The 54,289-nt window shown below is 49.9% G+C and overlaps 2 protein-coding genes and 1 long non-coding RNA gene across 3 annotated transcripts; 2 read left to right on the forward strand and 1 right to left on the reverse strand.

Moving 5' to 3' along the window:
* Positions 1–324: 324 nt before the first annotated feature.
* On the forward strand, positions 325–8,878 carry LOC131574314 (mannose-P-dolichol utilization defect 1 protein-like; the record flags this gene model as incomplete). The annotated part of the gene is made up of 6 exons (XM_058828752.1): positions 325–415; positions 2,531–2,663; positions 4,657–4,742; positions 4,830–4,948; positions 6,664–6,774; positions 8,058–8,878. Coding segments are annotated over 6 exons (660 nt in total), but the record flags the coding sequence as incomplete, so codon positions are not given.
* Positions 8,879–9,935: 1,057 nt separating this feature from the next.
* On the reverse strand, positions 9,936–44,562 carry LOC131574312 (disks large homolog 4). The gene is made up of 19 exons (XM_058828751.1): positions 44,500–44,562; positions 42,139–42,192; positions 41,007–41,057; positions 40,282–40,406; positions 36,350–36,519; positions 35,425–35,561; positions 34,209–34,353; positions 33,044–33,182; positions 30,702–30,858; positions 28,128–28,230; positions 26,512–26,626; positions 24,203–24,379; positions 23,318–23,376; positions 21,499–21,546; positions 20,562–20,663; positions 19,594–19,766; positions 17,389–17,498; positions 13,811–13,902; positions 9,936–10,047 (listed from the first exon to the last, which is right to left on the reverse strand). Exons 3-19 carry the CDS (start codon positions 41,034–41,036, stop codon positions 9,941–9,943), a joined length of 1,989 nt encoding a protein of 662 aa, XP_058684734.1. The 5' UTR covers positions 41,037–41,057; positions 42,139–42,192; positions 44,500–44,562; the 3' UTR covers positions 9,936–9,940.
* LOC131574313 (uncharacterized) lies at positions 17,044–18,566 on the forward strand. The gene is made up of 3 exons (XR_009276458.1): positions 17,044–17,130; positions 17,681–17,721; positions 18,507–18,566. It is a non-coding gene; the product is annotated as an uncharacterized LOC131574313 (long non-coding RNA).
* Positions 44,563–54,289: the final 9,727 nt, after the last annotated feature.

Here is a 54,289-nt window from a genome sequence, read left to right on the forward strand (position 1 = left end):
TCGATGGTGCCGGAGGGGTCGCGGGGAGCGATTTTGGGGCTTTTTGGGGCTTTTCTGGGGGTTTTGAGGGGGATTTTGCGGCGTCTTTCAGCGCTGCGGGGGCGGCCGCCATTTTAATTAAGGGCGGGAATTGCGAATGGGCGCCGCCATCTTGGTTGTGGGCGCGGGAAAAAGGAAGCGCCGCCATCTTTGTTTTGGCTGTGAGGGCGACGCTGCCGCCATCTTTGTTTTGGGTGTTGGGGGAATATTTCAAATTTTGAGGAATTTTTTGAGGGGATTTTGAGGAAATTTTGAGGGATTTTGATAAAAAATTGGGAATTTTGACGTCACTTTTGTTCTTTCTTTGCAGTTCCGTGCTTAAAAATCCTCCTGAGCAAAGTTTTGGGCTACGGCATCGTGGCGGGATCCGTCCTGGGTGAGGGCCTGAGGAGATTTTGAGGGAATCTGAGGAGATTTTGAGGGAATCTGAGGAGATTTTGGGAGGAATTTGAAGATTTAAAAGTCTTAAATTATTTTTGGGATGATTTGGGATAATTTTGGGGTTTTTTTGGGGTTTTTCCTCTCTCAGTGAAGGTCCCACAGCTGCTGAAGGTTTGGGGGTCCCTGGGGTGAATTTTGGGTCAATTTTGGGGTAATTTAAAGTGTTTATTTCATATTTTTGGGGTATTTTGAGGGGGTTTTGGGGTATTTTGGGGTGTTTTTTTTGGTTTTTGACCCCATTTCTCCCTCCCAGTGAAGCTCCCGCAGCTGCTGAAGGTTTGGGGGTCCCTGGGGTGAATTTTGGGGTATTTTAAAGCAGTTTTTGGGTATTTTAAAGCAGTTTTGGGGTATTTTGGGGTGTTTTTTTTGGTTTTTAACCCCATTTCTCCCTCCCAGTGAAGCTCCCGCAGCTGCTGAAGGTTTGGGGGTCCCTGGGGTGAATTTTGGGGCAATTTTAAGCAGTTTTGGGGTATTTTGGGGTATTTTGAGGGGGTTTTGGGGTATTTTGAGGGTTTTTTTTTTGGTTTTTGACCCCATTTCTCCCTCCCAGTGAAGGTCCCGCAGCTGCTGAAAGTTTGGGGGTCCCTGGGGGGGTTTTAGGGGTAATTTTGGGGTAATTTTGAAGGATTTTGGGGTATTTTAAAGCGGTTTTGGGGTATTTTGGGGTAATTTAAAGCAGTTTTTGGGGTATTTTGGGGTGTTTTTTTGGTTTTTGACCCCATTTCTCCCTCCCAGTGAAGCTCCCGCAGCTGCTGAAGGTTTGGGGGTCCCGCAGTGGTGAATTTTGGGGCAATTTTAAGCAGTTTTGGGGTAATTTAAAGCAGTTTTTGGGGTATTTTAAGCAGTTTTGGGGTATTTTGGGGTAATTTAAAGCAGTTTTGGGGTATTTTGGGGTGGTTTTTTTGGTTTTTAACCCCATTTCTCCCTCCCAGTGAAGGTCCCGCAGCTGCTGAAGGTTTGGGGGTCCCTGGGGTGAATTTTGGGGTATTTTAAAGCAGTTTTTGGGTATTTTAAAGTGATTTTGGGGTATTTTAAAGTGGTTTTGGGGTATTTTGGGGTATTTTGAGGGGGTTTTGGGGTATTTTGGGGTATTTTGAGGGGGTTTTGGGGTATTTTGGGGTGGTTTTTTTGGTTTTTGACCCCATTTCTCCCTCCCAGTGAAGGTCCCGCAGCTGCTGAAGGTTTGGGGGTCCCGCAGTGGTGAATTTTGGTGTATTTTAAAGCAGTTTTTGGGGTATTTTAAGTAGTTTTGGGGTATTTTGGGGTAATTTAAAGCAGTTTTGGGGTATTTTGGGGTGGTTTTTGGGTTTTTTTTTGGTTTTTGACCCCATTTCACCCTCCCAGTGAAGCTCCCGCAGCTGCTGAAGGTTTGGGGGTTCCTGGGGTGAATTTTGGGGTATTTTTAAGCAGTTTTTGGGGTATTTTAAGTAGTTTTGGGGTATTTTGGGGTAATTTAAAGCAGTTTTGGGGTATTTTGGGGTGTTTTTTTTGGTTTTTGACCCCATTTCTCCCTCCCAGTGAAGGTCCTGCAGCTGCTGAAGGTTTGGGGGTCCCTGGGGTGAATTTTGGGGCAATTTTAAGCAGTTTTGGGGTATTTTGGGGTAATTTAAAGCGGTTTTTGGGTGGTTTGGGGTGGTTTTTTTGGGTTTTTTTTGGTTTTTGACCCCATTTCTCCCTCCCAGTGAAGCTCCCGCAGCTGCTGAAGGTTTGGGGGTCCCTGGGGTGAATTTTGGGTCAAATTTAAGCGGTTTTGGGGTATTTTAAAGCAGTTTTGGGGTATTTTAAAGCGGTTTTGGGGTAATTTAAAGCGGTTTTGGGGTATTTTGGGGTGTTTTTTTTGGTTTTTAACCCCATTTCTCCCTCCCAGTGAAGCTCCCGCAGCTGCTGAAGGTTTGGGGGTCCCTGGGGTGAATTTTGGTGTATTTTAAAGCAGTTTTTGGGGTATTTTAAGTAGTTTTGGGGTATTTTGGGGTATTTTAAAGCAGTTTTGGGTATTTTGGGGTGGTTTTTGGGTTTTTTTTTGGTTTTTGACCCCATTTCTCCCTCCCAGTGAAGGTCCCGCAGCTGCTGAAGGTTTGGGGGTCCCGCAGTGGTGGGGGGCTCAGCCTCCCCTCGGTGCTGCTGGAGCTGCTGGCCCTGGGGGGCTCCGTGGGCTACGGCTGCGCCAGGAGCTTCCCCTTCAGGTTTTTTGGGGCAAATCCGAGGGATTTTGGGGCTTTTGGGAGGTTTGGGAGGGATCTGAGAAAATTTGGGGGGTCTGGGAGGGATTTGGGGGAGTTTTGGGATGTTTGGGGGGATCTGAGAGGGATTTTGGGAATTTTGGGAGGGATTTGGGGGAGTTTGGGAGGGATTTTGGGGAGTTTTGGGGATCTGAGAGGGATTTTGGGGAATTTTGGGAATTTTGGGAGAGATTTTGGGGAGTTTTGAGATGCCTGGGAAGGATTTTGGGGAATTTTGGGAATTTTAGGAGGGATTTTGGGGAGTTTGGGAGGGATTTTGGATGAAATTTGAGGATCTGAGAGGGATTTTGGGGAATTTTGGGAAGTTTGGGAGAGATTTTGGGGAGTTTTGGGGATCTGAGGCATTTTGGGAATTTTGGGAGAGATTTTGGGGAGTTTCAGGGATCTGAGAGGGATTTTGGGGAATTTTGGGAAGTTTGGGAGAGATTTTGGGGAGTTTTGGGGATCTGAGAGGGATTTTGGGAATTTTGGGAGGGATTTCGGGGAGTTTTGGGAATTTTGGGAGGGATTTTGGGAATTTTGGGAGGGATTTGGGGAGTTTTGGGGATCTGGGAAGGATTTGGGGAATTTGGGGAATTTTGGGAGGGATTTTGGGGAATTTGGGGGATCTTGGGAGAGATTTTGGGGACATTTTGGGGATCTGAGAAGGATTTGGGGAATTTTGAGAAGTTTGGGAGAGATTTTGGGACGTTTTGGGGATCTGAGAGGGATTTGGGGGAATTTGGGGAATTTTGGGAGGGATTTCGGATGGATTTTGGGGATCTGAGAGGGATTTTGGGGAATTTTGGGACTTTTGGGAGAGATTTTGGGGAGTTTTGGGATGCCTGGGAAGGATTTTGGGGAATTTTGGGAATTTTGGGAGGGATTTTGCGGAATTTTGGGGATCTGAGAGGAATTTTGGGAAGTTTGGGAGGGATTTTGGGATGTTTTGGGGATCTGAGAGGGATTTTGGGGAATTTTGGGAAGTTTGGGAGAGATTTTGGGGAGTTTTGGGATGCCTGGGAAGGATTTTGGGGAATTTTGGGAATTTTAGGAGGGATTTTGGGGGGTTCTGGGAGAGATTTTGGGGAGTTTCGGGGATCTGAGAGGGATTTTGGGAATTTTGGGAGAGATTTTGGGGAGTTTTGGGGATCTGAGAGGGATTTGGGGGAATTTTGGGAGGGATTTTGGGAATTTTGGGGCATCTGAAGGGGATTTTGGGAAGTTTTGGGGGATTTGGGAATTTTTGAGTGAATTTCTGGGAAGTTTTTGGGGGATTTGGGAAGTTTTGAGTGGATTTTGGGAAGTTTTGAGTGGATTTGGGAATTTTTAGGGGGATTTTGGGAATTTTGAGTGGATTTTGGGAAGTTTTGAGTGGATTTTGGGAAGTTTTGGGGGGATTTGGGAATTTTTAAGGGAATTTTGGGAATTTTTAGGGGGATTTTGGGAAGTTTTGGGGGGATTTTGGGAAGTTTTGAGTGGATTTTGGAAAGTTTTGGGGGGATTTTGGGAAGTTTTGAGTGGATTTAGGGAATTTTTGAGTGGATTTTGGGAAGTTTTGGGGGGATTTTGGGAAGTTTTGGGGGGATTTGGGAATTTTTAAGTGAATTTTGGGAATTTTTAGGGGGATTTTGGGAAGTTTTGAGTGGATTTTGGGAAGTTTTGGGGGGATTTGGGAATTTTTAGGGGGATTTTGGGAAGTTTTAGGGGGATTTTGGGAATTTTTAGGGGGATTTTGGGAAGTTTTGGGGGGATTTGGGAAGTTTTAGGGGGATTTGGGGAATTTTTAGGGGGATTTTGGGAAGTTTTGAGTGGATTTGGGAAGTTTTGAGGCGATTTTCACCCATTTCCCCTTCGTTTTTCCCATTTTTTTCCCCTCCTGGGGGGTTTTGGGACCCCCCAAATCCATTTTTGGGGGTCCCCAACCTCTCCTGACCCCCCCAAAAAATTCCTCCAGCGCCTGGGGGGAGTCGCTCTTCCTCCTCCTTCAGACCCTCACCCTCCTCTTCCTCATCCTGCACTTCGGGGGCCGCACGGGCCGAGGTTTGTCTGGGATTTTGGGGGGATTTTGGGGTTTTTTGGGGTTTTTTGGGGTCTCTTGAACCTTTTTTTTGTCCCCTCCCCACCCAGGGCTGGCGTTTGTGGCCGTTTTTGGGGCGTTTTTGGGGCTTTTGGTGTCTCCGCTGACGCCGCTGAGCTTCGTCACCGCCCTGCAGGCCCTGAACCTGCCCATCATCATCCTCAGCAGGGTGGGGGGGGATTGGGGGGGATTTGGGGGGTCCTGAGGGGATTTGGGGGGGATTTGGGGGGTCCTGAGGGGATTTGGGGAGGATTTGGGGGGTCCTGAGGGGATTTGGGGGGTCCTGGGGGGATTTGGGGAGGGTTTGGGGGGTCCTGGATGGGATTTGGGGGGTCCTGGGGGGGTTTGGGGGGTCCTGGGGAGATTTTGGGGGGTCCTGAGGGAATTTGGGGAGTATTTGAGGGGATTTGGGGGGGATTTGGGGGGTCCTGAGGGGATTTGGGGGGTCCTGAGGGGATTTGGGGGGGATTTGGGGGGTCCTGAGGGGATTTGGGGAGGATTTGGGGGGTCCTGAGGGGATTTGGGGGGTCCTGGGGGGATTTGGGGAGGGTTTGGGGGGTCCTGGATGGGATTTGGGGGGTCCTGGGGGGGTTTGGGGGGTCCTGGGGAGATTTTGGGGGGTCCTGAGGGAATTTGGGGAGTATTTGAGGGGATTTGGGGGGGATTTGGGGGGTCCTGAGGGGATTTGGGGGGTCCTGGGGAGGTTTGGGGGGTCCTGGATGGGATTTGGGGGGGATTTGGGGGGTCCTGGGGGGATTTGGGGAGGATTTGGGGGGTCCTGGGGAGGTTTGGGGGGTCCTGGGGGGATTTGGGGAGGATTTGGGGGGTCCTGAGGGGATTTGGGGGGGATTTGGGGGGTCCTGGATGGGATTTGGGGCAGATTTGGGGGTCCTTGGGGGGATTTGGGGAGGATTTGGGGGGTCCTGGATGGGATTTGGGGCAGATTTGGGGGTCCTGGATGGGATTTGGGGGGTCCTGGGGGGATTTGGGGAAGATTTGGGGGGTTCTGAGGGGATTGGGGGGGATTTGGGGGGGATTTGGGGGGTCCTGGATGGGATTTGGGGCAGATTTGGGGGTCCTTGGGGGGATTTGGGGAGGATTTGGGGGGTCCTGGGGAGATTTTGGGGGGTACTGGATGGGATTTGGGGGGGATTTGGGGGGTCCTGAGGGGATTTGGGGAGGATTTGGGGGGTCCTGGGGGGATTTGGGGGGTCCTGGATGGGATTTGGGGGGTCCTGGGGGGTTTGGGGAGGATTTGGGGGGATCTGAGGGGATTTGGGAAGCATTTGGGGGGTCCTGGATGGGATTTGGGGGGGTTTGGGGGGTCCTGGGGGGATTTGGGGAGGATTTGGGGGGTCCTGAGGGGATTTGGGGGGGATTTGGGGGGTCCTGAGGGGATTTGGGGAGGATTTGGGGGGTCCTGAGGGGATTTGGGGGGGATTTGGGGGGTCCTGAGGGGATTTGGGGAGGATTTGGGGGGTCCTGGGGAGATTTTGGGGGGTCCTGAGAGGATTTGGGGAGGATTTGGGGGGTCCTGGATGGAATTTTGGGCCAATCCAACCAAACCTTTTCCACCTCCCTGATTTATTTGGATCCCCAAAAATTCCCCAAAATTCCCCCAAAATTCCCCCCAAAATCCTCCAAAATTCCCCCAAAAATTCCCCCAAAAATTCCCCCAAAATTCCCCCAAAATTCCCCCCAAAATTCCCCAAAATCCAAAAAAATTCCCCCAAAATTCCCCCAAAATTCCCCCAAAACTCCCCCAAAAATTCCCCAAAAATCCCCAAAATTCCCCAAAATTTCCCCAAAATCCCCCAAAAATCCTGAAAAATTCCCAAAAATTCCCGAATTTTTCCCAAAATTCCCAATTTTTCCCTCCTGCAGCTTCTCCAGATCGTCACCAACGCCCGGCAGGGCCACACGGGGCAGCTCTCGGGGGTCTCCACGGGGCTCCTTTTTGGGGGGGCCCTGGCCCGAATCTTCACCTCCCTCACGGTGAGACCCCTCCCCAAAAATCCCTCAAATCCCAAAAAAATTCCCAAAAAAATCCTGGATGTCAAAACCCACAAAAAAACCCCAAATTTTTACTCAAAATTGCTCAAAATTGACCCAAAATTGGCTCAGGATTCGTTACTTGAGGTGAGACCCCTCCCCAAAAAATTCCTGGATCATAAAAAGTCACCCAGGACCCCCAAAATTCACCCAAATTCCCTCCAGGATTCCCAAAAAATTCCCAGATTCTCTCAAAACCACAAAATTCACCCAAATTCCCTCCAGGATTCCCAAAAAATTCCCAAATTTTCCCTCAAATTCTCTCAAAACACCAAAAAATCCCAAAAAATTCACCCAAGACCCCTCAAAATCCTTCCAAGATTCCTAAAAAATCCCAAATTCTCCATCAAATTCTCTCAAAACCCCCAAAAATTCCCAAAAAAACCCAAAAATTCCCAAAAAACCCCAAAAATTCCCAAAAAACCCCAAAAAATTCCCAAAAAAACCCCAAAAATTAAAAAAAAAAACAAACCCAAAAAATCCCAAAAATTCCCCAAAAAACCCCAAAAATTTCCAAAAAAACCCCCAAAAACTCCCAAAAAACCCCAAAAATTCCCAAAAAAAACCCAAAAAACCCCAAAAAATTCCCAAAAAGCCCAAAAAAATTCCCAAAAAAACCCTAAAAATTCCCAAAAAATCCCCAAAAATTCCCCAAAAAACCCCCAAAAATTCCCAAAAAAAACCCCCCAAAAAATTCCCAAAAAACCCCCAAAATTAAAAAAAAAATCCCAAAAATCCCCAAAATTCCCCAAAAACCCCAAAAAACCCCAAAAATTCCCCAAAAAAACCCCAAAAATTCCCCAAAAAATCCTCAAAAAACCCCAAAAATTCCCCAAAAAATTCCCGAAAAGCCCCAAAAAATTCCCAAAAAAGCCCCAAAAAATCCCCAAAAAAACTCCAAAAAATCCCAAAAGTTACCCCAAAACCCCCAAAAACCCCCAAAACCCCCCAAAATTCCCAAAAAAACCCCAAAAAATCCCAAAAAACCCCCAAAAAATTCCCAAATAACCCCCCAAAATTCCCAAAAAAACCCCCAAAAATTCCCAAAAAGCCCAAAAAAATTCCCAAAAAACCCCTAAAAATCCCCCAAAAATTCCCAAAAAGCCCAAAAAAATTCCCAAAAAACCCCTAAAAATCCCCCAAAACCCCCAAAAATTCCCAAAACCCCCCAAAATTCCCCAAATTTCCCCAAAAATTCCCAAATTTTTCCCAAACCTCCCCTACAGGAAACCGGGGATCTCCTTTTGGCCTCGACCTTCGCAGCCTCGGCCGCCTGTAACGGGGTCCTGCTGACCCAGGTGTTGCTTTTGGGGGGTTCCAAGGATCCCCATCCCAAAAAAGAATGATCCCAAAATTCCCAGCATCCCAAAAAACCCCAAAACCCCCCCAAAAACCCCAAAAAAACCCCAAAAAACCCCACCAAAAAATCCCAAAAATTGAATTTTTTAAGGATTAAAAATCGGGGATTTTGGGTCGGGACCAAAAATTAAAATAATGGAAAAAATAAATTTAAATTTTATGGGATTTTTCCCTAAAAAAATTCCCTAAAAAAATCAGGATTTCCCCTCCCCCCATCTCCCAAAAAAAATAATTTTGGGGAGAAAATCCCAAAATTGGGATTTTTTGGGATTAAAAATTGGATTTTTTGGGGGGGTGGGGGGAGGATTTTGGGAACGATGATCCCGAATTTTTTTGGGGGATTCTCCCAAAAAATCCTTCCTGGGATCCTCCAAAAACCTCAGGGACCCCCAAAATTCCCAAATTCCCCCCAAAAATTCCCAAATTTCCCCCAAAATTCCCAAATTTCCCCCCAGAATTCCCAAATTCCCCCCAAAATTCCCAAATTTCCCCCAAAAATTCCCAAATTTCCCCCAAAATTCCCAAATTTCCCCCCAAAAATTCCCAAATTTCCCCAAAAAACCCCCTCGGACCAAGGTGGGGGAGGGGCTGCCCCCCCCCAAATGGGAAATGGGCGTGGCCAGAGCGCCCCTCCCCCCCCCAAATAAATTTGGGGTCCCCCCATTCCTGAGGGGCCTCCCCCCCCTTTTTTTGGTCGTTAATGAATTAATTACAGCGGCTAATTAACGGTAATTAGGGTGGGGGGTGGGGTGCTGAGGTGGCCCCATTCATAAACCACGCCCTCCATTCATAATTCCCGCCTTTTTCTAAGCCACGCCCCTTTACAACTTCACCCCATTCATAATTCCCGCCTTTTTGGAAGCCACGCCCCTTTACAACTGCTCCATTCATAATTCCCGCCTTTTTCTAAGCCACGCCCCTTTACAACTTCACCCCATTCACAAATCCCACCCGCCATTCAAAACCCTCTTTGGCCACGCCCCCTCGGCCCGTTCTCGCTTCTGATTGGCTGCTGCTCCCGCGCTGTTTCCCACGCTCCTTTCCCGCCCCCAAAACCCCCCAAAATCTCCCCAAATTCCAATTCCTGGACCTCCCCAAACCCCCAAAATCTCCTCGTTTCACCCCAAAAATCCCCAAAAACCCCTCCCCCCACCCTCTTTAATTTTAAAATTTTTTTTTAAATTTTTATTATTTTTTTTTTTAATTATAATTTTATTTTTTTTAAATTATTTTTCCCAAATTTTTCCCCCTCCCTTCCCAAAAATTTCCAAGACCGGGAAAGAGGCCGATTTTTGGGAGAGATTTTCCCCCCCCTCCCCCCCCCCCCCAACAACTTCCCCCAAAACCCCTCCCCCTCCCCCACCCCTCCCCCTCCCCCTCCCCCTCCCCGGGCGTTACAAATATAGAGTTTAAATATGTACAAAAAAAAAAAAAAAACTCCAAATTTTTTTTTTTTGGGGGGGGAGGGGGGGTGGGAAGGTGGGGGAGGGGCTTCCCCCCCTCCCCCACCCCCTCCCACCCCCCCAAAAAAAAAAAAAAAAAAAAAAAATCCCCCAAAAAACACCAAAACCGCCCCTCCCCCACTTTTGATTTCTTTGGGGAATTTTTTTTTTTTTTTCCTTTTTTTTTTTTCCCTTCTCCCCCTCCCCCCCCCCCAAAAAATTCCTGATGGAATTTTTGGGAATTTTTTGGGAGGAGGGGGAGGGGAATTTTTATTTTTTTTGGGACCCCTCCCCTCCCCCCCCTCCCCCTAAAGCCGTTCGCGGGCCGGGACCCAAATGAAAGGTCCTGAAAGGTCCTCGATGACTCGTTTGACTTTGTGGTAAATCTCCTCGAAGCTGTCGCCTTCCACCATGGCTGGGAGGGGAAAAAATGAAAATTTAGGAATTTTGGGAAATTTGGGAATTTTTTGGGATTTTTGGGGATTTTTCGGGAATTTTTCGGGAATTTTTGAGGATTTTTTGGGGGGTAAATGCGAAAAAAAGGTGAATTTTTGGCGAATTTTGGGTGGGTAAAAATGCAGCTGGAAAGGGAAAAAGGGATTTTAGGGAATTTGGGAATTTTTGGGATTTTTTGGAATTTTTTGGGAATTTTTGAGGATTTTTTGGGGGGTAAATGTGAAAAAAATGTGAATTTTTGGCGAATTTTTGGTGAATTTTGGGTGGGTAGAAATGCAGGTAGAAAGAAAAAAAATGGGAATTTTAGGGATTTTGGGAATTTTTTTGAATTCTTGGAATTTTTTGGGAATTTTTGAGGATTTTTTGGGGGGTAAATGTGAAAAAAATGTGAATTTTTGGCGAATTTTTGGCGAATTTTGGGTGGGTAGAAATGCAGCTGGAAAGGAAAAAAATGGGAATTTTAGGGAATTTTGGGAATTTTTTGGGAATTTTTCAGGAATTTTTGAGGGTTTTTTTGGGGGTAAATGCGAAAAAAATGTGAATTTTTGGCGAATTTTGGGGGGTTTTGGGTGGGTAGAAATGCAGCTGGAAAGGGAAAAAGGGATTTTAGGGAATTTGGGAATTTTGGGGAATTTTTGGGAATTTTGGGGAATTTTTGGGGATTTTTTCGGGAATTTTTGAGGGTTTTTTGGGGGGTAAATGCAAAAAAAATGCGGATTTTTGGCGAATTTTGGTGAACTTTGGGGATTTTGGGTGGGTAGAAATGCATGTGGAAAGAAAAAAGGGATTTTAGGGAATTTTGGGATTTTTTGGGAATTTTTTGGGGATTTTTTCGGGAATTTTTCAGGAATTTTTGAGGGTTTTTTTGGGGGTAAATGTGAAAAAAATGTGAATTTTTGGCGAATTTTGGGGGGTTTTGGGTGGGTAGAAATTCAGGTGGAAAGGGAAAAAGGGATTTTAGGGAATTTGGGAATTTTTTGGGAATTTTTCGGGAATTTTTGAGGATTTTTTGGGGGGTAAATGTGAAAAAAATGTGAATTTTTGGCGAATTTTTGGCGAATTTTGGGTGGGTAGAAATGCAGGTGGAAAGGGAAAAAGGAATTTTAGGGAACTTGGGAATTTTTTGGGAATTTTTTGGGAATTTTTGAGAATTTTTTGGGAATTTTTCGGGAATTTTTGAGGGGTTTTGGGTGGGTAAAGGCGTTAAAATGTGAAAAAAATGTGGATTTTTGGCAAATTTGGGGGGATTTTGGGAGGGTTGGGGAGGGTAGAAATGTTTATAAATAAAAAAAAAGGGATTTTAGGGAATTTTGGGAATTTTGGAATTTTTCGGGAATTTTTGAGGGGTTTTGGGGAGGGTAAAGGTGTTTAAATATGAAAAAAATGTGGATTTTTGGCGAATTTTGGTGAATTTGGGGGGTTTTGGGTGGGTAGAAATGCAGGTGGAAAGAAAAAAGGGATTTTAGGGAATTTTGGGAATTTTTGGGATTTTTTGGGATTTTTGGGAATTTTTTGGGAATTTTTTGGGAATTTTTGAGGATTTTTTTGGGGGGTAAATGTGAAAAAAATGTGGATTTTTGGGGGATTTTGGTGAATTTTGGGGGTTTTGGGTGGGTAGAGACTTCTTCAGGTGAAGAAAAGGAATTTTGGGAATTTTTGGGAATTTTTTGGGAATTTTTTGGGAGTTTTTGGAATTTTTGAGGATTTTTTGGGGGGTAAATGTGAAAAAAATGTGGATTTTTGGGGGATTTTGGTGAATTTTGGGGGTTTTGGGTGGGTAGAGACGTCTTCAGGTGAAGAAAGGGAATTTTGGGAATTTTTGGGAATTTTTTGGGAATTTTTTGGGATTTTTGATAATTTTTTGGGAATTTTTTGGGAATTTTTGAGGATTTTTTGGGGGTTAAATGTGAAAAAAATGTGGATTTTTGGGGGATTTTGGTGAATTTTGGGGGTTTTGGGTGGGTAGAGACGTCTTCAGGTGAAAAAAAGGAATTTTGGGAATTTTTGGGAATTTTTTGGGAATTTTTGGAGGGGTTTGGGGAGGGGTAGAGGTGGATTTTGCCCCTTCCAGGTGAATTTTTGGGTGTCCCAGGTGAGTTTTTGGGTGTCCCAGGTGCGATTTTGGGTGTCCCAGGTGAATTTTGGGTGTCCCAGGTGAGTTTTTGGGTGTCCCAGGTGAATTTTTGGGTGTCCCAGGTGATTTCAGACCCCCCCAAGTGAATTTTGGGTGTCCCAGGTGAATTTTGGGTGTCCCAGGTGAATTTTGGGTGTCCCAGGTGAATTTTTGGGTGTCCCAGGTGTGATTTTGGGTGTCCCAGGTGAGTTTTTGGGTGTCCCAGGTGTGATTTTGGGTGTCCCAGGTGTATTTCAGACCCCCCCAGGTGAATTTTGGGTGTCCCAGGTGCGATTTTGGGTGTCCCAGGTGATTTCAGACCCCCCAGGTGTAATTTTGGGTGTCCCAGGTGAATTTTTGGGTGTCCCAGGTGAGATTTTGGGTGTCCCAGGTGAATTTTGGGTGTCCCAGGTGAATTTTTGGGTGTCCCAGGTGAATTTCAGACCCCTCCAGGTGAATTTTTGGGTGTCCCAGGTGAATTTTGGGTGTCCCAGGTGAATTTTTGGGTGGATTTTGTCCCTCCCAGGTGTATTTCAGACCCCTCCAGGTGTATTTTGGGTGCCCCAGGTGTATTTTGAGCTCCCCCAGGTGTATTTTGGACCCCCCAGGTGAATTTTGGGTGTCCCAGGTGAATTTTTGGGTGTCCCAGGTGTAATTTTGGGTGTCCCAGGTGAGATTTTGGGTGTCCCATGTGAATTTTGGGTGTCCCAGGTGTAATTTTTGGGTGTCCCAGGTGTATTTCAGACCCCTCCAGGTGAATTTTGGGTGTCCCAGGTGAATTTTGGGTGTCCCAGGTGAGTTTTGGGTGTCCAAGGTGAATTTTTGGGTGTCCCAGGTGATTTTGGGGGTGGATTTTGGACCCCCCAGGTGAATTTTGGGTGTCCCAGGTGAGTTTTTGGCCCCCCCAGGTGAATTTTAGGCCCCCCAGGTGTAGTTTTGGCCCCCCCAGGTGAGTTTTTGGGTGGATTTTGAGCTCCCCCAGGTGATTTCGGACACCCCAGGTGAGTTTTTGGGTGTCCCAGGTGATTTCAGACCCCCCCAGGTGAGTTTTTGGGTGTCCCAGGTGAATTTTGGCCCCCCCAGGTGTAGTTTCGGACCCCCCAGGTGTGATTTTAGGTGTCCCAGGTGTAGTTTTGAGCTCCCCCAGGTGTATTCTGGCCCCCCCAGGTGAGTTTTTGGACCCCCCAGGTGAATTTTGGGTGTCCCAGGTGAGTTTTTGGACCCCCAGGTGAATTTTAGCCCCCCAGGTGTGATTTTGACCTCCCCAGGTGAGTTTTTGGGTGGATTTTGAGCTCCCCCAGGTGATTTCGGACACCCCAGGTGTGATTTTGGGTGCCCCAGGTGTAATTTTGGGTGTCCCAGGTGAATTTTTGGGTGGATTTTGTCCCTCCCAGGTGTATTTCAGACCCCTCCAGGTGTATTTTGAGCTCCCCCAGGTGTATTTTGGACCCCCCAGGTGAATTTTAGGCCCCCCAGGTGTAGCTTTGGCCCCCCCAGGTGAGTTTTTGGGTGGATTTTGAGCTCCCCCAGGTGATTTCGGACACCCCAGGTGTGATTTTGGGTGCCCCAGGTGAGTTTTGGCCCCCCCAGGTGTGATTTTGGCTCTCACCTGAGAAGCACTCGGTGAACTCCTGCTCCAGTTTGGTGGCTCTGTCGAACGCTTTCCGCGCCTGCTCCTCGCTCACGCGCTTGGAGATCTCCCTGGGGGGCGGGGCCACATCGGGACACGCCCCCCGGCACTGGCCACGCCCACAAATCCATATATGGAATCCTCAGACACGCCCACTGTCAGTGGCCACACCCACAAATCCATATATGGAACACTGGGACACGCCCACCGAGATTGGCCACGCCCACAAACCATTATATGAAACACTGGGACATGCCCCCACTGGCCACGCCCACAAATCCATATAGGGAACATTGGGACACGCCCACTGAGACTGGCCACGCCCACAAACCCATATATGGAATCCCCAGACACGTCCCAGCACTGGCCACGCCCACAAACCCATATATGGAACTATGGGACACGCCCACCAAGATTGGCCACGCCCACAAATCCATATATGGAACACTGGGACACGCCCCACTGCACTGGCCACACCCACAAATCCATATATGGAATATCAGGACATGCCCATTGTGACTGGCCACGCCCACAAATCCTTATATGGAATGCCCAGACATGCCCACTGAGACTGGCCACGCCCACAAACCCTTATAGGGAGTAATTGGACACGCCCCCCACTGGCCACGCCCACAAACCCATATATGGAACACTGGGACACGCCCACCGAGAATGGCCACGCCCACAAACCCATATATGGAACACTGGGACACGCCCACTGAGATTGGCCACGCCCACAAATCCATATATGGACCTCTGGGACACGCCCACTGAGATTGGCCACGCCCACAAATCCATATATGGAGCACTGGGACACGCCCACCGAAACTGGTCACGCCCACAAATCCATATATGGACCTCTGGGACATGCCCACTGAGACTGGCCACGCCCACAAACCCTTATATGGAACTCTGGGACACGCCCCCCAACACTGGCCACGCCCACAAACCCTTATATGGAACTCTGGGACACGCCCCCACTGGCCACGCCCCCAAATCCATATATGGAACTCTGGGACACGCCCACCAAGACTGGCCACGCCCACAAATCCATATATGGAATCCTCAGACACGCCCACAAATCCATATATGGAGCTCTGGGACACGCCCCCTGGCATTGGCCACGCCCACAAACCCATATATGGAATTCTGGGACACGCCCACTGAGACTGGCCACACCCACAAATCCATATATGGAATCCTCAGACACGTCCCGGCACTGGCCACGCCCACAAACCCATATATGGAACACTGGGACACGCCCACTGAGACTGGCCACGCCCACAAATCCATATATGGAACTCTGGGACACGCCCACGAACCCATATATGGAACCCCCAGACACGCCCACTGTCACTGGCCACACCCACAAACCCATAGATGGAACTGTGGGACACGCCAACCGGCACTGGCCACGCCCACAAATCCTTATATGGAACTTTGGGACACGCCCACTGAGACTGGCCACGCCCACAAATCCATATATGGAATCCCCAGACACGCCCACTGAGACTGGCCACGCCCACAAATCCATATATGGAACTCTGGGACACGCCCACTGAGACTGGCCACGCCCACAAATCCATATATGGTATCCCCAGACACGCCCCCTGGCACTGGCCACACCCACAAATCCATATATGGAACACTGGGACACGCCCACACTGGCCACGCCCACAACTCTATATATGGAACTCTGGGACACGCCCACTGAGACTGGCCACGCCCACAAACCCATATATGGAACACTGGGACACGCCCACACTGGCCACGCCCACAAATCCATATATGGAATCCTGGTACACGCCCCACTGGCCACGCCCACAAACCCTTATGTGGAATCCTGGGACACGCCCACTGAGACTGGCCACGCCCACAAATCCTTATATGGACCTCTGGGACACGCCCCCCCAACACTGGCCACGCCCACAAATCCTTATATGGAACACTGGGACACGCCCACTGAGACTGCCCACGCCCACAAATCCATATATGGACACTGGGACACGCCCCCCCCGGCACTGGCCACGCCCACAAACCCTTATATGGAACTCTGGGACACACCCACCAAGACTGGCCACGCCCACAAATCCATATATGGAATCCCCAGACATGCCCACTGTCAGTGGCCACGCCCACAAACCCTTATATGGAACTCTGGGACACGCCCACACTGGCCACGCCCACAAATCCATATATGGGACACTGGGACACGCCCACTGTCACTGGCCACGCCCACAAACCCTTATATGGAACTCTGGGACACGCCCCCCAACACTGGCCACTTCCACAAACCCATATATGGACACTGGGACACGCCCACTGGCACTGGCCACGCCCACAAACCCTTATATGGAACTCTGGGACACGCCCCCTGGCACTGGCCACGCCCACAAATCCATATATGGTATCCTCAGACACGCCCACAAATCCATATATGGAACTCTGGGACACGCCCCCCAACACTGGCCACGCCCACAAATCCTTATATGGAACACTGGGACACGCCCACCGAGATTGGCCACGCCCACAAACCCTTATATGGCATCCTGGCACACGCCCCCACTGGCCACGCCCACAACTCCTTATATGGAATTCATGGCCACGCCCACAAACCCATATATGGCATCTTGGGGCTTCCCCATCACATCTGGCCACGCCCACCACACCATATATGGTCATCTCGCTTGGCCACGCCCACAAGCCAGGTGTGTCCCAGGTGTGTCCAGGTGTCCCCAGGTGTGTTCAGGTGTGCCCAGGTGTGTTCAGGTGTATCCAGGTGTGTTCAGGTGTATCCCAGGTGTGTTCAGGTGTATCCCAGGTGTCCCCAGGTGTGTTCAGGTGTGTCCAGGTGTGTGTCAGGTGTGTCCAGGTGTCCCCAGGTGTGTTCAGATGTGTGTTCAGGTGTGTCCAGGTGTGTTCAGGTGTATCCCAGGTGTCCCCAGGTGTGTCCAGGTGTGTCCCAGGTGTGTTCAGGTGTATCCCAGGTGTCCCCAGGTGTGTCCAGGTGTGTCCCAGGTGTGTTCAGGTGTATCCCAGGTGTCCCCAGGTGTGTCCAGTTGTATCTCAGGTGTGTCCCAGGTGTCCCCAGGTGTGTCCCAGGTGTGTCCCAGGTGTCCCCAGGTGTGTTCAGGTGTGTCAGGTGTATGTCAGGTGTGTTCAGGTGTACCCCAGGTGTGTCCCAGGTGTCCCCAGGTGTGTTCAGGTGTGTGTCAGGTGTGTCCAGGTGTGTCCAGGTGTATCTCAGGTGTGTTCAGGTGTGTCTCAGGTGTGTTCAGGTGTGTTCAGGTGTATCTCAGGTGTGTCCAGGTGTGTTCAGGTGTGTCCAGGTGTGTCCCCAGGTGTCCCCAGGTGACTCACAGCACGTTCTGCAGGGATTTGGGCAGGATGAAGATGGCGATCGGGTGTAGCTGAGCCCCCCCAGGTGTGTTCAGGTGTACCCCAGGTGTGTTCAGGTGTACCCCCAGTGCCCCCAGGTGTGCCCAGGTGTGTTCAGGTGTACCCCAGGTGTCCCCAGGTGTCCCCAGGTGTGTTCAGGTGTATCTCAGGTGACTCACAGCACGTTCTGCAGGGATTTGGGCCGGATGAAGATGGCGATCGGGTGTAGCTGAGCCGCCTGTAGGCGCCGCACGGCGTTGGCCGACACGTCCAGGATGCAGTGCTTGCCCTGCAGGTGGGACAGGTGTGACACAGGTGAGACACAGGTGACACCCAGGTGTGTCCAGGTGTCCCCAGGTGTCCCCAGGTGTGTCCAGGTGTCCCCATGTCCCACCCCCAGACACGTCCAGGATGCAGTGCTTGCCCTGCAGGTGGGACAGGTGACACAGGTGTGACACAGATGTGACCCAGGTGTATCCAGGTGTATCTCAGGTGTGTCCAGGTGTATCCAGGTGTCCCCAGGTGTATCCAGGTGTATCCCAGATGTCCCCAGGTGTATCCACGTGTGACTCAGATGTGACCAGGTGTCCCCAGGTGTCCCCAGGTGTATCCAGGTGTATCCCAGGTGTCCCCAGGTGTATCCACGTGTGTCCCAGGTATCTCCAGCTGTGTCCAGGTGTGTCCCCAGGTGTCCCCAGGTGTATCCAGGTGTGTCCCCAGGTGTGTCCTCACCTGTTCAGCCACCTCCCTGACGGACTGCACGCTGGTCCCGTACAGGTGACTGTTGTACTGCCCCACCCCAGGTGTATCCAGCTGTGCCCAGGTGTGTCCCCAGGTACCCCCAGGTGTGCTCAGGTGTCCCCAGGTGTGTCCAGGTGTCCCCAGGTGTATCCAGGTGTATCCAGGTGTGTCCAGGTGTCCCCAGGTGTATCCCAGGTATCTCCAGCTGTATCCAGCTGTGTCCCCAGGTGTGTCCAGGTGTCCCCAGGTGTATCCAGGTGTGCTCAGGCGTGTCCCCAGGTGTATCTCAGGTGTATCCAGGTGTGCTCAGGTGTGTCCCAGGTACCCCCAGGTGTCTCCAGGTGTATCCAGGTGTGTCCCCAGGTGTATTTACCTGTTCAGCCACCTCCCTGACGGACTGCACGCTGGTCCCGTACAGGTGACTGTTGTACTGCCCCACCCCAGGTGTCCCCAGGTGTGCTCAGGTGTCCCCAGGTGTATCCAGGTGTGACCCAGGTGTGTCCAGGTGTCCCCAGGTGTACCCAGGTGTGTCCCAGGTACCCCCAGGTGTCCCCAGGTGTATCCCAGATGTCCCCAGGTGTATCCAGGTGTATCTCAGGTGTATCCAGGTGTATCCCCAGGTGTATCCCCAGGTGTCCCAGGTGTATCCAGCTGTGTCCAGGTGTATCCAGCTGTGTCCCCAGGTGTCCCCAGGTATATCCAGGTATATCCAGGTGTATCCCAGGTACCCCCAGGTGTCCCCAGGTGTATCCAGGTGTGTGTCCAGGTGTATTTACCTGTTCAGCCACCTCCCTGACCGACTGCACGCTGGTCCCGTACAGGTGACTGTTGTACTGCCCCACCCCAGGTGTATCCAGGTGTATCCAGCTGTGTCCAGGTGTGTCCCAGGTACCCCCAGGTGTGTCCCCAGGTGTCCCCAGGTGTGTCCTCACCTGTTCAGCCACCTCCCTGACGGACTGCACGCTGGTCCCGTACAGGTGACTGTTGTACTGCCCCACCCCAGGTGTATCCAGGTGTATCCCAGGTGTCCCCAGGTGTATCCAGGTGTATCCAGGTGTATCCAGGTGTTCCCAGGTGTGTCCCAGATGTCCCGAGGTGTCCCAGGTGTATCCAGGTGTGTCCCAGGTACCCCCAGGTGTGTCCAGGTGTCCCCAGGTGTATCCCAGGTGTCCCCAGGTGTATCCAGGTGTATCCAGGTGTTCCCAGGTGTGTCCCAGGTACCCCCAGGTGTCCCCAGGTGTATCCAGGTGTATCCAGGTGTATCCCAGGTACCCCCAGGTGTATCCAGGTGTATCCAGGTGTATCCCAGGTACCCCCAGCTGTGTCCCCAGGTGTCCCCAGGTGTGTCCTCACCTGTTCAGCCACCTCCCTGACGGACTGCACGCTGGTCCCGTACAGGTGACTGTTGTACTGCCCCACCCCAGGTGTCCCCAGGTGTATCCCAGGTATCTCCAGCTGTATCCAGCTGTGTCCAGGTGTGTCCCCAGGTGTATTTACCTGTTCAGCCACCTCCCTGACGGACTGCACGCTGGTCCCGTACAGGTGACTGTTGTACTGCCCCACCCCAGGTGTCCCCAGGTGTATCCCAGATGTCCCCAGCTGTGTCCAGGTGTGTCCCCAGGTGTCCCCAGGTGTGTCCTCACCTGTTCAGCCACCTCCCTGACGGACTGCACGCTGGTCCCGTACAGGTGACTGTTGTACTGCCCGGCCTCGATGAACTTGTGGCCCTGGATGTCCTTCTCCATCCGCTCCCGCGACGCCACGAAGTGATAATCGCGCCCGTCCACCTCGTACTCGCGCTTGGGCCGCGTCGTGTCTGCAGGTGACACAGGTGAGACACACCTGAGACAGGTGAGACACACCTGGGACAGGTACAGAACACCTGGAAAAAAACTGGAGCAGCTACAGCCCTGAAATGGCTGAAAAACAGGGCCCAGGTGTGTTTCAGGTGTGTTTCAGGTGTCCCCAGGTGTGTCCCAGGTGTGTCTCAGGTGTGTCCCAGGTACCCCCAGGTGTGTTTCAGGTGTCCCCAGGTGTCCCCAGGTGTGTCTCAGGTGTCCCCAGGTGTGTCCAGGTGTATCTGAGGTGTGTCCCAGGTGTCCCCAGGTGTGTTTCTGGTACCCCCAGGTGTCCCCAGGTGTGTCCCAGGTGTGTCTCAGGTGTGTTCAGGTGTCCCCAGGTGAGGTTTTGGTGTCCCCAGGTGTCCCCAGGTGTGTTTCAGGTGTCCCCAGGTAAGGTTTTGCTGTCCCCATGTCCACCCAGATGTCCCCAGGTGTCCCCAGGTGTGGTTTTGGTGTCCCCAGGTGTCCCCAGGTGAGGTTTTGGTGTCCCCAGGTGTCCCCAGGTGAGGTTTTGGTGTCCCCAGGTGTGTTTCAGGTGTCCCCAGGTGTGGTTTTGGTGTCCCCAGATGTCCCCAGGTGTCCCCAGGTGTCCCCAGGTGAGGTTTTGGTGTCCCCAGGTGAAGTTTTGGTGTCCCCAGGTGTGTTTTTGGTGTCCCCAGGTGTCCCCAGGTGTCCCCAGATGTCCCCAGGTGAGGTTTTGGTGTCCCCAGGTGAGGTTTTGGTGTCCCCAGGTGTCCCCAGGTGTCCCCAGGTGTCCCCAGGTGACTCACGGGGGACACAGGATCCGAATTTCTCCGGGAATTCCGACAGGAGGTCGTCGTTGACGCGATCCTTGGTGGGGCCCAGGATGATGATCGGCCGCGCGTAATGAACTGGGGAGGGGGCAAATTCCCGAAATTCCCAAAATTCCCAAAATTCCCAGAATTCCCAGAATTCCCAAATCCCAGAAATTCACTGAACTCCACAATTCCCCCACAAATCCCCGGCTTTTCCCAAAAAATTCCCGGTTTTCCACCCAAAATTCCCATTTTTTCCCCCCAAAAAATCCCGATTTTCCCCCCAAATTCCCAATTTTCCCCCAAAATCTGCCCAAAATTCCCAATTTTCTCCAGAAATTCTCAATTTTTCCCTAAAAATTCTCAGTTTTCCCCCAAAATTCCCAATTTTCCCCCCAAATTCCCAGTTTTTCCCAAAAAATTCCCAGTTTTCCTCCCAAAATTCCCGATTTTCCCTCAAAAATTCCCAATTTTCCCCCAAATCCCCAATTTCCCCCAAAATTCCTGATTTTTCCCCAAAAAAATCCCAGTTTTCCCCCCAAATTTCCCAAAATTCCCAAATTCCCCCCAAAATTCCCAATTTTCCCCCCAAATTCCCATTTTTTCCCTAAAAATTCTCGGTTTTCCCCCCAAATTCCCAATTTCCCCCCCAAAATTCCCAATTTTCCCCCCAAAAATTCCCAATTTTTCCCAAAAATACCCAATTTTTCCCCCAATATTCCCCCAAATTTCCCAATTTTACCCCAAAATTCTGAATTTTTCCCCAAAATTCCCAATTTTCCCCCCAAAATTCCCAATTTTCCCCCCCAAAATCCCGATTTTTCCCCCCAAAAATCCCAATTTCCCCCCAAATTCCCGATTTTCCCCCAGAATTCCCATTTTTCACCCCCCAAAATTCCCGAATTTCCCCAAATTCCCGGGAAATTCTCACCTTCCATCTGCGTCACCGTCTCGTAGCTCAGCACGGCGTCCTCGCGGCCTGGCCGGGAAATTCGGGAATTCCGGGGGAAAATTGGGAATTTTGGGGAAGAAAATTGGGAATTCCGGGGGAAAATTGGGAATTTTGGGGGGAAATTTGGGAATTTTGGGGGGAAATTTGGGAATTTTGGGGGAAAATTGGGAATTTTGGGGGAAAAATTGGGAATTTTGGGGGGAAAAATGGGATTTTTTGGGGGAAAAATCAGGGATTTGGGGGAAAATTGGGAATTTTGGGGTAAAATTGAAAATTTTGGGGGGAAAATTGGGAATTTTTTGAGGGAAAATTGGGAATTTTGGGAGGAAAACGGAATATTTTGGGAAAAAATGGGAATTTGGGGGGAAATTTGAGGATTTGGGGGGAAGAAATGGAAAAAAATTGGGATTTGAGGGAATTTTGGGAGGAAAACTGGGAATTTTTGGGAAAAATTGGGAATTTGGGGGAAAAATTGGGAATTCCGGGGGAAATTTGGGAATTTTGGGGGGAATTTGGGAATTTGGGAATTTGGGGGAGAAATTTGGGAATTTTGGGGGAAATTTGGGAATTTTGAGGAAAAATTGGGAATTTTGGGAGGGAAATCATGGAAAATTTGGGAATTCTGAGAGAAATTTGGGAATTTGGAGGGAAATTTGGGAATTTTGGGGGGAAATTGGGAATTTTGGGGGGAAATTTGGGAATTCTGGGCAGAAATTTGGGATTTTTGGGGGAAATTTTTGGGTTTTTTTGGGAATTTTGGGGTTTTTCGGGAATTCTGGGGGGGGAAATTTGGGAATTCTGGGGAAATTTGGGAATTTTGGGGGAAATTTGGGAATTTTGGGGGAAAATTGGGAATTTTGGGGGGAAATTTGGGAATTTTGGGGGAAATTTGGGAATTTTGGGGGGAAATTTGGGAATTTTTGGGAAAAATCGGGAATTTGGGGGGAAAATTGGGAATTTTGGGGGGGAAATGGGAATTTTGGGGGATTTGAGGGGAGATTTTGGGGGAAATTTGGGAATTTTGGGGGGAATTTGGGAATTTGGGGAGGGAAATCATGGAAAAATTGGGAATTCCGGGGGAAATTTGGGAATTTTGGGGGGAATTTGGGAATTTTGGAGGGAAATCTGGGAATTTTGGGGGGAAATTGGGAATTTTGGGGGGAATTTGGGAATTCTGGGGGGGGAAATTTGGGAATTTTGGGGGGAAAATGGGAATTGTGGGGGGAAAATTTGGGAATTTTGGGGGGAAATTGGGAATTTTGGGGAAGAAAATTGGGAATTTTGGGGGGAATTTGGGAATTTTGGGGGAAATTTGGGAATTTGGGGGGAAAATTGGGAATTTTGGGGGATTTGAGGGGAGATTTTGGGGGAAATTTGGGAATTTTGGGGGGAAATTTGGGAATTTTGGGGGAAATTTGGGAATTTTGGGGGAAATTTGGGAATTTGGGGAGGGAAATCATGGAAAAATTGGGAATTTTGAGGAAAAAATGGGAATTTTGGGGGATATTTGGGAATTTTGGGGGAAATTTGGGAATTTTGGAGGGAAATTTGGGAATTTTGGGGGGAAAATTGGGAATTTTCGGGGATTTGGGGGGAATTTGGGAATTTTGGGGGGAAAATTTGGGAATTTGGGGCAGAAATTTGGGAATTTTGGGGGGAAATTTGGGAATTTTGGGGGGAAATTTTTGGGTTTTTTTGGGAATTTTGGGGTTTTTGGGAATTCTGGGGAGGGAAATTTGGGAATTCTTGGGGAAATTTGGGAATTTTGGGGGGAAATTTGGGAATTTTGGGATCCCACCTTGACCTCCCGGCCCCCGATCCTTGGCCTTGAGCCGCGTCCACTCCCGGCGCTCCACCCTGGAACCAGTTTGGACCAGTTTGGACCAGTTTGGACCAGTTCAGACCAGTCCGGACCAGTCTGGACCAGTCCAGACCAGTTTGGACCAGCCCAGTTGCCACCAGTCCCCTCCCATTAGCCACTGGGATGGGTCCAGCTCCTTCCCAGTAGCTCCCAGTTAATCCCAGTAAGGCCCCAGTGCCCTCCCAGTTCCATTAAACCCCATTGGAACCCCCCGGTATCAACTCCCAGTATAAACCAGTATAAACCAGTACAAACCAGTGACTCCTGGGTTATTCCAGTGACTCCCAGACACCTCCCAGTGATCCTCAAGCTCCTCCCAGTGGCTCCCAGTTAATCCCAGTGCCCTCCCAGTCCCATTAAACCCCATTATAACCGCTCCAAACTCGCTCCCAGTACAAACCAGTAAAAACCAGTATAAACCAGTATAAACCAGTGACTCCCAGTGACTCCTGGTCTATTCCAGTGAGTCCCAGACACATCCTGGTGATCCTCAAGTTCCTCCCAGTGTCTCCCAGTGCCCTCCCAGTACCATTAAACCCCATTATAACCCCCTAGAATCAGCTCCGGCTGCCCCCAGACTCTTTCCCAGTATAAACCAGTACAAACCAGTATAAACCAGTATAAAACAGTGACTCCTGGGCTATTCCAGTGACTCCCAGACACCTCCCAGTGACCCTAAAGTTCCTCCCAGTGGCTCCCAGTGGCTCCCAGTGGCTCCCAATGCCCTCCCAGTCCCATTAAACCCCATTATAACCGCTCCAAACTCGCTCCCAGTACAAACCAGTAAAAACCAGTACAAACCAGTATAAACCAGTGGCTCACCGGCGCTTGCTGGGCACGAAGCCGATGTCGGGGGGCTGCTGGGGGGGCAGCACCAGCCTGGCCTGCCACCACTCCTCATCAGAGGCGTCCAGGACGTGCAGAACGTCCCCGAAACGGAAGCTCAGGGCCTGGCTCAGGAAACCGACGTCCTTGGCTTTGTCGTAGTCAAACAGGGCCCTGGGGTGGCATTGTCACCTGTTTGTCACCTTTGTCACCTTCCCTGGGTCACCCTCAGGCACTCCCAGTCCATCCCAGTATGAACCAGTATGAACCAGTTCATCCCAGTACAGCCCAAAACTCGCAGTGTCCCCATTTCATTCCAGTGTCCACTTTTGTCCCCCTTGACCTTGTCGACTTTGTCACCTTTTTGTCACCTTTTTGTCACCATTTGTCATCTTTTTGTCACCTTTGTCACCTTCCCTGGGTCACCCTCAGGCACTCCCAGTTCATCCCAGTCCATCCCAGTATGAACCAGTTCGTCCCAGTAAAGCCCAAATCTCGCAGTGTCCCCATTTCGTTCCAGTGTCCCCTCTGTTCCTCTTGACTTTGTCAACTTTGTCACCTTTTTGTCACCTGTTTGTCACCTGTGTCACCTGTTTGTCACCTTTGTCACCTTCCCTGAGTCACCCTCAGGCACTCCCAGTTCATTCCAGTATGAACCAATATGAACCAGTTCATCCCAGTACAGCCCAAAACTCGCAGTGTCCCCATTTCTGACTTGGTCTTGGTACTCTACCCTGGGTGTTTTGTCACCTTTGTCACCTTTGTCACCTTTTTGTCACCATTTGTCACCTGTTTGTCACCTTTGTCACCTCACCTGGGTCACCCTCAGGCACTCCCAGTCCATCCCAGTCCATCCCAGTATGAACCAGTTCATCCCAGTACAGCCCAAACCTCGCAGTGTCCCCATTTCATTCCAGTGTCCCCTCTGTCCCCCTTGACCTTGTCAACTTTGTCACCTTTTTGTCACCTTTTTTTCACCATTTGTCACCTGTTTGTCACCTTTGTCACCTTCCCTGGGTCACCCTCAGGCACTCCCAGTTCATCCCAGTATGAACCAGTATGAACCAGTTCATCCCAGTACAGCCCAAAACTCGCAGTGTCCCCATTTCATTCCAGTGTCCCCTCTGTTCCTCGTGACTTTGTCAACTTTATCACCTTTTTGTCACCTGTTTGTCATCATTTGTCACCTGTTTGTCACCTTTGTCACCTTCCCTGGGTCACCTTCAGGCACTCCCAGTTCATCCCAGTATGAACCAGTATAAACCAGTTGATCCCAGTACAGCCCAAAACTCGCAGTGTCCCCATTTCATTCCAGTGTCCCCTCTGTCCCCCTTGACCTTGTCGACTTTGTCACCTTTTTGTCACCTGTTTGTCACCATTTGTCACCTGTTTGTCACCTTTGTCACCTTCCCTGGGTCACCCTCAGGCACCCCCAGTCCATCCCAGTCCATCCCAGTATGAACCAGTTCATCCCAGTACAGCCCAAAACTCGCAGTGTTCCCATTTCGTTCCAGTGTCCCCTCTTGTCCCCCTTGACCTTGTCGACTTTGTCACCTTTTTGTCCCCTGTTTGTCACCTGTGTCACCTGTTTGTCACCTTTGTCACCTTCTCTGGGTCACCCTCAGGCACTCCCAGTTCATCCCAGTATGAACCAGTATGAACCAGTTGATCCCAGTACAGCCCAAAACTCGCAGTGTCCCCATTTCGTTCCAGTGTCCCCTCTTGTCCCCCTTGACCTTGTCGACTTTGTCACCTTTTTGTCACCTGTTTGTCACCTGTGTCACCTGTTTGTCACCTTTGTCACCTTCCCTGGGTCACCCTCAGGCACTCCCAGTTCATCCCAGTATGAACCAGTATGAACCAGTTCATCCCAGTACAGCCCAAAACTCGCAGTGTCCCCATTTCATTCCAGTGTCCACATTTGTCCCCCTTGACCTTGTCGACTTTGTCACCTTTTTGTCACCTGTTTGTCACCATTTGTCACCTGTTTGTCACCTTTGTCACCTTCCCTAGGTCACCCTCAGGCACTCCCAGTTCATCCCAGTATAAACCAGTTCATCCCAGCCCATCCCAGTCCATCCCAGTACAGCCCAAAACTCCTGGTGTCCCCAAAAAAATCCCCCAAAAAAGCTGAAAAAATCCCAAAAAAATCCCCCAAAAAATAAAAAAAAACCCCAAAAAATTCCCAAAAAATCCCCAAAAAATCCCAAAAAATCCCAAAAAATCCCCAAAAAATTCCCAAAAAATTCCCAAAAATTCCCAACAATTTCCCCATCCCAAAAAAAATTCCCAAACTTTTTTCCCACCGGACGTAGAAGCCTCGTTTGGGGTCGCTGCGGAGGGAGGCGCTGCCGGAGCCGAGGCTGCTGCTCAGGAGCTGCTCCCGAAGGTCGTGGATTTTGGCCTCGAAACGCCCGTACTCTGCAAATTCCAAAGGTTTTTTGGGAATTTTGGGAATTTTTAGGGAATTTTGGGGTATTTTTGGAATTTTTGGGAATTTTTGGGGATTTTTTGGGGATTTTTTGGGATTTTGGGGGATTTTTTGGGGATTTTTTTGAGAATTTTTGGGATTTTTTTGGGAATTTTGGGGGGAATTTTTGGGATTTTTTTGGGAATTTTTTGGGGAATTTTTGGGATTTTGGGGGGAATTTTTTAGGGAATTTTTTGGGAATTTTTAGGGATTTTTGGGAATTTTTTTGGGAATTTTTGGGATTTGGGGGGGAATTTTTGGGGGAATTTTTTGGGGATTTTTTGGAATTTTTGGGAATTTTTGGGGAATTTTTTGGGGATTTTTTTGGGAATTTTTGGGGTTTTTTTGGGAGATTTTTGGGGATTTTTTTGGATTTTTTTTTTTTAATTTTTTGGGATTTTTAGGGAATTTCTGGAATTTTTGGGATTTTTTTGGGGAATTTTTTGGGATTTTTTTGGAATTTTTAGGGATTTTTTGAGGAATTTTTGGGATTTTGGGGGAAATTTTTTGGTGGAATTTTTTGGGAATTTTTAGGGATTTTTGGGGAATTTTTTGGGGAATTTTTGGGGATTTTTTTGGGAATTTTTGGGATTTTTTGGGGAATTTTTGGGGATTTTTTTGGATTTTTTGGGAATTTTTGGGAGATTTTTGGGGATTTTTTGGGATTTTTTTGGGAGATTTTTGGGGATTTTTTTTGATTTTTTGGGGGATTTTTAGGGATTTTTTGGGGAATTTTTTGGGAATTTTTGGGGATTTTTTGGGAATTTTTTTGGGATTTTTGGGGGGATTTTGGGGAACTTTTTGGGATTTTTTTGGATATTTTGGATTTTTTTTTTATTTTTGGGATTTTTTGGCAATTTTTGGGAATTTTTGGGGAATTTTTGGGGCATTTTGGGGCCATTTTGGGCCATTTCAAGACCTTTGGGTTTATTTTTGGGGTATTTTGGGTGTTTTGGGGCATTTTTGGGGTGTTTTCGGCTGTTTTTTGGGTATTTTTGGCTGGTTTTGGGTATTTTTGGTTGTTTTGGGGTATTTTGGGGTTATTTTTGGGTATTTTTGTCTGTTTTTGGGTGTTTTTGGGGTGTTTCTGGGGTGTTTTTGGGGTATTTTGGGGTATTTTGGGTATTTTGGGGTTATTTTTGGGTATTTTTGGCTGTTTTGGGGTGTTTTTGGGGGATTTTGGGGGATTTTGGGGTATTTTGGGGGATTTTGGGGTGTTTTTGGGGTATTTTGGGGTGGTTTTGGCTGTTTTTGGGGTGTTTTTGGGGTATTTTGAGGTTATTTTTGGGTATTTTTGGCTGTTTTTTGGGTATTTTGCGGTATTTTGGGGTATTTTGGGGTGGTTTTGGGGTATTTTGGGGTGTTTTTGGGGTATTTTGGGGTGTTTTTGGGGTATTTTGGGGTGTTTTTTGGGTATTTTGGGGTGCTTTGGGGTGTTTTTGGGGTGCTCACCTTCGGGCCGGTACTGTGCCACGATGGTGACCGACTGGCCGGCGTTTTTGAGGGCCAGCGCCGCCTGCTCGTGGGTGGCCCCGCGGAGATCGACCCCGTTCACCTGTGGGAGGGGAAAAATGGGGTGAAAACAGGAAAAAATGGGAAAAAACGGGAAAAAATGGGGGAAAATGGGGGAAAAATGGGAAAAAATGGGAAAAAACGGGGGCAAAATGGGAAAAAACAGGAAAAAAATGGGAAAAAAGGGGAAAAAAATTGAAATAACAGGAAAAAATGGGAAAAAAAAGGGGAAAAAATGGGAAAAAGATGGGAAAAAAATGGGAAAAAACGGGAAAAAAATCCCTATAAACCCCCTAAAAATTCTCCAAGAAACCCCAAAAAATTCCCAAAAAAATAAAAAAAAAATCCAAAAAAATTCCAAAAAAACCTCAAAAAAACCTCAAAAAAAATCCAAAAAAATTCCAAAAAAACCTCAAAAAAATCCCAAAAATTCCCAAAAAATTCCCAAAAATTCCCAAAAAATTCCCAGATTTGTCACCCACCGAGAGGATTTGGTCTCCCTTGCGCAGCTCCCCGCTGAGGTCGGCGGGACCCCCGGCCAGGATGAAGGAGATGAAGACCCCAAAAACACCCCCCAAAATACCCCAAAAAATCCAAAAAAAATCCCTAAAAATTCCCTAAAAATACCCCAAAAAAATTCCTATAAATCCCCCAAAATTCCTAAAAAAATCCCCAAAAAATCCCTAAAAAATCCACAAAAAATCCCCCAAAAATCCACAAAAAATCCCCAAAAAATCCACAAAAAATCCCTAAAAAAACCCCAAAAAACCCCTAAAAATTCCCCAAAAATTCCAAAAAAATCTCTAAAAATCCCCAAAAAATCCTCAAAAAATCCCTAAAAAATCCCAAAAAAATCCCTAAAAAACCCCCCAAAAAAACCCTAAAAATTCCCAAAAAAACACTAAAAAATCAAAAAAAAACCCCAAAAATTCCCAAAAATTCCCAAAAAAATCCCCCAAAAATCCCTCTAAATCCCCCAAATAAAATCCAAAAAGCTCCCAAAAATTCCCAAAAAAATCCCTATAAACCCCCTAAAAATTCTCCAAAAAACCCCCAAAAAATTCCCAAAAAAAATCCAAAAAAAATCCAAAAAAATTCCAAAAAAACCTCAAAAAAATAAAAAAAAAATCCAAAAAATTTCCAAAAAATTCCCAAAAAATTCCCAAAAAATTCCCAAACCTCCCAAAATTTGTCACCCACCGAGAGGATTTGGTCTCCCTTGCGCAGCTCCCCGCTGAAGTCGGCGGGACCCCCGGCCAGGATGAAGGAGATGAAGACCCCAAAAACACCCCCCAAAATACCCCAAAAAAATCCCAAAAAATTCCCTAAAAATACCCCAAAAAATTCCCCAAAAATCCCCCAAAAATCCCCAAAAAATCCCCCAAAAATCCCTAAAAATCCCTGAAAATTCCCTAAAAATACCCCAAAAAATTCCTATAAATCCCCCAAAAATCCCCAAAAAATCCCCCAAAAATCCAAAAAAAATACCTAAAAAATCCCCAAAAAATCCCCAAAAAATCCCCAAAAAATCCCACAAAAATCCCTAAAAAACCCCCCAAAAAACCCTAAAAATTCAAAAAAACCACTAAAAAATCCCCTAAAAAATCCCCAAAAAACCCCTAAAAATTCCCAAAAAATCCTCCAAAAATCCCTCTAAATCCCCCAAATAAAATCCAAAAAGTTCCCAAAAATTCCCAAAAAAATCCCTATAAACCCCCTAAAAATTCTCCAAAAAACCCCCAAAAAATTAAAAAAAAATTCAAAAAAAATCCAAAAAAAATCCAAAAAAAATCCAAAAAAATTCCAAAAAAACCTCAAAAAAATCCAAAAAAATTCCAAAAAAATTCCCAAAAATTCCCCAAAAATTCCCAAAAAATTCCCAGATTTGTCACCCACCGATAGGATTTGGTCTCCCTTGCGCAGCTCCCCGCTGAGGTCGGCGGGACCCCCGGCCAGGATGAAGGAGATGAAGATCCCAAAAACACCCCCCAAAATATCCCAAAAAATCCCCAAAAAATCCCCAAAAAATTCCCTAAAAATACCCCAAAAAATTCCTATAAATTCCCCAAAATTCCTAAAAAAATCCCCAAAAAATCCCTAAAAAATCTCTGAAAATTCCCTAAAAATACCCCAAAAAATTCCTATAAATCCCCCAAAAATCCCCAAAAAATCCCTAAAAAACCCCCCAAAAAACCCCTAAAAATTCCCAAAAAAACACTAAAAAATCCCCAAAAAACCAAAAAAATTCCCAAAAAATTCCCCAAAAATCCCTCTAAATCCCCCAAATAAAATCCAAAAAGTTCCCAAAAATTCCCAAAAAAATCCCTATAAACCCCCTAAAAATTCTCCAAGAAACCCCCAAAAAATTAAAAAAAAAATCAAAAAAAATCCAAAAAAAATCCAAAAAAAATCCAAAAAAATTCCAAAAAAACCTCAAAAAAATCCAAAAAAAATCCCAAAAATTCCCAAAAAATTCCCAAAAAATTCCCAAACCTCCCCAAATTTGTCACCCACCGATAGGATTTGGTCTCCCTTGCGCAGCTCCCCGCTGAGGTCGGCAGGACCCCCGGCCAGGATGAAGGAGATGAAGATTCCTTCGCCATCCTCGCCCCCCACGATGTTGAATCCCAGCCCGGTGGAGCCTCGAGGGATCACGATGCGCCGAGGTTCCCTGGGGGGGATTTTTTTTGGGGGGGAATTTGGGGGATTTTGGGGTTTTTTGGGGGGATTTTGGGGTTTTTGGGGGATTTTGGGGTTTTTTGGGGGAATTTTGGGGTTTTTCGGGATTTTTGGGGATTTTTGGGGGGTTTGGGGGTGGTTGGGGACATTTTGGGGACACTTTGGGGACCTCCAGATGTGAAATGGAACCTCTTGGAGCCCCTGAATGACCCTGAGTGACCTCTTGGTGACATTTGGGGACACTTTCAGGACATTTGGGGACATTTGGGGACTCCTGGGGACATTTTGGGGACCTCCAGGTGTGAAATTGAACCTCAGGGGAGCCCCTGAGTGACCCTGAGTGACCCCTTGGGGACATTTGGTGACCCCTGGTGACATTTGGGGACACTGAGGACACACCTGGGGACATTTGGGGACATTTGGGGACTCCTGGGGACACTTTGGGGACACTTTGGGGACCTCCAGGTGTGGAATGGAACCTCTGGGAGACCCTGAATGACCCTGAGTGACCCCTTGGTGACATTTCGTGACCCCTTGGTGACCCCTGGTGACATTTGGTGACCCCTGGTGACATTTGGGGACATTTGGGGACACCGAGGACACAGCTGGTGACATTTGGGGACATTTGGGGACTCCTGGGGACACTTTGGGGACACTTTGGGGACCTCCAGGTGTGAAATGGAACCTCTGGGAGCCCCTGACTGACCCTGAGTGACCCCTTGGGGACATTTTGTGACCCCTTGGTGACCCCTGGGGACATTTGGGGACATTTGGGGACTCCTGAGGACACACCTGGGGACATCTGGGGACACTTTGGGGACACTTTGGGGACCTCCAGGTGTGGAATGGAACCTCTGGGAGCCCCTGAGTGACCCTGAGTGACCCCTTGGGGACATTTGGTGACATTTGGTGACTCCTTGGTGACTCCTGGTGACATTTGGGGACACTTTGAGGACCCCTGGTGACCCCTGGTGACATCTGGGGACACTGAGGACACACCTGGGGACATTTGGGGACTCCTGGGGACACTTTGGGGACCTCCAGGTGTGAAATGGAACCTCTGGGAGCCCCTGAGTGACCCTGAGTGACCCCTTGGGGACATTTGGTGACATTTGGTGACCCCTTGGTGACTCCTGGTGACATTTGGGGACATTTGGGGACTCCTGGGGACACTTTGGGGACACTTTGGGGACCTCCAGGTGTGGAATGGAACCTCTGGGAGACCCTGAGTGACCCTGAGTGACCCCTTGGTGACATTTGGTGACCCCTTGGTGACCCCTGGTGACATCTGGGGACCCCTGGTGACATTTGGGGACATTTGGGGACTCCTGGGGACATTTTGGGGACACTTTGGGGACCTCCAGGTGTGAAACTGAACCTCAGGGGAGCCCCTGAATGACCCTGAGTGACCCCTTGGTGACATTTGGTGACCCCTTGGTGACCCCTGGTGACATTTGGTGACCCCTGGTGACATTTGGGGACATTGAGGACACACCTGGGGACATCTGGGGACATTTGGGGACTCCTGGGGACACTTTGGGGACACTTTGGGGACCTCCAGGTGTGAAATGGAACCTCTGGGAGCCCCTGAGTGACCTCTTGGTGACATTTGGGGACATTTGGTGGCCCCTGGTGACATCTGGGGACACCGAGGACACACCTGGGGACATTTGGGGACTCCTGGGGACACTTTGGGGACCTCCAGGTGTGAAATTGAACCTCAGGGGAGCCCCTGAATGACCCTGAGTGACCTCTTGGGGACATTTGGGGACACTTTGAGGACCCCTGGTGGCCCCTGGTGACATCTGGGGACACTGAGGACACACCTGGGGACATCTGGGGACATTTGGGGACTCCTGGGGACACTTTGGGGACACTTTGGGGACCTCCAGGTGTGGAATGGAACCTCAGGGGAGCCCCTGAGTGACCCTGAGTGACCCCTTGGGGACATTTGGTGACACTTTGAGGACCCCTGGTGACATTTGGGGACATTTGGGGACACCGAGGACACACCTGGTGACATTTGGGGACATTTGGGGACTCCTGAGGACACTTTGGGGACCTCCAGGTGTGAAATGGAACCTCTGGGAGCCCCTGAGTGACCTCTTGGTGACATTTGGGGACCCCTGGTGACATTTGGGGACATTTGGGGACATTTGGGGACACCGAGGACACACCTGGGGACGTCATCGTCGGGCAGCAGCTCCTTGGGGCCGGGTGAGAAGCGCCGTGGGGACGTCGGGGTCAGCGCCGGGGGAAATTCGGGGCCCAGGAAGCTCTGGGGGGGCAGCTCCGAGTCCAGGTGGGCGGAGTAGGCTGGGGGACAAATTTGGGGACAATTTGGGGACAATTTGGGGACAATTTGGGGACAATTTGGGAATTTTGGGGGATTTTTTGGGAATTTTTTTGGCTTTTTTTGGTATTTTTTGGTATTTTTGGGGGATTTTTTGGGGATTTTTTTTGACTTTTTAAAATTTTTTGGGGATTTTTTTGGGATATTTTGGGGACATTTGGGGACAAATTTGGGGACAATTTTGGGACAATTTGGGGACAATTTTGGGAATTTTGGGGATTTTTTGGGGATTTTTTTAGGATTTTTTGAGGATTTTTTTGGGATATTTTGGGGACATTTGGGGACATTTGGGGACAAGAACAGGGACACAAGGACGGGGGAGATGCCACCACTGATGTCCCTCCCCAACCCCCCCAATGTCCCCAATGTCCCCAATCCCCCCAATCCCCCCCAATGTCCCCAATGTCCCCAATCCCCCCCAATGTCCCCAATGTCCCCAATGTCCCCAATCCCCTCAATGTCCCCAATGTCCCCCCAATGTCCCCAATGTCCCCAATGTCCCCCAAATGTCCCCAATGTCCCCAATGTCCCCAATGTCCCCAATGTCCCCAACCCCCCAATCCCCCCAATGTCCCCAATGTCCCCAATGTCCCCAACCCCCCCAACCCCCCCAACGTCCCCAATGTCCCCAATCCCCCCAATGTCCCCAATGTCCCCAATGTCCCCCAAATGTCCCCAATGTCCCCAATGTCCCCAATGTCCCCAATCCCCCCAATCCCCCCAATGTCCCCAATGTCCCCAATCCCCCCAATGTCCCCAATGTCCTCAATGTCCCCAATGTCCCCCCAATGTCCCCCAATGTCCCCAAACCCCCCCAATGTCCCCAATGTCCCCAATCCCCCCAATGTCCCCAATGTCCCCAATGTCCCCAACCCCCCAATCCCCCCAATCCCCCCAACCCCCCCAATGTCCCCAATGTCCCCAATGTCCCCAATGTCCCCAACCCCCCCAATGTCCCCAATGTCCCCAATGTCCCCAATGTCACTCACAGCCGGTGACATCGGGTGGCCCGTAGGTGTCCCCAAGGCCGGGGACGGTGGCCTTGGCCACGCGCAGGTAAACGACGTCGTACGTGTTCTTGAGCGCCGCCACCGCGTCCTCGTGCATCACGTCCTCCAGGCTGACATTGTTCACCTGGGGTGGCATTTGGGGACATTGGGGACATTGGGGACATTGGGGACATTGAGAGGGTTTGGGGGGATTCAGGGGATTGGGGACATTGGAGACATTGGGGGGGGATTGGGGACATTGGGGACATTGGGGACATTGGGGGGGGATTGGGGACATTGGGGGATTGGGGACATTGGGGACATTGGGGACATTGAGGGGACATTGGGGACATTGGAGACATTGGGGACATTGGGGACATTGGGGGGGTTGGGGACATTGGGGACATTGGGGACATTGGGGGGATTGGGGACATTGGGGACATTTGGGACATTGGGGACATTGGGGACATTGGGGACATTGGGGACATTGGGGACATTGGGGGGACATTGGGGACATTTGGGGTCACACAGGTACAGGGAGAGGACATTTGGGGACAGCAGTGCCACCGCTCCACCCCGGCCACCCCCACAATGTCCCCAATCCCCCCGATGTCCCCAATGTCCCCCAATGTCCCCAATGTCCCCCCAATGTCCCCAGTGTCCCCAATGTCCCAAATCCCCCCAATGTCCCCAATGTCCCCAATGTCCCCAATGTCCCCAATGTCCCCAATCCCCCCAATGTCCCCAATGTCCCCAATGTCCCCAATGTCCCCAATCCCCCCAATGTCCCCAATGTCCCCAATGTCCCCAATCCCCCCAATCCCCCCAATGTCCCCAATGTCCCCAACGTCCCCAAATGTCCCCAATGTCCCCAATCCCTCAATCCCAATGTCCCCAAATGTCCCCAATGTCCCCAAATGTCCCCAATCCCCCCATGTCCGCAATGTCCTCAATGTCCCCAAATGTCCCCCAAATGTCCCCAATGTCCCCAATGTCCCCCCAATGTCCCCCCAATGTCCCCAATGTCCCCAATCCTCCCAATGTCCCCCCAATGTCCCCAATGTCCCCAATGTCCCCAATGTCCCCAAATGTCCCCCCAATGTCCCCAATCCCCCCAACGTCCCCAATCCCCCCCAATGTCCCCAATGTCCCCAAATGTCCCCAATGTCCCAAATGTCCCCAAATGTCCCCAATGTCCCCAAATGTCCCCACTCACCGCCAGGATCTTGTCCCCGACCTGCAGCCGCCCGTCCTTGTGCGCGGCCCCGCCCTCGATCACCTTGGTGACGTAGATGCTGTTGTCCCCAGGGATGTGCTGGTTCCCCACGCCCCCCGCGATGCTGAACCCCAAACCTGGCCAGGGGACACCTGGGTGTCACCTGGGTGTCACCTGGGTGTCACCTGGGTGTCACCTGGGTGTCACTTGGGTGTCTCCTGGACACACCTGTGTCACCCTCAGGTGTCACCTGTGTCACCTATGGCACCTGAGGATCACCTGTGTCACCCCTGGGACACCCCTGGACACACCAGAACACACCTGGGGTCACACCTGGACACACCTGGGGACACCTGTGTCACCCATGGGTGTCACCTGTGTCACCTGTGTCACCCCTAGGTCACACCTGGGTCACACCTGGACACACCTGGACAAACCTGGGCTGGATTTGGGGGATTTTGGGCCGGATTTGGCTCCAGATTTCAGGGATTTTTCCCAGGATTTCGTGGATTTTCCTGGATTTTGGGAATTTCAGGAATTCTGAACAGGATTTGGGTGATTTTCCTCCAGATTTGGGGGCTTTTAAAGTGGAAAAAACCCAGAATTTTGCTTATTTTGAGCCAAATTTGAGGGATTTTGAGCCGGATTTCAGGGATTTTGCTCAGGATTTTGTGGATTTTTCCCAGGATTTCGTGGATTTTCCTGGATTTTGGGAATTTCAGGAATTCTGGGCATTATTTGGGTGATTTTCCTCCAGATTTGGGGGCTTTTCAGACAAAAAAAACCCCAATTTTTCCCCATTTTGACCCAAATCTTCACCATTTCCCCCCAAATTTCCCTCCAAATTCCCCATTTCTCCCCCCCAGGGATTCAGAATTCCCTGGAAATTTCGGGAATCCCAATTTTTATTTTTTTTTGGGAATACCTTTGGGTCCTTTGATGAGCTTCACCTCCACCACCCTCTCGGCCGGGACCTTCCTCCTCATCACGTAGAGCCGGACCACGGCTCCCGCCTCCTTCAGAGCCTCCACGGCCGCCGAGTGCGGCACCTCCCGCACGTCTGCCTCGTTCACAAACAGGATGCTGTCGTTCACCCTGGAATTCCAAAAAAATTGGGAATTTTTGGGATTTTTTTGGGAATTTTTGGGAATTTTTACGATTTTTTTGGGATTTTTTACGAATTTTTTTGGATTTTTTACGCTTTTTTTTGGGATTTTTTACCGATTTTTTGTGATTTTTCTGAGGTTTTGGGGCTCAAAACCAGGATGACGTCATTCATCCTGGAATTCTGGGAATTCTGGGAATTTTTGGGAATTTTTGGGGAATTTTTGGGGAATTTTTACGATTTTTTTGGGATTTTTTACGAATTTTTTTTTTTTTTACGCATTTTTTTTGGATTTTTTATGGATTTTTTGTGATTTTTCTGAGGTTTTGGGGCTCTAAACCAGCATGACGTCATTCATCCTGAAATTCTAGGAATTTTGGGAATTTTTGGGAATTTTTGGGGATTTTTGGGGATTTTTTTGGGATTTTTTTGGGATTGCTTTAGGATTTTTTGTGAATTTTTTTGGGTTTTGCGGCACCTCCCGCACGTCTGCCTCATTCACAAACAGGATGCTGTCGTTCACCCTGGAATTCCAAAAAAATTTGGGAATTTTTGGGATTTTTTTGGGAATTTTTTGGGAATTTTTTGGGATTTTTTTCTGATTTTTTACGAATTTTTTTGGATTTTTTACGGATTTTTTTGTGATTTTTTACACATTTTTAATGATTTTTTATGGATTTTGGGGGACTTTAGGGGCTCAAAAACAGGACACTGTCATTTATCGTGGAATTCTTGGAATTTTGGGAATTCTGGGGATTTTTTGGGAATTTTTTGGGATTTTTTACGAATTTTTTTGGATTTTTTACGGATTTTTTTGGGGATTTTTTACGCATTTTTTGTGATTTTTCTGAGGTTTTGGGGCTCAAAACCAGGATGACGTCATTCATCCCAAAATTCCGGGAATTCTGGGAATTTTTGGGAATTTTTGGGGAATTTTTGGGGAATTTTTACGATTTTTTTGGGATTTTTTACGAATTTTTTTTTTTTTTACGCATTTTTTTTGGATTTTTTACAGAATTTTGTGATTTTTCGTGATTTTTCTGAGGTTTTGGGGCTCAAAAGCAGGATGACGTCATTCATCCCGAAATTCTAGGAATTTTGGGAATTTTGGGGAATTTTTGGGAATTTTTTGGGGAATTTTTTGGGATTTTTTTGGGGCATTTTGGGATTTTTTGGGATTTTTTGTGACTTTTTTTGGGTTTTGCGGCACCTCCCGCACGTCTGCCTCGTTCACAAACAGGATGCTGTCGTTCACCCTGGAATTCCAAAAAATTTGGGAATTTTTGGGATTTTTTTGGGAATTTCTTGGGAATTTTTACGATTTTTTTTTGATTTTTTACGAATTTTTTTGGATTTTTTTTTTATTTTTTGCGTATTTTTTGTGGTATTTCTGAGGTTTTGGGCCTCAAAACCAGGATGACGTCATTCATCCTGGAATTCTGGGAATTCTGGGAATTTTTGGGAATTTTTGGGAATTTTTGGGGATTTTTTATGATTCTTTTTGGATATTTTATGGATTTTTTTTTATTTTTTGGTAATTTTTTACAGAATTTTGTGATTTTTCGTGATTTTTCTGAGGTTTTGGGGCTCTAAACCAGCATGACGTCATTCATCCTGAAATTCTAGGAATTTTGGGAATTCTGGGGATTTTTTGGGAATTTTTGGGGAATTTTTTGGGGATTTTTTTGGGGCATTTTAGGATTTTTTGGGGATTTTTTGTGACTTTTTTGGGGGTTTTGCGGCACCTCCCGCACGTCTGCCTCGTTCACAAACAGGATGCTGTCGTTCACCCTGGAAAAATCGGGAATCTGGGAATTTTTGGGAATTTTTTGGGAATTTTTTGGGATTTTTTGGGATTTTTTTGGGATTTTTTACGAATTTTTTTTTTTTTAACGCATTTTTTTTGGATTTTTTACAGATTTTTTGTGATTTTTCTGAGGTTTTGGGGCTCAAAAGCAGGATGACGTCATTCATCCCAGAATTCTGGGAATTCTGGGAATTTTTGGGAATTTTTTGGGAATTTTTGGGATTTTTTTTTTATTTTTTACGATTTTTTTATTATTTTTTATGGATTTTTTTGTGATTTTTTATGGGATTTTTTTGTGATTTTCTGGGAATTTCGGGACTTTAGCGGCTCAAAAACAGGACACTGCAATTTATCCTGGAAATCTGGGAATTCTGGGAATTCTGGGAATTTTGGGGATTTTTTGGGAATTTTTGTGAATTTTTGGGGAATTTTTTGGGATTTTTTGGGGGCATTTTGGGATTTTTTGGGATTTTTTGTGAATTTTTGGGGTTTTGCGGCACCTCCCGCCCGTCTGCCTCGTTCAGAAACAGGATGCTGTCGTTCACCCTGGAAAAATCGGGAATCTGGGAATTTTTGGGAATTTTTTGGGAATTTTTTGGGAATTTTTTACGATTTTTTTTGGATTTTTTACGAATTTTTTTGGATTTTTTACGGATTTTTTTTGGATTTTTTACGGATTTTTTGTGATTTTTCTGAGGTTTTGGGGCTCAAAACCAGGATGACGTCATTCATCCCGAAATTCTGGGAATTCTGGGAATTCTTGGGAATTTTGGGAATTTTTGGGAATTTTTTGGGGATTTTGGGGATTTTTTTTGGAATTTTTTGTCAATTTTTTTTTTGGTTTTTTATGGATTTTTTGGGGGGATTTTTTTGGGAATTTTTGGGAATTTTTGGGAGCTCACAAACACGATGACGTCATTCATCCCGGAATTCTGGGAATTCTGGGAATTCTGAGAATTTTTGGGAATTTTTTGGGAATTTTTGGGAATTTTTTGGGAATTTTTTTCTGGATTTTTTTGGGATTTTTGGGTGAATTTTGTGGAATTTTGGGGTTTTTTGGGTGAATTTTGAGAGATTTTGGGTGAATTTTTGGGGATTTTGGTGCTCCTGGTGTCGATTTTGGGGTTTTTGACCATCCTGGACTCAATTTTGGGGTGAATTTGGGTGATTTTGGGGTAATTTTGGGTGATTTTGGGTGATTTAGTTGAATTTTGGGTGAGTTTGGGTAAATTTTGGGGTTTTTTGGGTGAATTTTGGGATTTTTTGGGTGAATTTTTTGGGATTTTGGTGCTCCTGGTGTCGATTTTGGGGTTTTTGACCATCCTGGACCCGATTTTGGGGTGAATTTGGGTGATTTTGGGTCATTTAGTTGAATTTTGGGTAAATTTGAGTAAATTTTGTGGGATTTTGGGTGAATTTTATGGAATTTTGGGGTTTTTTGGGTGAATTTTGGGGTTTTTTGGGTGAATTTTTGGGGATTTTGGTGCTCCTGGTGTCGATTTTGGGGTTTTTGACCATCCTGGACCCGATTTTGGGGTGAATTTGGGTGATTTTGGGTCATTTTGTTGAATTTTGGGTAAATTTGAGTAAATTTTGGGGTATTTTTGGGTGAATTTTGTGGAATTTTGGGGTTTTTTGGGTGAATTTTGTGAGATTTTGGGTGAATTTTTTTGGATTTTGGTGCTCCTGGTGTCGATTTGGGGGTTTTTGACCATCCTGGACCCAATTTTGGGGTGAATTTGGGTGATTTTGGGGTTTCTTTGGTAAATTTTGGGGCGATTTTTGGGTGGATTTGGGGGATTTTGGATGAATTTTGGGGTTTTTTTGGGTGAATTTTGTGAGATTTTGGGTGAATTTTTTGGGATTTTGATGCTCCTGGTGTCGATTTTGGGGTTTTTGAGCATCCTGGACTCGATTTTGGGGTGAATTTGGGTGAATTCCTCACCTGAGCCTCCCGTCCTGGGCGGCGGCGCCTCCGGGGATGATTTTGGTGATGAAGATTCCGGGGTCGTCGCCCACGTGGGGATTGTCGGTGCCCCCAGCGATGCTGAAACCCAACCCAGAGTTCCCCTGCAGGAATTTGGGATCATTTTAGGGCCAAAATGACCCAAAAAACCCCCAAAATCCACCCCCAAAACCCCCAGGAGAGACAAAATTCCAAAAAATCCCAAAAAAGGGCAAAAAACGGGAAAAAATCCGGCAAAAAACGGGAAAAAATGAGCAAAAAATGGGAATTTTGGGAATTCTGGATGGAATTTTGGGAATTTTAGATCCAAAATATCCCAAAAAAATCCAAAATCCACCCCCAAAACCCCCAGGAGAGACAAAATTCCAAAAAATGGTAAAAAAGGGCAAAAATCAGGAAAAAATCTGGTAAAAAATGGGAAAAAATGAGCAAAAAATGGGAATTTTGGGAATTCTGGATGGAATTTTGGGAATTTTGGGGATCCCAGAAGGAATTTTGGGAATTTTAGATCCAAAATATCCCAAAAAAATCCAAAATCCACCCCCAGGAGGAGCAGAATTCCAAAAAAATCCCAAAAAATCCATTAAAAAATGAGAAAAAATGGGAATTTTGGGGATTTTTTGGGAATTTTGGGGATTTTTTGGGAATTTTGGGGATTTTTTTGGGAATTTTGGGGAAATTTTTGGGAATTTTGGGAATCTCACCCTTTCCAAAGTGATCTCCTCGTATTCCATCTCCCCCTCGGTGCCGTTCACCTGCAGGAAAAAAATGGGAATTTTGGGAATTTTGGGAATTTTGGGAATTTTGGGAATTTTGGGGAAGGATTGAGGGGATTTGGGGGGAATTTTTAGGGAATTTTGAGGGAATTTTGAGGGAATTTTGAGGGGATTTTTAGGGAATTTTTAGGGAATTTTGGGGGAATTTTGGGGAATTTTGGGGAATTTTTGGAGGGAATTTTGGGGGGATTTTGTGGGAATTTTAAGGGAATTTTTGGGGAATTTTTAGGGAATTTTTAGGGAATTTTGGGGAATTTTGGGGGAATTTTTAGGGAATTTTTGGGGAATTTTGAGGGGATTTTTAGGGAATTTTTAGGGAATTTTGAGGGAATTTTTGGGAAATTTTGGGGAATTTTTGGAGGGAATTTTGGGGGGATTTTGAGGGAATTTTAAGGGAATTTTTGGGGAATTTTTAGGGAATTTTTAGGGAATTTTGAGGGGAATTTTGGGAGGATTTTGTGGGAATTTTTGGAGGGAATTTTGGGAGGATTTGGAGAGAATTTTGAGGGGATTTTGGGGGGAATTTTTAGGGAATTTTGAGGGGATTTTTGGGCAGATTTTGGGGGATTTTGGGCAGATTTTGGGGCAGATTTTGGGGGATTTTTTGGGTATTTTTGGGGTATTTTTGTGATGATTTTTGGGGGGATTTTGGGGGATTTTGGGGCAGATTTTTGGGATATTTTTGGGATATTTTTGGGGTGGTTTTGGGGGATTTTGGGGCAGATTTTGGGGGGATTTTGGGGGATTTTGGGGCAGTTTTTGGGATGTTTTTGGGGTGATTTTGGGCTGATTTTGGGGGATTTTGGGGCTGATTTTTGGGCTATTTTTGGGCTATTTTTGGGGTGGTTTTGGGGGATTTTGGGGCTGATTTTTGGGATATTTTTGGGATATTTTTGGGGGATTTTGGGGCAGATTTTGGGGGATTTTTGGGCAGATTTTGGGGTGATTTTGGGGGATTTTGGGGTTGATTTTTGGGCTATTTTTGGGATATCTTTGGGGTGGTTTTGGGGGATTTTGGGGCAGATTTTGGGGTGATTTTGGGGGATTTTGGGGCTCTCACATAGGCCGGGGCCTCCAGGGTGTCGGTGTTGACGATGACGGGGGGAGAGTTGGCCTGGGGGGGGAGGGGCAGGGGGAGGTCAGAGACCCCCCCCAACCCCCCCCCCCGACATCCCATAATATCCCCAAATTCCCCCCAAATCCCCCCGGAATTCCGGCCCAAAATTCCAAATTTTCCCCTCCAAAAATTCCCAAATTTTCCTCCCAAATCCCTCAAAATTCCACAATTTTTCAACGTTTTCCCCCCCAAAACTCCCCCAAAATTCCCAAATTTTCCCAAAAACTCCCGAATTTTCCCCAAAATTCCCCAAAATTCCCAAATTTCCCCCAAATTTCCCAAATTTTCCCCAAAATTCCCAAATTTTCCCCAAATTTCCCCCAAATTCCCAAATTTTCCCCAAATTTCCCCCCAAAATTCCCAAATTTTCCCCCCAAATCCCTCAAATTTCCCCTCCCCCCACCCCAAATTTCCCTTCCCCCCCTCCCATGACGTCATCGATGACGTCACCACCGCACACTCGTGACATCATCAAAACCCTCCCGCCCTCCATGGTGACGCCACAGCGATGACGTCATCGCTGAGCGAGCATGACGTCATTGGCGACCCCAATGACGTCACCGCTGCCCTCAAAAGGGGGGCGTGGCTTCCAAAAGGGGGCGTGGCCAGCCCCAAATCACCGTGGCATGTCCATATATGGGCATGGGGGGGGTCTTTAAAGGGGGCGTGGCCTGACCATATATGGACATTGGGGGGTCTTTAAAGGGGGCGTGGCCTGACCATATATAGACATTGGGGTGCCTAAGGGGGCGTGGCCTGACCATATATGGACATTGGGGTGCCTGAAGGGGGCATGGCCTGTCCATATATGGGCATGGGGTGCCTGAAGGGGGCGTGGCCTGACCATATATGGACATTGGGGTGCCTGAAGGGGGCGTGGCCTGACCATATATGGACATTGGGGTGCCTAAAGGGGGCGTGGCCTGACCATATATGGACATTGGGGGTCTCTAAAGGGGGCGTGGCCTGACCATATATGGGCATTGGGGTGCCTGAAGGGGGCGTGGCCTGACCATATATGGACATTGGGGTCTCTAAAGGGGGCGTGGCCTGACCATATATGGGCATTGGGGTCTTTAAAGGGGGCATGGCCTGTCCATATATGGACATTGGGGGGTCTCTAAAGGGGGCGTGGCCTGACCAGATATGGACATTGGGTTGCCTAAAGGGGGCGTGGCATGTCCATATATGGACATGGGGTGCCTGAAGGGGGCGTGGCCTGACCATATATGGACATTGGGGGGGTCTTTAAAGGGGGCGTGGCCTGACCATATATGGACATTGGGGTCTTTAAAGGGGGCGTGGCCTGACCATATATGGACATTGGGGTCTTTAAAGGGGGCGTGGCCTGACCATATATGGACACTGGGGTGCCTAAAGGGGGCGTGGCCTGACCATATATGGACATTGGGGTACCTAAAGGGGGCGTGGCCTGACCATATATGGACATTGGGATGCCTAAAGGGGGCGTGGCCTGACTATATATGGACATTGGGGTGACTAAAAGGGGCGTGGCCTGACCATATATGGACATTGGGGTACCTAAAGGGGGCGTGGCCTGACCATATATGGACATTGGGGTGCCTGAAGGGGGCGTGGCCTGACCATATATGGGCATGGGGTGCCTGAAAGGGGGCGTGGCCTGACCATATATGGACATTGGGGTCTTTAAAGGGGGCGTGGCCTGACCATATATGGACATTGGGGTGCCTAAAGGGGGCGTGGCCTGACCATATAAGGACATTGGGGGGGTCTTTAAAGGGGGCGTGGCCTGTCCATATATGGACATTGGGGAATCTTTAAAGGGGGCGTGGCCTGACCATATATGGGCATGGTGAGTACAAAGGGGTGTGGCCTGTCCATATATGGGCATGGTGGTTAAAAGGGGGCGTGGCGGCTACAAAGGGGGCGTGGCCTGTCCATATATGGGCATGGTGGCTACAAAGGGGGCGTGGCCTGTCCATATATGGGCATGGTGGCTAAAAGGGGGCGTGGCCTTGCCATATATGGGCATGGTGCTTAAAGGGGGCGTGGCCTGACCATATATGGGCATGGTGAGTACAAAGGGGCGTGGCCTTGCCATATATGGGCATGGTGGTTAAAGGGGCGTGGCCTGTCCATATATGGGCATGGCGGCTAAAAAGGGGGCGTGGCCTGTCCATATATGGGCATGTGACTAAAAGGGGGCGTGGCCTGTCCATATATGGGCATGGTGGTTAAAGGGGGCGTGGCCTGTCCATATATGGGCATGGTGGTTAAAAGGGGGCGTGGCCTGTCCATATATGGGCATGGGCGTGGCCTTACCTGGCTGGGCAGGTGGGCGGGGCTCTGCTCCAGGGGGGGGCTGTCCTCATCTTGGTACCGGTATTTCTGTTAATTTATGCAAAAAATATGCAAATTTATGCAGATTAGCAGCCCGGAACGAGGCGGTAAATGCAAATTGGCGGCGGTTTATGCAAATGAGGGGGGGTTAGAGGGCTCCGCCCAGTTAATCCCAGTTAATCCCAGTTTGGCGTTTGGGGATTTGGGAAGGGATTAAACTGGGAGGGACTGGGAGGAAACTGGGTCGGGAATGGGGGGTCCCAGTTTGGAACTGGGGGGTTCCCAGTTTGGAACTGGGAGGGTCCCAGTGCTCCCAGTTTGGAACTGGGGAGGTCCCACTGCTCCCAGTTTGGAGCTGGGAGGGTCCCAGTGCTCCCAGTTTGGAACTGGGAGGATCCCAGTGCTCCCAGTTTGGAACTGGGAGGGTCCCAGTGCTCCCAGTTTGGAACTGGGAGGGTCCCAGTGCTCCCAGTTTGGGTCCAGCAGGGGTCCCAGTGCTCCCAGTTTGGAACTGGGAGGGTCCCAGTGCTCCCAGTTTGGGTCCAGCAGGGGTCCCAGTGCTCCCAGTTTGGAACTGGGGGGTTCCCAGTGCTCCCAGTTTGGAACTGGGGGGTTCCCAGTGCCCCCAGTTTGGAACTGGGGGGATCCCAGTGCTCCCAGTTTGGAACCGGGGGGTTCCAGTATGGAAACGGGCGGGTCCCAGTGCTCCCAGTATGGTCCAGCAGGGTTCCCAGTGCTCCCAAATCCCCTCCCAGTTGCTCCCAGTTGCTCCCAGTGCCCCCAAATCTCCATCCCAGTCCCTCCCAGTCCTTCCCAGTGCCTCCAGATCTCCATCCCAGTGCTCCCAGTGCCCCAAATCTCCGTCCCAGTGCCTCCCAGTTGCTCCCAGTGCCCCAAATCTCCGTCCCAGTCCCTCCCAGTTGCTCCCAGTGCCTCCCAGTTGCTCCCAGTGCCCTCAGATCTCCATCCCAGTGCTCCCAGTGCCCCAAATCTCCGTCCCAGTGCCTCCCAGTTGCTCCCAGTGCCCCAAATCTCCGTCCCAGTCCCTCCCAGTTGCTCCCAGTGCCTCCCAGTTGCTCCCAGTGCCCTCAGATCTCCATCCCAGTGCTCCCAGTGCCCCAAATCTCTGTCCCAGTGCCTCCCAGTTGCTCCCAGTGCCCTCAGATCTCAGTCCCAGTCCCTCCCAGTGCCTCCCAGTTGCTCCCAGTACCCCCAAATCTCAGTCCCAGTCGCTCCCAGTGCCCCCAGATCTCAGTCCCAGTGCCTCCCAGTCACTCCCAGTCCCTCCCAGTTGCTCCCAGTGCCCCAGATTTCCATCCCAGTACCTCCCAGTTGCTCCCAGTGCCCCAGATCTCAGTCCCAGTGCCTCCCAGTTCCTCCAGATCTCCATCCCAGTTGCTCCCAGTGCCTCCCAGTCGCTCCCAGTTTCTCCCAGTGCCCCCAAATCTCAGTCCCAGTGCCTCCCAGTCGCTCCCAGTGCCCCCAAATCTCAGTCCCAGTCCCTCCCAGTCGCTCCCAGTTTCTCCCAGTGCCCCCAAATCTCAGTCCCAGTTGCTCCCAGTGCCTCAGATCTCAGTCCCAGTGCCTCCCAGTCACTTCCAGTCGCTCCCAGTTGCTCCCAGTTTCTCCCAGTGCCCCCAGATCTCAGTCCCAGTTGCTCCCAGTCCCTCCCAGTTACTCCCAGTGGCCCCAGATCTCCATCCCAGTCCCTCCCAGTTGCTCCCAGTGCCCCCAGATCTCAGTCCCAGTGCCTCCCAGTGGCTCCCAGTTGCTCCCAGTGGCTCCCAGTTGCTCCCAGTGCCTCCCACCTTGCAGCCGAAGGCCAGCGAGAGGCTCCGGTCCCTCCAGACCAGGCGGCACTGGCAGAGCAGCGGCGAAAAACACCCGGGACCCCCCCGCGCCCCTCCCCCACAGCCCGGGACCCCCCCCGGGACCCCCCCCGGGACCCCCGCACCGAGCGGGGCCGTTCCCGCCATCGGCCCCACCCCCACCCCCCTTCGGGACCCCCCCTCCCCCTCCCCCTCCCTTCATCATCCTCATCCTCCCCCGGGACCCCTCCCCTCCCCCCACCGGGATTAACGGGGATTAACGGGAGGGGATGAAGGGGTGGGGGAGGGGTTTGGGGGGATGGGGGGGGTTCAGGGGGGGTCTCAGAGCCCTCCTTGGGACCCCCCCGAGACCTCCAGGGTCATAGAGAGACCCCCGAGGGGGGCAGAGAGACCCCCGAGACCTCCAGGATCATAGAGAGGGGGACAGAGAGACCCCCAGGGTCATAGAGAGACCCCCAGGGGGACAGAGAGACCCCCAGGGTCATAGAGAGGGGCCCAGAGAGGCCCCCGAGACCTCCAGGGTCATAGAGAGACCCCTGAGGGGGACAGAGAGACCCCCAGGGTCATAGAGAGGGGCCTGAGAGACCCCCAGGGTCATAGAGAAGGGGACAGAGAGACCCCCGAGACCTCCAGGATCATAGAGAGGGGGACAGAGAGACCCCCAGGGTCATAGAGAGACCCCCAGGGTCATAGAGAGACCCCCGAGACCTCCAGGATCATAGAGAGGGGGACAGAGAGACCCCCAGGGTCATAGAGAGACCCCCAGGGGGACAGAGAGACCCCTGAGACCTCCAGGGTCATAGAGAGGGGGACAGAGAGACCCCTGAGACCTCCAGGGTCATAGAGAGACCCCCGAGGGGGGCAGAGAGACCCCTGAGATCTCCAGGATCATAGAGAGGGGGACAGAGAGACCCCCAGGGTCATAGAGAGACCCCCGAGACCTCCAGGATCATAGAGAGGGGCCTGAGAGACCCCCAGGGTCATAGAGAGGGGCCCAGAGAGTCCCCCGAGACCTCCAGGGTCATAGAGAGACCCCTGAGGGGGGCAGAGAGACCCCTGAGACCTCCAGGATCATAGAGAGGGGGACAGAGAGACCCCTGAGACCTCCAGGGTCATAGAGAGACCCCCAAGGTCATAGAGAGACCCCCGAGACCTCCAGGATCATAGAGAGGGGGACAGAGAGACCCCCCAGGGTCATAGAGAGACCCCCAGGGGGACAGAGAGACCCCCAGGGTCATAGAGAGGGGGACAGAGAGACCCCCTGAGACCTCCAGGGTCATAGAGAGACCCCTGAGGGGGACAGAGAGACCCCCGAGACCTCCAGGATCATAGAGAGGGGGACAGAGAGACCCCCAGGGTCATAGAGAGGGGCCTGAGAGACCCCAGGGTCATAGAGAGACCCCCGAGGGGCCCAGAGAGACCCCTGAGACCTCCAGGGTCATAGAGAGACCCCCGAGGGGGACAGAGAGACCCCCAGGGTCATAGAGAGGGGGACAGAGAGACCCCTGAGACCTCCAGGATCATAGAGAGGGGCCTGAGAGACCCCTGAGACCTCCAGGATCATAGAGAGGGGGACAGAGAGACCCCTGAGGCCTCCAGGGTCATAGAGAGGGGGACAGAGAGACCCTCAGGGTCATAGAGAGACCCCCGACACCCCCAAAAACCATCGAGAGCAGCGCCAGGACCTGAAAACGACGCCCAGGACCCCCCATAAAAGCAGCGAGAGGCCAAAAGAGACCCCCGAGACCTCCAGAGTCACAGAGAGACCCCCGAGGTGGGACACAAAGACCACCAGGAACACAAAGAGGAGCACCAGGACCTCCAAACGACCCCCAGGACCCCCAACAAAAGCATCGAGAGGGGCTTAGAGAGACCCCCGAGACCTCCAGGGTCACAGAGAGGTGGGACACAAAGACCACCAAGAACACAAAGAGGAGCACCAGGACCTCCAAACGACCCCGCCAAAAAAATCACCTCAGAAACCCCTCAGGACCCCAGAGCGACGCCCAAAACCACAACGAGAAACCAGACAACCCAAAGCGGCTCCCCAAAAAAACCACAAAGACCCCCGGAGACCCCCCCTCAGGTGATCTCAGAACCCCCAAAACCACCGAAAAAAGACCAAAAACGACCCCCAAAACCCCCCCCCCCTTCCCCCACCCCTTACCTGTCCTTGTTTGACCCCTCAGGGCCGCCCCCCCCCAACCCCGGGCCCGCCTTTTTTAAGCCCCGCCCCTTTCCCCTCACGCAAGCCCCGCCCCCTCGCCGTCTCCATGGCAACGCGCGCCACCCCGCGGTCACGTGGGAGGGGCTGAGTGGGCGGGGCTTCCCCTTTTGGCGCGCCGTCTCCATGGCAACGAGCGCGGGAAGGCGTTGCCGGGGCAACGGCGGGGAAAAAAAGGGGGCGGGGTTTGGTTGCCGTGGCAACGGCGTGGGAATGGCGGGAACGGGGGGGGCGGGAAGCGGAGGGGGGGGGTTGAGGGGGGGATTTTTTTTTGGGAATTCTGTGGGAATTTTGTGGGAATTTTGTGGGAATTTTTTGGGAATTCCCGGATTTCTGAGGGGAAGGTGGGGGTAAAACAGGGAATTGCGGTGGGGGATGGGTTTTGAGGGGGTTTGGGGGGAGTTTTGAGGGGATTTAGGGCGATTTTGGTGCATTCCCGGGAAGGTTTTTTTCAGGCCAATCCTGAGGGGAAATTTGTGGAATTTTGGGGAATTTTGTGGAATTTTGTGGAATTTTGGGAATTTTAGGGGGGTTCAGGTGGATTTTGAGGGATTTTGGTGGATTTTGAGGGATTTTGGGTGAGTTTTGAGGGGATTTAAAGCGATTTTGGTGCATTCCCGGGAAGGTTTTTTTCAGGCCAATCCTGAGGTAAAATTTGTGGAATTTTGTGGAATTTTGGGGAATTTTGTGGAATTTTGTGGAATTTTGGGAATTTTAGGGGGGTTCAGGTGGATTTTGAGGGATTTTGGTGGATTTTGAGGGATTTTGGGTGAGTTTTGAGGGGATTTAGGGCGATTTTGGTGCATTCCCGGGAAGGTTTTTTTTTGGAGAATGTTCAGGCCAATCCTGAGGGGAAATTTGTGGAATTTTGGGAAATTTTGTGGAATTTTGGGGAATTTTGGGAATTTTAGGGGGGTTCAGGTGAATTTTGAGGGATTTTGGGTGAGTTTTGAGGGATTTTGGGTGAGTTTTGAGGGGATTTAAAGCGATTTTGGTGCATTCCCGGGAAGGTTTTTTTCAGGCCAATCCTGAGGGGAAATTTGTGGAATTTTGGGGGATTTTGGGAATTTCAGGGGGGTTCAGGTGGATTTTGAGGGATTTTGGGTGGATTTTGAGGGATTTTGGGTGAGTTTTGAGGGATTTTGGGTGAGTTTTGAGGGGATTTAAAGCGATTTTGGTGCATTCCCGGGAAGGGTTTTTTTTGGGGATGTTCAGGCCAATCCTGAGGGGAAATTTGGGGAATTTTGTGGAATTTTGGGGAATTTTGTGGAATTTTGGGAATTTTAGGGGGGTTCAGGTGGATTTTGAGGGATTTTGGGTGACTTTTGAGGGGATTTAGGGCGATTTTGGTGCATTCCCGGGAAGGTTTTTTTTTAGGATGTTCAGGCCAATCCTGAGGTAAAATTTGTGGAATTTTGTGGAATTTTGGGGAATTTTGTGGAATTTTGGGAATTTTAGGGGGGTTCAGGTGGATTTTGAGGGATTTTGGTGGATTTTGAGGGATTTTGGGTGAGTTTTGAGGGGATTTAGGGCGATTTTGGTGCATTCCCGGGAAGGTTTTTTTTTGGGGGATGTTCAGGCCAATCCTGAGGGGAAATTTGTGGAATTTTGGGAAATTTTGTGGAATTTTGGGGAATTTTGGGAATTTCAGGGGGGTTCAGGTGGATTTTGAGGGATTTTGAGGGATTTTGGGGCGATTTTGGGGGATTTTGGGGCAATTTTGGGGAAATTTTGGGGGAATTTCAGGGAGATTTTGAGGGGAATTCAGGTGGATTTTGAGGCCTCGGTGCCGATTTTGGGGAATTTTGAGGGAATTTGGGTGAATTTTGGGGAGAATTTGGGGGATTTTGGGTGAATTTTGAGCATTTCCGGTGAATTTTGGACATTTCGGGAAGATTTGAGCCAAAATTGGGGGATTTTGGGCCAAATTTTGGGGATTTTAGGGCAAATTTTGGGGATTTTAGGGGCAAATTTTGGGGATTTTGGGGCCAAATTTTGGGGGATTTTGGGGCTTTTTAGGGCAAATTTTGGGGTTTTTGGGGTCAATTTTGGGGATTTTGGGAGTTTTAAGGGAGATTTTGGGGTTTTTAGGGCAGAATTTGGGGATTTTAGGGCAAATTTTGGGGGTTTGGGGGTTTTTTAGGGCAAATTTGGGGTTTTTAGGGCAAATTTTGGGGAGGATTTGGGATTTTTAGGGCAAATTTTGGGGATTTGGGGTTTTTTAGGGCAAATTTGGGGATTTTTTAGGGCTGATTTTGGGGGTTTTAGGGCAGAATTTGGGATTTTTGGGGCAAATTTGAGGGTTTTAGGGCAAATTTTGGAGAATTCGGGGGTTTTTAGGGCAGATTTGGGGAAGATTTTGGATTTTTAGGGCAAATTTGGGGAGAATTTTGGGGTTTAGGGCAGATTTTGGGGGTTTTAGTGCAGATTTGGGGCGAATTTTGGGGTTTTAGGGCAAATTTGGGGAAGATTTTGGATTTTTAGGGCAAATTTGGGTAAAATTTTGCATTTTTGGGGCAGATTTAGGGAGAATTTTGGGGTTTTAGGGCAGATTTTGGGGAGAATTTGGGGTTTTTAGGGCAAATTTTGGGGTTTTAGGGCAGATTTTGGGGAGAATTTTGAGATTTTAGGGCAGATTTTGAGGTTTTTAGGGCAGATTTTGGGGTTTTTAGAGCAGATTTTGGGGAGAATTTTGGGTTTTTAGGGCAGATTTTGGGATTTTTAGGGCAGATTTTGGGGGTTTTAGGGCAAATTTGGGTAAAATTTTGCATTTTTGGGGCAGATTTGGGGAGGAATTTGAGGTTTTTCGGGCAGATTTTGGGATCCGGGAATTTCCAGGGCGGATTTTGGGGAATTTTGGGGAATTTTGGGGCGGGATTTTGGGCTCCCCCTCCCCCCACGTGCGCTGTCCCCTCCCCCGCGCGTTGCCATGGAAACGCCGCGGTCGCCACGTGGTGACACCCCCGAGATTTGGGGGGACATCGCCCCTCCCCCAACACCCCAAAATACCCCAAAATCCCCCAAAATTCAGCCGGGAACCCCCAAAATTCACTCAGGAACCCCCAAATGCCCCCAAAATCCACCCGGGAACCCCCAAAATCCACCCAGGAACCCCAAAATTCACCCAAAATTCACCCAAAATTCACCCAAAATTCAGCCGGGACCCCCAAAATTCACCCAGGACCCCCAAAAATCCCCCCAAAATTCACTCAGGACCCCCAAAATCCACCCAGGAACCCCAAAATTCACCCAAAATTCACCCAAAATTCAGCCGGGACCCCCAAAATTCACCCAGGACCCCCCAAAATCACCCCAAAATTCACTCAGGAACCCCCAAAATCTCCCCAAAATCAACCCAGGACCCCCAAAAATTCACCCAGGACCCCCCAAAATCCACTCAGGAACCCCAAAAATCCCCCCAAAATCCACTCAGGACCCCCAAAATCCCCTCAGGACCCCCCAAAATCTCTCCGGAGCCCCCCCAGGACCCCCCAAAATGCCCCCAAATCCCTCTCAGGACCCCCCAAAATCCCCCCAGGACCCCCCCAAAACCCCTCAGGACCCCCCAAAACCCCTCCAAGGGACCCCAAAATCGCCCCCAGACCCCTCAAATCCTCCCCAAAACCCCTCCAGGACCCCCCTAAAATCCCCCCAGGACCCCCCAAATCTCCCCCAAAACCCCCTCAAGACCCCCCAAACCTCCCCAGGACCCCCCAAATTCCCCCCAAAATCCCTCAAGGACCCCCTAAACCTCCCCAGGACCCCCCAAAATCCCCCCAGAGGCCTCCAGGACCCCCCAAATCCTCCCCAAATCCCCTCCAGGACCCCCCTAAAATCCCCCCAGGACCCCCAAATCCCCTCCAGGACCCCCCAAAACCCCTCCAGGACCCCCCAAAATCTCCCCCAGACGCCTCCAGGACCCCCCTAAAATCCCCCCAGGACCCCCAGAATCCCCTCAAGAGCCCCCAAAACCCCCTCAAATCCCCCCAAATCTCCCCCAAAACCCTCTCAGGACCCCCCTAAAATCCCCCCAGGACCCCCAAAGCCCCCTCAAGACCCCCAAATCCCCCCCAGGACCCCCCAAAACCTCCCCAAACCTTCCCTGGACTCCCCCAAATCCCCCCAGGACCCCTCAAATCTCCCCCAAAACCCCCTCAAGACCCCCAAAACCCCCCCAGACCTTCCCTGGACTCCCCAAAACCCCCCCAAATCTCCCCCAAAACCCTCTCAGGACCCCCCAAATCTCCCCCAAATCCCCCCAAAACCTCCCCTTGACCCCCCAAAATCCCCTCAAGACCCCTCAGGACCCCCCAAATCCCCCCCAGGACCCCCCAAAACCTCCCCAGGACCCCCCAAAATCCCCCCCAGGACCCCCCAAAACCCTCTCAGGACCCCCCAAATCCCCCCCAGGACCCCCCCAAACGCCTCCAGGACCCCCCAAATCCCCCTCAGGACCCCCCAAGTCCCCCCCAAATCCCCTCAAGACCCCCCCAAATCCCCCCAGGACCCCCCAAATCCCCCCCAAATCCCCCCCAGGACCCCCCAAAATCCCCTCAAGACCCCCCAAAACCTCCCCAGAACCCCCCCAAACGCCTCCAGGAGCCCCCAAATCCCCCTCAGGACCCCCCAAATCTCCCCCAAATCCCCCCCAAACCCCCCCAAATCCCTCCCAGGACCCCCCAAAACCCCCTCAGGACCCCCCAAATCTCCCCTAAATCCCCCTCAGGACCCCCCAAAACCCCCCCAGGAGCCCCCCAAAATCTCCTCAAGACCCCCCAAACCCCCCCCAAATTCCCCCAAAACCTCCCCAGGACCCCCCAAATCCCCTCAAGACCCCCCAAATCTCCCCCAAATCCCCCCAGGACCCCCCAAATCCCCCCCAATTCCCCCCAGGACCCCCCAAATCTCCCCCAAATCCCCCCAGGACCCCCCAAACCCCCCCAAACCCCTCCCCTTTCCCCCCCCCCCCCAAATTTTCCGGCAATTTTTTTTTTTTCCCGCGCTGGGTGGGGGGGGGGGCGAAAATTCCCGGAATTTTTTTTTGGGAATAAAAAAAGGGGGGGGGAGGGGGAGAATTCCCGGGAATTTTGGGGGGGGTGGGGGAGGGGTGAGGAGGGGGGAGGGGGAGGGGGGAGGGGGAGGGGGGAGGGGGGGTTACCTTGGTGGTGACGATGCACAAACAATCCATGGCGGCCGCTCATGGGCCGGGGGGAGGGGAGAGGAAGAGGAGGAGGAGGAGGAGGAGGATGGGGGGGATGAAGGCTCGGGAGGATGAGGAAGGCTCGGGAGGATGAGGGGGATGAAGGCTCGGGAGGATGGGGGAGGATGGGGGAGGAGGAGGAGAAGGAAGGATGGAGGAGGAGGAGGAGGATGAAGGCTCGGGAGGATGGGGGAGGGATGAAGGCTCGGGGGGATGAAGAGGATGGGGGAGGGATGAAGGCTCGGGAGGATGAGGGGGATGAAGGCTTCGGGAGGATGGGGGAGGAGGAAGAGAAGGAAGGATGGAGGAGGAGGAGGAGGAGGATGAAGGCTCGGGAGGAGGATGAAGGCTCGGGAGGATGAGGAAGGCTCGGGAGGATGAGGAAGGCTCGGGAGGATGAGGAAGGCTCGGGAGGAGGATGAAGGCTCGGGAGGAGGATGAAGGCTCGGGAGGATGAGGGGGATGAAGGCTCGGGAGGATGGGGAAAGGATGGAGGAGGAGGAAGGCTCGGAGGATGAA

This window comes from Poecile atricapillus, unplaced genomic scaffold (assembly GCF_030490865.1).
Source record: "Poecile atricapillus isolate bPoeAtr1 unplaced genomic scaffold, bPoeAtr1.hap1 scaffold_239, whole genome shotgun sequence".
Classification (NCBI taxonomy): Eukaryota; Metazoa; Chordata; class Aves; order Passeriformes; family Paridae; genus Poecile; species Poecile atricapillus.

Excerpts from the sequence above, each read along its gene's own strand:
- LOC131574312 (XM_058828751.1), bottom strand. The coding sequence starts at position 41,036 with ATGGAATACGAGGAGATCACTTTGGAAAGG. Across the intron at positions 17,499-19,593 it reads TCAGGGAGGTGGCTGAACAG|GGCAAGCACTGCATCCTGGA; the intron begins GTGAGGACACAC and ends TCCCACCTGCAG. Across the intron at positions 13,903-17,388 it reads AAATCCCTGCAGAACGTGCT|GGAGATCTCCAAGCGCGTGA; the intron begins GTGAGTCACCTG and ends CCCGCCCCCCAG.